At 43.2% G+C, this 72,089-nt stretch overlaps 1 long non-coding RNA gene across 1 annotated transcript; it reads right to left on the reverse strand.

The window, feature by feature from the left end:
* Positions 1-11,664: 11,664 nt before the first annotated feature.
* LOC116960763 lies at positions 11,665-17,618 on the reverse strand. The gene is made up of 3 exons (XR_004406561.2): positions 17,549-17,618; positions 16,753-16,978; positions 11,665-13,388 (listed from the first exon to the last, which is right to left on the reverse strand). It is a non-coding gene; the product is annotated as an uncharacterized LOC116960763 (long non-coding RNA).
* Positions 17,619-72,089: the final 54,471 nt, after the last annotated feature.

The raw sequence follows: 72,089 nt of genomic DNA on the forward strand, positions 1-72,089 counted from the left end.
CACAAGCCCAGCTATGGCTAAATCATGCAAAACCCATAAAAATGAGCCACACACACCAGCCCATAAATCCCAGCTGTCCTGTCTCCCCAGCTTAATACCAAGCAATAAAGATGCCCCAGAGTTTATATGGCTGCCACTCCTCCCCCATCCCCCTTGCTGATCGTATACATAAATAAAAACCACAATGATCTCATTTGAGTCCTTTAACCAGCAAAAGCGAGTGCTAGGAGCCCCAGCTAGTCTAGCTGGAGTGACTCAGAGTGATTTTTGATTGAAGCTGACTATTAGTGGGTACAATTAAGATGCCGTTTCAGTTTAAAGATGAATTGGCCGTGCAGCGACAAATTGTGAATGCTTATTGCTGCCACGCTGAGGCAGGTAATCAGGGAATGAAGTTGTAATTGTGGCACCTCTTGTTTTGCTTCTGCTGGAGTGCAGAACGTGAGATTCAATTTAACAAACAATTTGCCACACGGCTCATCCCTGCTGGGTGGGAAAGAAAAGCTTGCTGGCAAAGCTCCCTTTGAGTTTTGCTCCTTTTTAAACCTGTTATAAGCAAAACTGGCACTTGCTTTAACCTTCGCACCAGAGCAGAAAAGGAGAAACCCAGGAGCATTGCTGATGGTGTTTTGAGAGCAGGCTTGATCCAGACGTGAGGAACCTCCCCCACACACGGTGAAAAGTGTCATCATCCTTTTGATGCCTTCTGGGCCTTTGCAAGCTGCTCTGGAGAAACCAGAGGGCAGCCACACTGGCATGTTGGAGCAACAAACATGGATCTGGGCAAGTGGGGACTGATTTGTGTATTCTGAGAGTTGTTCTCCCTCTGCAGGAGGTTCAAGCTGGAGACCTTGGGAGATCTTTAAACCAAATGTCCTTTTTTCCCCCCAAAGGGGAGGAAGGATGAACTGAGGAAGAAGCTACATATGGACTTAGCAGCTCCTCAGCAGCCTGCCTGCCTCTGTCCTGCTGCAAGGGAAGGAGTGCAGAGACACGAGGCAGGTCTTGAAATGCTCTTTTGCCTGCACTGAGGAAACAAGCGTGAGCTCCTTTGCTGTAGCCTGGTTATTACAGTGGTTTTGCTTCCTTGGTTGTGTTTCTGAAGCAAGCGCTCTGCAAGGGAAGTAATCTTGTTATGGTGAATCACTAGAAATATAGTAATTTTAATGAGGATTTTATTTTCAATAGTTTCACATCTGTTCAGTGCTAAATTAGAAGCCGCAAAAAACTCCATATTTCAATTTTATATCAGCGAGACTAAGCCTTGGGAAGCATTAAATGCACTTACACACTCTGCATCCTGCTGTTTTTGATGCTTTGTGGGTCTTGTCTCTCTTTTCTCTAGTCAGTTGTTTCAGGGCCTAAGGGTCTGGTGTTTAAAGGACTCCAAAAAGATGTTAGCACCAGAGTTTTCCCAGACTAGACTCGCAGAGCAGAGTTTTCTTGGCTTCACTTACCTCTAGTTTGGGATCCATCCTTGCATATAAACACTATGTCTGAATTTCTACTCCAGACTCAGCTCCTCCAACAAGGTGAAGTCCATGGACGTGTTACAGCCAGCCCTTACACATCTTTCCCGCTTCACTGCTGTTGGCAATTCATAATCAAGCAAGTAACTTAAACTTATTTTAAATCATAAATCTTGGGGATTTTATTCTGTTTCTTTAAGGTTAAACATGTGCTTATGTGTTTGGGGATCTCAGAGCCAACCAGGACCAGTTGCCCTTGTTACTTCTTCAGGATGTAGACATTGGCACCACCTTTTTGGTCAGAAGGAGGACAAAGAAAACTGTCCTCTAGCTGCTAGTCCAACCTAGCGCAGAAAATGAGGACATCAGCTGTCACAGAGTGGTCCCTCTTTTTATCAGTTTGTCTTCGTAAGTGGCTCCATTTCTTGTCCCAGCAAACACACAGGAATCAGAGAACATCAAAGAGCACAGGGGAACATTTAGTGGTTGGTAACTAGAGACGCTTCAACAGAAACCTTAAAGAAAAAAAGAGAACAGGAAAGAGCATGTCTTCTATCTTTTTCTGAAGTGTTGCTGGTCATAGTCTTCAGAGAAAACATCTTCTTGCCTGCCAGCATGATATAGGACTCAACATCAGTTGGATCCAACTCTTTGTTCCTCATCAGCCATGGAAAAACCCCGAGGTGGGCTGTCAGGCAGAGAGCAGCAAAAATTGATGGGACTCCAGGCAGGTGCAAGTCAGAGAGGAGAAAAGCTCAACTAATTAGATTAAAGTTTAGCGTTTTGGATGGAGGCAGGCTGTCAATGCTGAGAGCTGTGTGCTCTGGAAAAGCAAGAAGCAAAAACACATGCTTCATAATTTGTACATCAGCAGTGCTGGATACCTGAGGGAGGATGAGGGTGTGTTTTTTTAAAGGGGCTGAGCTACACATTGGTGAATACTCCTCTCCAACACCTCCCCACCACCAGTCAGCCTGGCTTTATTATGGAGTTTTCCCTTGCTCGAATGTCTTGCAGTTGACTAAGCACCAGCTGAGACCTGATATCTATTACAGGAATATAATTCTGAGGCAAGATGATGCCTTTTTATCAACCCTTATTAAATAACCACCATTGCACTACAAGGTTTAGTTTGTTGCACTGTTGTCAGAGGGCTGATGTAGATACCCTCCACTGGAGTAGCACAACACACTACAGGAAAACAAGACTAAATTCACTCTTAAGTAGCTCTCTTACCTCTCCCAGCTGGATAATCTTACTGTTTCAAGGAAATTATTCCCAGGTTTACTTTTAAAGGAATAGAGAATGAACAGCAAAGCCGTATTTGGACCCATCCCAGTGTGTATACTGAATGTAAATCTTTTGGGCTGGTCAAAGGAGGGTTTCGGGTGTGCTGATTTCAGTGTGGAGGCTGCCCCTTAAGGTAGCTCCACAGTTCAAGCCCTGAGCAGAAGGGATATTGCAGGAGGAGCTGCTGGAGCTGTTTAGCAGCTGGACAAAGAAAGGAAAGGTAGGTGCTGGGTTTGTAATCCCTGCCTGCCTCTCGACATCAGGACCTGCTCCCTGGCCAAAGATTGGTAACTGTGAGTTCAGGTTCCTGGAGAGGAAGGGGACAGATGTGACAATTCATAAAGTCTCCTTCGGGCTGCCCCAAGCATCTAATATAGGTGCAGATTACAAGAAAAAGAGGTATACATGTCCCAAAAGGTACCTAACTTTGATGCCCCGAGTTGGCTACAGATAGACACTGCAAATATCTTTCCCTTCTGACCGAAGTGGGTCATGTTAACTGTTCTGCTATACATCTGGGCAGGGAAATCAGGCAGAGAAAGGTCACACAACTCACCTTGCAAATGCTTGCATGAATGCCTAATCTGTCTCTTGTGAACAGTCTCACCGACTTCAATACAGCTACAGGTGTTTCATGAAGAGGAGGAAAGATCTCTAACCCGCTGTCTGCCTCTCTGGGAATCTGGGGGGAAGGGGGACAGAGATCCCAGTTCACATCAGCCTCCTGTGGCATAACCCCAGCACCAAGCCCGACACGAACATCACCACCACAATGTTTTTAGTTATACAAAGCCCTGGCAGAGCTGAGTCCCTCTGGTTTTAACACACAGGTTACACTTGCATTTCCTGGCAAACCACTCCTATTATCTCAGGCCCCAGACACAGCAGTTAATCCTCTCCAATAAACCAACAGCTCTACTAACACAAAGGGAAAGATGCTAAAAAAACCAAACCAAAACAAAACAAAATCACCACCAAAAAAACATACCAAAAAGCTTGCCCTCTTTGGGCTTGCTCCCTACAACACGGGTCAGTCTCTTTGTGGAGATGCCATGCTCTTTCCAGGAAAAACCTGGGGATACCCCAGTCCACCAGCTGAGGCCACTTGAGTCTCCTAAGGAGGCAAACTGGGCAGCCCTGAGTCCCTCCCCAGTCTTGTCCAGCTGCTGGGTGATTTGGGAGCCCACCAGCAACAGTGAGTGGGAGGAGGCACTCTTGCAACTTTGCAAAGTAACACCCCAAATCAGCCATCGTTTCTGAAAACAGTAGGTGACGTCTTTAAGGATGCATCCACCGGTACTGCCCCTTCAAGACACATGGGGCCACGGGGGGGACTCCCAGGGCTTAACCTCCAAAAGGCTGTTGAGAATCACTAAAAATGAAATTTGTGCCCTGGTTGGAGCTGAGGAAAAGCTCTTCCTAAGTCAAGCTGCTCGAGTTACTCCTGTCATGGAAACACAAGCCCTGCTGAACTATAATTCACTGTTTTTATCTTCTTGGGGAAGGGGACAAAGTTATACAGAAAACGCTATCTACAAACGTCTTTATTTGGAAACAAATACATATGTTACTGCACTAAATTAACTCAGCTAAGGAGATGGAAATTAGATCATTTAAAAGCAGAGTGCTCTCCCACATTGTTTCAGCAGGATCATCTTTTTTACATAGCCAGAAAAGGGCCTCATTCTGGGGGAAAACAAACACATCTTTTATGATTATGGCCATTCGAAACTGTTTCTTGCACTCTAAATTGTCTAACATGAAGGATCAATGGTGTCCTCAGTTGATGATTTAATTAAAAACTCCTCCTTTCTCCAAGTTGAGATCTGCAAAAATGCTGTGAATGGCTGATGGATGATTTGCCATTACCTTGCTTGCTTTCTTTTTAATATTTTTTTTCAGAATTTTAATTGCTGCTGTTTGAGGATTATTGATTAACTGTAATTGCTCCTTTTCTCAGGCATCTCCCTAGTTATCTCCAGCTATGTGGCCTATGCAAAAGATGAAAGCAGAGTGCTTCAGAACTGTAATGGTTTTGCTTGTTTGTTAATGAAAATGCAGATAGCTTGACTATGTGTGTGTTGGACTCCGGTGCCTAGACCCCTCATTCACTTGAATTTGAAAGTGGATTGGCCTGCAAATTCTTTTACCTTAAGGAGAGCACACTAAAAGCACCAAAAAAGCTCTTTATAGTCCAGTCATATTAGACAGAAATGAGACCAATAAGCTCTTTACAGCACAGAAAACTCCTGCGTGCAAAGAGAAATTCCCCTCTGCCATCCAGAGCAGGCAAAGGGAGCAAAGTTACTACCTCCCCCTGCCTGTTTCTTTGCATTACACGTATATTTAAGGGTTCACGTTTCACAATACAGGGCCAGATATGCTATTACTCAGGGAGCATCAAGTGCAACAGCCATGAAGCTGCTCTTTACTGCAGGTTTAAGGTAATGCTTTAATTTTAGTCTGAGGATTATGGTCTCAGACTACAGTATTGTTGGGAGGCAGCAAATGATCCTGTTAAGAGTTGGTAAGTCTGGTGTACCTCAGTATATAGATAGTGCTGTTAACCAAAACCCCCGCCCTGCATCATTAATTCCAGAGCAACTATTTTTAGAAGTCGTTCGTCAGCTAAGTGGGAGTTCATTTCCACAATCTGTCTAGAAATAAGTTTTAGATGGTGAGTGGCTGCCCACAAGATTTAAACAACAAAACCGATGAAATACAGTAGTAGAAAATTGAGAAAGTGTTTCCTTTAATTCTTTGCCCAGGGATGCCTGTGCCCTGATGCTCACCTGCAGCCCGGTGGGGAAGCTCAACACCAGGCTCAGCTCTGCCCTGGCCCCCCACTGCAACCGGGTCCCACCGTGCCATTGGAAATCCCTCCCACCCACAGACTGCGTGAGCATCCCACAGCCCTCGGAAAATTGGAAACGAGAAGCTGCAGCAGTCGGAGGAGGCAGAAACTTCGGCGCCTGCACCCAGCAAACCTTTCTGTGGTTTAACCAGGCAGGCAGACCCCTCGTAAAGGATACCGCTGGAAATGTAAATTAAACTGTAGCAGGCAGCAAGGAGACATCTGGAGGGAATGGCGGATATCTGATCCAGTTTGAAAAGACAGCTTGGGTAGGTGGCTAATTGGGAGCCTGGGGAAAGAGCTTCCCAGGCTGCATGCAGCAAGCAGCTTGTGGAGAGAGGAGCTATAGGTTTTCTGCATGAGGAAGCTGACTGTTAAATTGAGTGTGGTATTGATAGTAAATGCATTTAATCACCAAATTATATACATATAAAATAATTACAGCAGAGAAAAAGGAAAAAGAAAATATGTGTCAAGCTTTCTGTGCCTTTTTTCATTTTTGTAGGGAAAATTTTCTTCCAGTACACAGGAACAGACAGCACAGGCGGGCATGCTTTCACTTAAATAAATGTCAGTAGGCCGAAGCAACTCCATTTCTTACATTTTGTTCAATGAAAAAGAAATTAAATACCAAAACTTATTTAGTAAAAATGATAGTCAGAACAATGTTTTTGTTTTCTACCAATGTGCTTACTTTTTTTTTTGGATACCCATGACAACAATTCTTATAGTTCTGCATTTTGAACAGGAAGCATTTATTCTGCATAAAAAAGATAAATAGTCATAATTTACTGGAGTGGCCTGCATTACTAAATCTCTGCTCTGCAGTGAGCAGTGGACACTCTTCAGGCACATGCTGGGAACTTCAGCTGCCTTTACCCCTGAGTTCTTCTTTAGTCCCACAAAGCAAGACTGACATCAAAACAAGGGAAAAAAGATTATGAAAGGAATCAAGAGGTTCTTGTGGGTGCAGAAGACAACCTAAATCATTGGACCATCCAGACAGTGTGAGTCATGCATGCATTTAAAGACTGCAGGGATTTAAAGAATTAAGAAGGGAGAGATCCCACTTCTTTTGACAATAAAGCAACTTTTGTAACGTTGTAACAGAGCAAAATATTGAAATACAGAGGTAAGGAGCCAGGTTGGAAGGAAGAAATAAAGGATTTCACAGATGAACTCCATCTTTAAGGCTTACCATAAATATTATTTCTGTCCGATTGTAGGAAGTTTCTTGCAGTGCTTTGGCAAGTCCTCTTTTTTCTTGTCATCATCAAAATATGTTTCAATGGATTTTTTTTTCACGTAATTCAAGATTAGTAGTACCCTTTTTTTTCAGAAGCACCTTATTTTAATAAAATACTTCAATGAAACTCAAAATTTTGGCCTGAACCCTGTTTCTTTGGAAGGCAATGGCATTTTTACTTTTGGCCTCAGTCAGACCATAGTTGGGCTGATAGTGAAATGGATGGACAGTGTATAGGTATATTGTGGACATCTGCATATTGACAGCAGAGAACACAAAATTCACTCCTGTGATTGCCATTAGGAACTCAGGGGAACCTGAGCTGGTCCCACAAGCAGGGATAGGAAAAGGCTTATTCGCATTATCTCAATGCACCCGAATTAGGGGTCAGATACAAACGTAAGAAGAATGATACAGATTACTTACCCTGGAAAGCAGACTGTATTAGACAGGCATCTGTATTTGATGTATGAATTTAGATGATGATGTGAATACCCATCTGAGCGTGAAACCTGTTCCTGGTGTTACACAGCTAAGGCAAGGGCGTATGCATTTGACTATCTGACTAAGCAACGTGAAGGCATATTCACTGCTAACTGGAGTAACACACCAAACCTAGACTCGTTTCACCAGTATCACAGAAAAAAAAAAAAAACAAAACACCTTGTGTGAAGGGAGAGCAGGCAGACTGCAGCCACTAGATGGGATAACAGCCTAGCAGGCAACGCAGCTGGGAGATAACTGCAACACAGAGCCTGCACCCAGCCTTTGGCCTGAATTGCTTACAAGGGATGGGCAAGTAAAGCACCACCCTACGTGTTAAACCGGCCGCAGCCATGGTCAGGGAGTAGATTTAGGAGACTATAAAATCTCTGTAAATATTCATAAAACTTCTCTGTAATTGCTCAGTTCACATTCCAGTATTTTTATAGCTCGACGACTGCGTGGTTCCGTAATTGAACGCGCCACATTTGCGACCATCCCAACAGGGTTGTTTCAGAGCTCTTGCAGAAGCTGTAACGATGTAGTGAAGGGAATGGGTGAAACTCTTGAAATCAAAGGATGTGGTTTAATTTAAATCGGAAGGAATTTGACCTGGAGATTTCTGTGTTATAGAGACAAAAAAACAAAAAACAAAAAAAAGTGATAGTTCTGCTTTAATATTTACAACACATCTTTCATGAATCTTTAACGGCACTGTTTATAAAAAATGCATTAACAGTTCTGTTTTGCTTCAGGCAGGGGATCCTTTACAGGATAGGCAGCTTGATTTGGATCTTAATGATGACGATGTTCCACCTCTGTTCTGTGAATTAATGCATCTGGGAGACAGACTCCAGAGCAAAGACGTAAGAGCAGGAGCTTGGCCTTTGCACATGAATATTAAGGACAAAGCAAGAGCTTTTTTCTCCTGACAGCTTAAAGCAGCTCAGAAACTGCCCAAAAGAGCAGGAGGAAAGCTGACCGCTAAGTAGGAACATTGACACAAAATAAGGCTTCATAATTAACACCATTGTCATCCCCCCACCCCAGTTTGTGTATGTGTGTGGTTCTCTTCTCTCTGCTTTTTCTATATGGAACTGTTGCATTTCCCTTATTTCTCTTTGTACAAGTATGCCTCTTAGAAGAGGGTAGGGATTTGGTTGTCCCAAACCCACTTGCAGACCAAATGATTGATTACCATCACATCCAGTCTCTCCCAGAAGCCAGTACGATGCTGCAAACCTTGCTTCCATTGATAGGCTGCCATAAAAAAAATCCATACAGCCAGTTAGAGACTTGATATGAAAAGGCTTTACATAGAGGCTTGCACGTGACTTTGCCAGGTAACAGAAAGCTATTTCTGCAGGTTAACTATTTAGTATGAAAAACAGTGAAGATGCTCATTTGGCAGGAGGCAGCTGAAAATTCCTCTTACATGAGTTAAGGATCAGGAATCTGTAATACTTAAGAAAATGTAGGACTGAAATATTGATGAATCTCAGGCAAATCCCAAACAAGATGTACAATTCCAAGATTAGCATGTTTCTTCCACCCAAAATCCTCTTCCACAAAAGCAGTCTGAGGATACAGGGTTGCTGAAGATGTCCGGCTGGTGTGAATAGATCACAACTGAATTCAGGATGGAAAATATTTTGGGGCATCACAGCACTGATTTCTTTTCCAATGAGAGGCTCACCTGCCTCTGAAACCATAATAGAAAAGATTATGGAGCAAGATGGAAAGAACATTCTGGATGATCCAATTTACCTTTCAACATGCAGGAGAAAGAATCTGATTTTGTAGCATTTTCAAAAGGATCTAGAATTACAAAACTAAATCAGAATTATTACTATGTATGAACAAGAGATACCCTACTGATCCTGGATTGCCAATGTCCTAGCCAGAAAACAATCATATATTAATAACTTTCAGCCTAAACAGCCACAGCAAGCAAAAGCATAACACGAAGGAATCATTCTAAGATTTCAGAAACTGCTATTGGCACTGGCTGCTGTCATTTCTCACTTTTAAGAATTAGGTGTTATAAGGGAGCTTTTACTTTGGAAAGCACCAACTCTGCCTCTTACACTATGACAAGCCAGGCTCTGCTAAAAATAGCAACCAGCAAGGAAATTAAATATTTTTTGTTATGGTGCCATTTTTTACAAATAAGGCATCACTGGAAATACATCCCCTGCCACCCTTTAAAAGCCCTTTGCCCCCTGCTAATTCCAGCTGAAAATCCACCCGGTCCAGTGTGCTACCAGACACCATGAGTGGCCCCCACGTCTCCAGACTCACGTGGGCTTGTATTTAAAATAAATGGTGCAGTTGTTGCTGAGCAATGGACACAATTCAGCCTCTCCATGCCTCCTCCCACTGGTGCCTCCTTCTCAGGACCACTTCTGTTCGTCCTTCCACCTCTCACCTGATTTCCTTAAGAGATCGATTCAAGTGCTCAGGATAAAAGCTCAGGATTTCTTTGGTTTGAGGAGATCTAACAGCAAAGCAAGACCCTTTGACAGGCTACGTGACTTGTCACAGGTCTCAGAGGAAATCAGCCTTCGACATGAGACCTGAGCCCTCGTTTTTTTTTTTGGGTGTTTTTTTTTTTTTTTTTTTTTTTTTTTTTTGTTGTTTTTTTTTGTTTTGGTTTTTTTTTGGCATTGTGTTTCCACTCCAAGTGCATCTATTATTCTTCCATGGGCACCGAAAGAGATGTCAGTCACACTGCTAAAGGACAGAGGGGAGCTATGGGAATGAGAACCCTCTAGAGTGACACGGTTTCATGCTGTTTCTTTAATTTTTTGTCTGGCAAGTGAAATATATTTCACCAGAAGGTGGGAAAGGACTTGGAACAAAATTGATCTTGGCTGAGCAAACATTTGACAACGTTCTGTAGGAAACAACCATCTGTCTTGGGAGATATCAACTCCAGGAGATATTGATGGCACTAAAAATATCTGCCTTAGTCCACAGTCCCAAGGCATTCAGTTTTCAAGCATGGAGAGCCTCAATTCTTCAGCAGTAAACCTTTTTATTTATTTTTATTTTTGGAGTGTTGACTTACCAGGTGTGCAGTGAAAGGCTCCGGTTTGTTCAAGATGCAGCTGCACATGTTTTGGTGCCTGGGCTGAGTGGAAACTATAGAAGAGTTGCAGAGAGATAATTAATATGGATTAAATGGAAAAAGGGCTTTGTGCTCTGCTTCACAAGTACAGACCGTACACAGAGATAGATGTCTCTATCTCAGAAGAGCTTCCTGGAGCAGTTTGGCAGGCTGGTTTCTTCTGAGATACATGAGAGGAGAGAGAGGGAAAAAAAAAAAGTAATCTTTGAAAGAAACTTTAAAAACGCACCATGAATTCAAAACAGCTTTTTACTCCTCACTGACAAAGAGGTTAATGTATTTATTGAAACCGAGAAGCAGTCCTCATCCCATGAATCATTAAGATTTCGACCATTTCACCTTCCATGTGTGGATAAAAATCAAGATAATCCAAAGTTTTGCTAGGGAGATGTGAAGACAGGGCAGCCTAAATTCACCGATAGGTGTTTTGCACAGAACGTGGCAGATCCACTTTCATACCTGTGATCTGCTGGTCTCCTGCTGCCCAGGCAGGTGCTATTCCATGGGCCTGTAAAGTAAGCAACGGTTATTTTTACCGCAAACTGGAGGTCTTGCTACCAGGAGATATTCCTCTTTGGAAAAGGCAGTCTCTTGGCCATCAGGGTTCTCTGTGGGATGTCAGAGACCAGAGGATTACAAGTGAAAGCCTTGGCCTGTTGTCCCATACCTGCTCCACTGCCTGTTGCTCTCTCCACCTGTGATCGGCACAAGCTCCCTGCCAGAGCTACACCAACATCCACAACTTCTCACAAAGAGCTTCAGCTGCAGCAAGAACAAAATACTCGCTCATTCTACAGAAATAATTTGCATTTTGTTCTTTTGCACCCTACCCCATTGTATTTCCATTTCCTGTGATATTCATTAGGGTTTTTTTTTCTCATTTTCCAGTGGGTTTCCCTTTGGGGGAGTTTTCCCTTTTTTAGGTGCATCTGAGATGGGTTTATTTTTGTTGCCCAGGAGAGCAAATAACAAGTGCCACATACTCATGCCAAGAGCAAGAACAAGCGATGCTTCCTGCTGACATCCCCCTGTCACCAGCAAATGTCCACCAGTGAACCCCAGAGCTGGATGCACTTTTTTTATCGCTAGTCTCTGCTAAAGAGGACTTCAACCCCACGGGAACCTGCGCTGCTTACTTTGCAGAGGTATGACTGTTCAGCATAATCAAATGATCAAAAGGCGGGGACATGAAAAGGGACAGGCTTGACAGATCATAACCTTTTTGTCATGATGAAGAAGGCTAAGATAAGCTAGACTGGAAATTATACTTGAATAATAATAATAATAATAATTAAAAAAACCCCTAATCAACGCATGTTGAATGCCTATGGCTGCGTCTTCTTCAAAAGGTGACTCAGACGATATGAAAGAGATTAAGAAAAAATATTAAAAACAATCAGATATTGCAGGGATGGAGGAAAGAGATGCAATGACTACTTCGTCCAGATATACTCAGGTAGAAAAATAAAAGAGGGTGTCCTAGCGGTATAGTGTGCTTGACAGGACAGATTTTACAGAAAAAGAGAACGCCTGCTTCTGGAGTAATCAAGGAAGGAGACAGAAAAGTGCTTTAGAAAACAGTAGCTCCATGACCCTGGAATAGTAAATAGCACATGTGTAGGAGGGAAAGAGAGTAGGGGTTTATTGGGCAATTGGAGCAGACCAGAGCACTCTGGGGAACCATAGAGATATTGGATCACAGCTAAGAAAGAAGTGAAAACACCTGAAAGAGGAGGGCAAGCAGGAGAAGGGATTTTTCCCTGCACATATAGTGAGAGAAGGAGCTGAGACAGAAGGCTGATAGGATGCACACTTCTTTAATGATTTTTTTTTTTTTTTTTTAAGTTGGGTTTGTTTGCATGACAGCTCTGAAATAGGATAAAGTACAGAGAAGGGCAATGCTGCATAATGTGAATGAGAAAAGGGAATTGTTCAGCTTTTTTAATTTAAATGCATGAAAATCTCTGCGAGGTCTGTGCATGTGTGGTGGGGGAGGGCATGAATTTAAAAAAAAATTATGCTGAAGTAAACGATGACTCCAGTGAGAGAACAGAGTCAATCTGAAGGCTCATAAGCACTGATGAAATTATAAATATGCTAATAGTCCCAGACTGTGTTTCTGGATGCTGAGTAGGGCATTGACTCAACAAATACGTCAGCAAGATAGAATTTCATGCCAGAAAGTCCTCTGTAGCTCTTCAGAAACGTACCGCTGTGGTCACAGAGACCTGGCTGCAGGGATGGGATGGATGCTACTGATGCGATACTGGCTTGCCCATCCACAGGGAGCTCCTGAACCTGCCAAGGTGGTTGTCTATGGGTGGCGACATGCCAAACTGCCTTTGTCAGAGCCACTGCACACATCCTGCTCATCCTCTCTGCTGCCTTCATCCCCCCACTTTTTCCCTGGCACCAGCACCGCTCTGCAAGGGAAGGATGCAGCCCTGCAATTTGGCCTCGTGGGGACAGAGGAGAGGGATGGAAAATCCGATAGATTCAGGCCCAGACATACCCATGGAGGGGCCAGGCACCCCAGGGAGAAGGGACTTGCAGGTTTGATGGTGGGAGCAAAGAGCACATGCTTTGCTTCCTGCTTAGTGGTGACACAAAAAAATCTCAATCTGTCACATGCCGCCGGGGATGGCTGCCACCCGCGTTCTGGCTGCCTTCCTCCATGCTTCATTGAACAGGGGCCATCTGTGTGCTGAGGCGACCTTTGAGGGTGACAAATAGGAAGAAAACGCTTGAGAGACACTGGACTGATGCTGAAGGCCAGAAGATATTGGTGGCATCTTACCAATGGGAGGTCTTGCTGGCTTTGTATCGTCTTTCCCAGATGTCCAAACCCAAACAGCTCCCCTTTTAGCATTTGAGGGAAGATCATCATCTCTCACAAAGCACAGGCTGAACTGAAAACTAAGGAAATAAAAATCAGGCCGTTATAAATAACAACCAAGGACTCCATATCTAGTCCCTTATCCCCAGATCTCAAAAACCCAAATCCAGATGAAGCCAATTAATGTAAAGAGCCACATATGGTCACTATAATACATACATTTCAGTTGTCCTGTGCAAGCCAAAGCATTTCTGCCACATCATCAAATATGTTCTATCTGTGCACTCTTTATTCAGTAACGATTTGTTTATATATGGTTATGGTGCACCCTGAAACACATAGCTTACTAATTAATTCATAGCCACCTGGAACGGTAGTTAGCACAACAAAATCTGGAGCAAATCCATAAGACTGATCATGAGATGTTCATGCCTGAATCACTGAAAGTAGTCAGCCTCAGTGTTTTTAAACCATGTAAGGGGAAAACATGCATTTCAAGTTGAGGTCCAAGAGGCTGTCCAGTGCTAATGGCAGATCTGAAAAATCAGGCTCTGGTTGTGCAGGGAAGTGTGGGCTTGAGGTCCCTGGCCTTCAAGTCTGCTCAGTGGCAGCATGAGGATGTGCCTTTCAATACCATCTTAGTGAGCTGGAACCAGAGCAAGTGCTGGAAGTATTTTATCCCATTGAAGCATCACTGCCCAGCATTGTGCCTCAGACAAAGTTATCCTGCCAACAGATCATGGACTGGAAGTTTTGTGATGGAGAACTACAGATCCACATGGGACCACTGTACAGAAACCAAACAAAACCAATTAAATTTGGGTGAAAGATTTCATATCCTGTGTGCACATGCAGGAGGGGAGATAAGTTGATACAAAATCTTCTGATATTGCAACTTCTGGGTTTAATGCTCCCGATATTTTAACATTTGCCACCTTGCCTCTTCTGCTACCATGAAGAATGACAATGACTGGGCATTTCTTGTGCAACTCCATGCGGTGCGTTTGCTGCTGATCCTGCAGGAATTTAATCCTGCTGGAAATGCAGAGGTGGGCTACAAAGGATGAACTGTTTCCCATCTGCATTTAAGCTCCTTCATGCCTACTAAAGGGCTTTGCCTAAAATCAATGACAACCTGCCCGCTCCCATGCCTAATCGTCATCAGTGTGTGAAAACAGAACCCAGCGTAGTTAGTAATTATCCCTTCATTATGCCAATGTGCTTCTGATAGCATAATCACGATCAAAAGACACGTGATTCTCCTCTAACCATTTTCTGTTTGTAAATTTAGCTTCTTTTTCTGCTATTAAGGATTTTTTTTAAAAAAAAGAAACAACACCACAAACTCCCTTTTGAAGCCTGTGCCTGTCCACACAGCAGTCAGTGACAAAACGTCCCCTGACCTGAAGAATCAAGACTCCGAAGCTGCAAACAACAGGCACATGAAAAGGGAGGAGAGAAGGGCATGTGAAAAACATCTAAAGCGCAGTTTGAAAGAGAATTTGGTGCCCATCACACATGGCTCAGAATTTGCACATCATCTAGGGGAAATATTCATTAGGATTAGTTAAACAGCACTTTCCTTCCTCATCGGCTTTTAACCATTTATTGTTTATAGTGGAGTCTAGGAAGCTCTGCAATAGACACTAAAGCATTTAGGAGAGACAGCAGGAGTCACTCCAAGGGAATAAGTTAACGCTCAGCATGTGCCCTTCAGCTGGAAATCATAAAGCATCCCTAGAAACATCTAGCTGACCCCTGAGCTGGAAGACAAAAAAGAAAAGGGCACCTTTCCTGCTCCCTATGGAGGCAGCTGCCAACCACCAACCTTGATTTGTGCATTACATACGGTCTTATGGCAAATTTGATCCCACATTCTGCCTTTGCCTGCATAGCCTTTATATTCACCCCTGTCTCTCCTCTTCTCCCTGTCTTTAAGGATAGCCTGCCCTTGACAGTCTCTTCCTCCTTTCACTACCTACCCCTTAGTTCACATTCTTCCTCGTAATGCCGATACCGTCTTCTCACCCATCACCTCCAGATATCCAGTCATTATAGTTTTTTGACAAATAAAATAAATTAAATAAAAATAAAGAATAATAAAACTGACGATCCTGAGAAGGTATTTGCTTTGGATACTGCACAGAGAATTTAGGAATCTGGGATCACTCAGTTTTATGAACTGGGGAACTGTTTTACCTAGTACCTTTTTTTGCAGAACTGATCAGAAAATGCTGGTCTGAACTCTGAAGTTGTTGTTTCAGGACTAGTGAGTACTGGCAGCTGTGTCTGAGATTTTGAAAAGGACAAAAGACACCTGTAATTTGTGTCCAGCTTATTTAGTAAGGTAGCACTGGGTTTAGATTAATTTGTGCATTATGCCATTTTACAGGACAGCAATGTCAGTGGCTGACTGTCACTTCCGAGGGACTGAGCTGTGACATCTGTACAAGAGAGCAATGATGTTCTGGTGGAGGTGAGAGCAGCCGTGCATCCATTTGCCAGTGGTTGAAGGACTGGTCACCTCTCATGCAGAGCACAGACGAATAGCCACAGTGGTTTAACATCGACTCTATTAAAGCTCTTCATTCCTCTGGCAAATTGAGTTGACTTTCAGGACAACTGAACTATTCGTGCCTCCATCCAGTCTGTTCGGTGCTGTTAAATTCCAACACAAAATGAGACTCAATTGGAACAGCAGAATTGGTAATAGATAGCGCAGCTCCTTGTAAACAGATCCTCTCATCTCAGCTGATGAGTTAACAGTGAGCAATCACAATAGTTAGCAATGCAGATAAAGCCTAACTACTGACATCTGAGCTGGCAAAAGGGCATGGGGCTTGCACATCAGAGTTGGAGTTCCAGGCTCCCTCAAAACCGGTCAATCACTTCCTACACAAAGACCAGCAGTCCCAAAATAGTGTCACATTTGCCACCCCTCAGCCAGAAATTCTCCCTTTGGACAAGCATAAACCTCTGCGAGTGAGGGTGAATCCAAGCCCGAAGCTCTCACAGCGCAGTTTCTGGGAGCAACCCTTCCGTTCATCCTCTTCTATCACAAGGACGTGCCTCTTTGTTCTGAGGGGCTGTCCGTAACCTGTGGCTGGACTCCAGTGAGCTGCAACTTCTCTTTCTGTGATCTAGCAATGAGCACACCTGCTCTTGGCTTTCAGAAAAGTCCAGCTCTGCTCTTCTCTCACAACAAAATCCTGGTATGGTCAGCAATTCCTCCAGATTAGTCTGAGAAAGCTGAACAACCCCCCCCACACACATACAAGCACCTCTACAAACATTTCTTCATGCCACTCCCAGTGCTAGGTATGCTTATTCCATCCTGCCTTTTCTCACTGAAATTCAGAAGAATGTGTATTTCTTAAAAAAAAAAAAAAAATCAAACCAATCTCATACAGAGAAAGCTGACCAAAACTGGGCATGCCACTGCACCTGCATTTTCCCCAGAGGGGAGGATGCGAAAGCAAGCAAAACATGGCAGACGTTAGTCGTGGTGTTTAATGTGCTGATGGAAGGTGCTCAGATCCTATAGCGATGAGAGCTCAGAAGTCTGGAGTGCAGAAGCCAAACACTTCAAGATGAGCTTTTCATGTTGCTCTGTTTTGAAATACTTCAAGATGATGTGGCACAGAAATAACGTAGGCAACGATAGATTTTCCTAAGCAAGACAGAATGATAAAACATTACACTTTGTGATATACAGCTGAAATTACACTACCTGAAAAGGCAGTATCTCATCTGAAACACTGAGTATCAAAATGATTTGATTTTTCCATCAAAATGTGGAGAAGATGAAGAACATTACAGCAAAATTTATTCAGATTGAAATACAAGCTGTCCTGCATATACAGATATTTGGAAATCACAAATTGCCTTCATCTTTTCCAATAATTTTGATTTAACTAAGTAACTATTTCAGCTTGTTTTTAAACTGCAGTGACAGGCATGGTTAAATTCTCAGATGTATTAAAAAATATCCTTAAGTGAATAAAAAGGGAAAAAAAAATCAGCTTACAGTTTGTGCATGTTGCATTATATCATCATTTGACTTCAGGATGTTGGAGTTTGCTTTATCAGGATTTGACACTATCTACTTGACTAAGCAGTAGCTCAAACACACACACAAAAAAGTAATGAGAACACTGAAAATGTCATGCCTGTGAGCTTCAAAGCAGCACAAGACTTCGACTAATTTAACACCGTTTTTACTCTTAAAGGAACTGCTTACCCATCGATTCATCTTTCCTTCACCCAGGATCATCCTGTCACTGTTGCTCAGAGCTGTAGTGCCTTTCTCTCTGTGCAGTAAAAGAAAAAAAAAAAAAAATTACAGATATAATAAAAATTTTCATGGCCTCTGCTTAAGGCTTCAGAGCTACTTTGTGGTCTTTGCAGCAGGGCTCATTAAAAATGCATTATGCGAGTGAGAGAGCAATAGCCTGCCTGCGCAGAAAAGGTTTGCAAAGGTGTGGGGCAGTTAAACGAGAGAAAAATTCTCTCCCAGGGAAATCAGTGAGAGAGTCTGCTTTATACTTCTTGACTCATGGCTTTGATTCAACCACAACGGCACAACCAACGTCCATCTCATTTCTCTTCCCTAGGGAGAGAAATCCCGCCCGGAAAGGTGGGCAGCGGTTGCCTGGTGCCTCTTGTGTAGTGCCCTGCTAATAAATAAACAGAGCAAGCATCTCCCTGGACAAATTGAACCTGTGATGGGCATATCCTGAGACAGTGCCAGCGACGTGACCGGAGTGGGTGTCCCCAGGGCTCGTTGAGAGCTTTCCCATGAAAAGCCCCATCTCTGTGAACTACTGGCATGAGCTGTGGGAAAATATTCCCTAAGGAGAGCGCCCACACCACCCTAAAATCCTGCTCCTGTTGTAGCAACATACTCCAAAGTGTAATTCCAAAATAGATACAATTCAGTGCCGCCAGCTGCTGATGTTAAAAAAAACATACCCCATCAAAACAACAAAATCCAAAACATAATGAAACACGTTGCCAAAGCCCGGGATGTCATTTAGATACAGCAAGAAATAGAAAAATTTGCCCATTATGCATCTTCTCTTACTGGAGCCTTTAAATTTTGAATGTTTCAGCTTTTCTCTGGAAGCAGAGAGGGAAGAAAACTTGCCTTTTTTTCCTTTTTCTTTCTTTTACTGAAGGAAGTGTGCTTTCACTCCAAGTCATATATTGCATAAGATGTTTCGGAAATCAGGAAGCAGATCTGCAGTACCATTCAGGTTCCTTCTTCATGCTGAATTTATGATTACAGGGAGCTGGGTATAATTTCATTAAAAATTTAAAGGGAGCAAAAATAACCAGTCAAAATTCACATGCAAAGTGGAAGCTGTATTTTTTCACAGGCGAAAATTGATTCTACAGAAAAGAAATAGAATAAGTGCTCTTAATAAAACAGTTTTTCCTTTTAACCAAAAGACATTATTAAAACAAGAAGCTCTTCGAAAAATCCTCACCAAATATACTTGACAAAATATCCAAGTCTTCCTTCTTTCCTTGCTTTATTTTTTTTTTTTCTTTTCTCCCCTTTAAGGGAATTCTTTCTTTTTCTATTCTTTTGTTGTCACATCTGTGAGGATATTTGTGTTGCTTCTTTCAATATATTTCAGGTAGCCTGGCAGCACGCATATTGTAAATCAAATTAAGATCCAGACAGGCAACATGAAGGGCTAAAAAAAGCCACTGCAAATCAGGGAAGAAGTGGGAGAGAAGCTGGAGTCAGGGCTGGAGCCTGGGGTCAGCTGTGTGGGTGCAGGGGGTGGTCTTTGCCGGTCCCCTACCCTGCATGGGGACAGGTTCGTCACCCTCTGTGTCATGAGTGGCTCTGCCCACCCGTCCTGCCACACATCCAGAGCTGCTGGGCCCAGCCTGGCTGCTAAAATGAAAAAATAAGGAATAAAAGCAGCAAAGCAGGGTGTGACCAGTGCAGAGGAAGGGGCTGCAGGAATCACACCCCATCTGCAACTCTTGTGAACGGCTGCACCTTGCTCTGGGAAGGAAATTGTGGGTATTTCATGAGAAAATCACCTTTTTGGAGGAAACTGCAACACATGTTCCTGTGCTAATTCAGTATGAATAGCTCCTTAGCATGGGAGATGTTACAATAAGCACTTTTGTACCTGTTCTCTCCTTTTGACACCAAATATAGTTTAAGTTATAAGAATACACAAGAAGGACAGGCACGTCTGCAGGCGTGTGGAAGTGTACACATCAGCTTCTCGGTCTGCAATGCCCAAACATAGCCAACAGTCCGAGCAGCTCAGGGGGCTGGGGAGTATTGACACATCAGGAGCAAAGTATAGCAAAAATGCATATTCTTTTTTCCTCCTGTCCATGCTGCCTTCCTGAGTACCAGGAGAGGGGGAACACATTGAAGAGACTGTATTGTACCAAGTGTCAGATGGCATCATTAAATTTCAGATGCACCAGCAGATAATTTAAATAAAGACCAACAGGCCCAAGGACACACAGAAGCGTTATCAGACGTGACTCCAAGGATGACAGGTTGTAACCACAATTTCCTAAGAGACTGCAGCTGTGAACTCCCTTTTTCTTTTATTTTTTCCACCCTCCCACTCAGCAACCTTCAGAGACTGAAGTTTAAGTCTCTTTTAAGTTGATGTGCTAAAAAGGAACCAAAAGAAAGCCTCAAGGAGAAGATATTGGCTTTAGATATTTGATCCAGATTTTTACATTGCTATTCTATGTCCAATTCTAAGGAAAAAAATATCCCTTTATCCTCCGATTCCCTACCTAATCAAGACTAGGCTATTTTACCCAAATAGCCAAGCCACGTTGCTTAACGCCGGCATTGATTTCAGCCCCTGGAGAGTCAGATCTGAAAGATTTTCCTTGAAAGACTAGTCAGGAAGGAGAGTAATTCCTGCTGCTGCTGTCACAACGCCCTACCTTTGTCACAAAATATTACTCTTCCCGTCAAGAAAACAAACAGGGCAGCAGCGTGCGGAGGGACTGCGGGAATGCAGAGGGCGGTGGGTGCAGGCAGCAGCCCTGCCCTGCCCCGAGCAGTGGCACAGCACCCGCCGGCACCGCGCAGGACCGAAAAAGGATGCTGCAGCCCCAGCTCGGCTTCCAGCAGGGCTGTGCATTTTGCCTGCCTGGGGGAAAACCTCAGGGGACGACGGCCCAAGGCACGGCCTCCGAGTTGCTGCAGGAACAGGGCTTTTATCACGGCGGGTCTAATATTAGCTACGACTTCCTCGGTCAGCAGATGGCTTCAATGTATTTTTGTAAACCCAAGGAGGGAGACAAGAAAAACTACAGCACCTTGGTGGGTGTCTGGTGTGATACACAGCACATCATACCCAAGTACAGGGCATCTTCAAACCCAATCCCCCCCCAGCTCTAGCAGGACTCCTCTGTCCTGGGGAGGCAGTGGCTGCAGCTGCCCCTGCGGAGCTAGGAGACCTGAGCCTGACCCCAACCCTAACCTGAACCCAGCCTGCTTCCCGATGGAGATACCAGGCAGTGGACAAGCAGAGCTTTCCACGCAAACAGAAAACCTTAAAAGGTTTCAGGGTTCTACCACCTCACAGGGTAGATTTTGCCACAGGTGGGGAGAAGGAGAGGGAGGGTTATCAGCAGGCAAAATAACGTTAAAGGTCTCTCTCGTGAGGAAAGCAAACTTTATTAAATGCTGCAGAGAACTCCAGCACAAGCTATTTAGTATCTCAGTTTCCCAGAAAATTTGCAGCAGGAGCATGAAAATGTGGGGAACTCTCACTTACAATTCCCTTTTAAAGTACTACCTATCGGACAGGCAGGAAAGACCAAACGTTTTGCATGTCTTCCAGGAATCACCATTACACAGAGAAAACCATAATTAAATCAATGGATAAGCCAAAAGCTACAACTTGTTTTTCTTTTACAGGTGCCAACTCCAGAGCAGAAGATTGCAGCTCGGCAAGCTGATCTTAGAATACAAATGAAGAGTACTTTCTGTAGATGTCCTGCCCGTAATAAGATGTGGAGAACACAATCCCTTCGTCTCCCAAAATCATGCAGATGAAACCCAGCCATCATTACACAGCTGGGTCCCTAGCAGCAGCAGAGAGAAAAAGGGGGGATTTCAAAATAGTTTCAACTACAAGATGAAGCTGTTCAATTCAGTCAGAAATTGACTCAGAGGATTCCCTGTACAAATGAAATACTGTGCCTGGGTTTTATTTCTTTGCTTTCTAATACCTTTTTTTTTAAAAAAAAAAATTTCTAAAGTTTCCTCACATGTTTCTCTGTCTTGCCCTTCACTAAAAGAGAAACATATGCTGCAGAAGTATTATCCAGCCTTCAACCCAACGCAGACTCTAGAACGATTCTTAACCTCATTCCTGCAGTCTCATATACTCATCATATCAACTATAGCTAGATCTACTCTACCAGCACAGCTCCTGCTAAAGCAAACATACACTTCTAAGAGCAAGCCCTAACCCAGACCACTGGTCTCCACAAATTCCAGACTAAGGTCAGCTTGATACCTCATCCTGAGCCCCGCCTTCACTCCTATGACTCCCAATATCTGTAAAACTAAATGTATCACTGCCAATCTTCCATACTAGGAAGAAGGATTTCCACTAAGCAGGGCTCACCTGCTTCTACTTTCCCCTCAATCTCCCTTAAATCTCACCCTGACCTTTGCTTCAGTACAGCAAGGTTAACTGCAATGTGCTCATACTGGCAAGCCAGCTCCTTCTCAACACTGCCTTACACCAACTTATCCTTATGTGCTGACAGTAAATGAAGCAGAAATAATGGAATTTTTTTCTTTTTTCTTTTTTTTTTTTTTTTCAGAAGAGCATCCCAGAAGACCTTGTGCAAGGTCCATGGCCTGTGCTGTCCACAGAGATGCTGTTGCATTGCCATCCTGTGTTGCTGTTTCTCATGCTTTAGTAAAGGCAGGCAAGACCTGGAGATTTTCCCTAAACAGAGATGCAAAGATGAATTTACTGCTTCAAGAAACAGAACTGGTGGTGCAGAAAGCCACCAATTATTGGATTATGATTTGCTTTGGAGCTTTGCTGGCCAAGCCTTCAACAAAGGCATTGATACTTCGGCTTTTCTCTTTTGTTCTTTTGGGTGGATTTTTTGGTCCATTGTTTTTGTCATATTTTTTTTTTAATTTGTTTGTTTATAAAAAGGTCATATAGTCCTGTCTCCTACCTTCTTATCTGAAAGTTTATTTAAAGGAATCATCTCCTTTTTGCCCTTAGTTAACCCCAAAGGAATGAGAAGATTCTGATAATATTAGGAAAAACTTTGTCCAGTTGAAACATTGACAATGGGTCAAATTTTAAGCAAAATGCATCAGGCCTGTTTTGACAGTTGTTTTTATGAGCTGGGCTTGCTTTCAGTTTCATCTGGTTATCAGTATTTCTAGGGCTCAATCCAGACGTCTCAGCGCATCATGGCAGTTGTTACCAAGCCTGCAAGCTTTTGGATCTGGCATGCTTTGCCCCAAAAGACCATTGCAAATCCATCCACACGGCTGCTAACCTGCCCCAGGTGCTGCAGCTGGATACAGCCTAGGAACAGCTCAAAAGCTTGCCAGGAAAACTGATAAACACATTGACAGATACCTGCATAAATGATGGGGAAACCTCAGCTGATCTCAAAAGGAGCACGCTCAGACCTGAGGATGGTTGTCTGAAGTGATGTGATTTCCTGCTTTCCTGCATCTTCTTCATTTATAGAAAAGCCCTCCCCGCTTTATCATTTAACAAGCTGGCTATTAAATTGTAAGGCTGGAAAAATATTCAATGTTCTCCACTTCCTTCACTGAAATGACCCAGAAACAGCAGAACTGCCCACTGCTGAAGCCTGCATAGTGGCTTCAGACAGAACAGACACCTGTGAGAGGAAGGTCTGTTTTCTCAGAGCGAGTAAATCACTCCATGCTGACTCCGAGCCAGGACAATGCAGTCGGGATCTTCTGGTGAAGGCAGAGGTTGCTCTCAGCCCGTCCCTGTGCACTGACACGTCTAGAACTAGCAACCGACTGTGGGTTTTGCAGCAGCAGCAACATTTCTACGAAAGACAAAACACAAGGTCTGCCAAAAGAAGAGGGGTTCCTCGCCTTCCTCCAAACACACTCAGCTTCAGAAGGAAACTAAGTCACTGGTTGCAAATGCTGCAGACAGCCCAGGCAAGCATCCAGCAGCCCTTCGGTCTGGAACATCACAACCCCTGAGCGGCTTCCCCTAAGGGAAACACAGATCCACTCCCACCTTCGGTTGTTTTTGGCAGTGTTAACAATGTCCTTTGTCAAACATTAGGCTAAAAATATCCTTCAACACCTGCACCTGTGTTCTTCTATTTCTCAAGAAAATATTGAATTTAGTATTTTTTAAAAGGGTGTGCATAGACAAAAGAGTGCAAAGACAACAGGGGAAGCAAAAGCATTACTGAAGATAATTACAAAGGAATCTTAGTTAATGAGCTAGTATCATACCTTATTTTCTCTGGCATCTTATTAATACATCAGAGCCTTTTTGCTCTAAAACACCAACAATTTCAAAAGTTCCTGTTGTGTACTGATGTGCATCTGCTGGAAGGTGCTTTGTACCTAAGGAGCAGAGTCACCCCACTGGTGTTGCTATGGCAAACAATCCTTTCTGTCGATCAGGAGAAGAAAGTGCTGTATAAATACTGAGTAATTACTCAGAGAAGTAACAATGCCAGAGCAAGATCAAAACCCAAAGTAGCTTCAACCAGTGCAATGCAGTCGAACCCCCTTTCTACAGTTAATGATGGAGATCTGTGACTGCAGCATTTTTTGGGGTTTGTTTTTTTTTTTTTTTTTTTTTTTTTTTTTTTGTTTTTTGTTTTTTTTGTTTTTTTTTTTTTTTCAGGAACTACTCTTCTAGGCTAAAATGCAAACTGTGCTTTCATTCACATTGGTGTGAATAGAAACTAATTTGAGTGACTTTAGTGATATTATCCAGACTGCCTTAACCTGGACTGTAATCATTCTCTTCACTGTAAGCCACCCCACCACAGCTGCATGCTTGCACAACTTCCCTGGAGGTTACCAGATCCAAATAGGTGCCTTACACCTTTTTAAAGGTGTTTGACCAAATAGTCTTTCTACCCAACCCCAATAAAGCCAATTCTGAGTTTTCAAGACACCCAACTTTCCAGCCAACCACTTAGATAACCTTTCTGAAATTTTCAAACAAGTGGCTCATAACAGCATGACATACGGGAGACTATTGAGTACAATCAGTTTTCTGCTCTGTATTTAAGATGTTTTTCCTTCATTACACCTCGTCTGAGCTGAGTAACTGCATGTCGTGCAACTACTCTGCCTGTGGGTTCACGGGGAAGAATCAAACCAGTCTTCTGCATTTCTCAACAAAAATGACCAAATAACATCTGTTCAAGCCTAATGGTGAGTGGCAAAATCCTCATCCACTGGAGTATTTCTGACAGGTGCCTGTGGGCTGTATATTGGCGCCACGCTGCTCAGTATCTCTGCCCATGATTTAGGGGGGGAAAAAGAACACATCAGAATAACTACTGGTGATGTGTCACACACGATGCATGACACATGCAGACAGTGACACAGAAATTAGTAGGGCAATAAACAATCATAAGTCCCAGTCAAGTAAATCTAGTGAAAGGCAACTGCTAGTGGAGACATGTTTTAACTTGCTGCACTGAACACATTAAGGGAGCTACTCTGGATATCCAGCCAGGTAGCTGCATAGAGATCCTCCTGCTTCTCCCATCTGCTGGTTCTTTTCATCAGAGGGGCTCCTGAAAAGGTCAAGAGAGTCAGCTCTCCACTACTGGTGCTGTGTGCTTCTCTCCCTTGGCCTGGAGGCACCTAAACCAAGTGCAAACTTCAGAGCATCCAGCTGGGAGAAGGGGATCAAGTGAATAGACCAGTGGGTAGTAGATAAAAGAGAAGAACGCCTGGTAAGAGGGGAGAGACTTTTCATAGCTCTATCAGAAAGCCAGAGGAGTGTCTAAAGGCACTAACGGAAATGGTGTTATCAAATTAGGCATTTGTTTATTAGTATTCATGAACAAAGCAAAGCAGAATTTTGTCCATCACAGTTTTAATTAAAGCTTTTTGTATTTTTGAGAAAATATATGCAATTATTTTTTTTCAGCCCATTCCTGGCTGTCAGAAGTTCCTTCTGATTGAAGTGCCCTTTCAAAAGCTGCATCCAACCATTACAGTACACAGCTTATTCCATGAAATCCTCCATACAAACCTCCCAGTCTGCTGCAGACGATCTGACATGCAAAAACAAAGTCTCTTGACCCCCATGAACCAACAGGCACATCCTCACTAAAGTTACGTGAAAAGTTAATTTTTGTCTTTCTACTGGCAGTTGTTCCTCACTGTAGAACAAACGATGCCTCAGCCTCTTTAAAAAAACAGATGTATTTCTGATACTGTTGCCATAAACTTTAACCGTTAAGGTAGGAAAGAATTTAATAAACTAAAGTTTCACAGTCTTGTTACCTCATTACAGTTGTGCCTCAGCACCATACAGTCACTAAAGTATTTCTCATCCCTACATAATTTTCAGGCTACTTCTCCCAATTTCATAGATGACAAAACAGAAAACTGAATAGCTTACATAGCTGCATAAATTGCTGTACACCTAATGTCCCACAAAAAGTCTGCCACTGAATCAGAAATCAAATACCATCCCTGCCAAATCCCAGTTTCTCCCAGCCCAAAGTGGTGGGGAAACACCTCCAGAGGTAAGGCAGGGCTTGCAGCCGATGCACCTCAATTTCACTGCTTTTGGGTAAGCAGAGGCTGCTGATAGACAGCAGCTGCTGGTGAGGCCATGTATATTCAACAGTGCCCAACAACAATAAGAAAGTGGAGTAGTGAAAAGAGTGTCTGACATGTACATTTTTTTTTTTTAATACATACATATATATATATACACACACACACACACACACACCATATATATGCAGGCTTTCTATTTATCTAGATTTTCATATTGAATATGAAACCACAGTAATGGGCTTCATGGTTCCCACATCTTCATGTGTTACTTTCTGTGGACAGCTTCTCTATAAATGGAAAATATGTAATTCTTTATAATCAAGCCTATACAATTGCCACGAGAGTTTAAACCAGATAAAGAATTTCCCTACAATCTTGGTCATCATCTAGCCGGTGTCATTCAAAAGCCTGCTCACAGGGATGGAGGAGAAGCTCTGTCTATCTGTCTGCTCACAGACATTAATAACCTTTCCCTTGCAACTTTTTTGCTGAGCACACCAAACAGCTACAAACCGACGGTTCATTTCTGCGGTCAGAAATGCAAAGTTTAGAGCTTTCATAATTCAGAAAGGGAGCGTGCACATGAGCAAGACAGCGTGTACACATGTCCGAAGAGAATATACAATAATGCACAGACTTGCAGAATCAGAGGGAGAACGTGACCGTAACCTGCAACCATATTTGCTAGATACAACCCCCAGTTTTGTTCATTCAACTGCTCAATACCCTTCTGTTTGTGTTTGCATAGTCGTTTGCCCAGGGAAATGGGCTGTTTTATGGAAGAAGGAACACAACCGTGGACATCCAGGATGCCCTGAATGCTATGTCCATAGCTGACAAGAGGTGGGCAGAACACCCGAGTTCTGGAAACTCTCACAGGGTGTCTTACAGAGATGTCCTCTTGTGGGGCAAAAGGGAGGGCTGAACCCCCACTCCCAAAGTGACCTTGGGTTCACCTCCTCACCCCGAGTATTAGAGAGCACCAGGCCCTTGAGTCCTCTGCACTGCGCAGCACGAAATCGCTTTTATGCTTACCAAAGGCCAATATCAACAAAATTTAGTCTGGCCAAATGAAGTTTTCTTTGTTTTCTCCTTCTCCAGCCATGGTTTGAGCTTTCCATCCCATTTTCCAGGTACGCTCCTCTCCAGCTACTTGAACTTTGCAGCTACGAGGACAAAACTTCTGAAACACTTCCCTGCATGTCTTTCCATTGGTCTTAAATGCTAAAGTATTATATAACCCTGCCATGTGCTGAGGGACCCTTTACATTATTTAAAGGCTGTCAGTCAGGTGTGAACCTTTCCATTGATTTACCATTCACTTCTCATCCTCTCCTGGATGCATTAGGCGGCTGCAACTTGCGACTGGAATTGAAGAATAACAATTCCATTTGTTTGAATCTGACTTAGCGCTGCTCACTTTTGCAGCCCCTATAATTCTCCTTACTGTGGTTTGTGTGACATTAATGACAAAATAAATAATTCAGCATGGTTTTCACCCAAATGTAGCCCTGTCAGAGACTAATATACAATCTTGGCTAGCTTATTTAATGAAACAAGCCACTGAATGGCACTTTTAAAGGCTGAAACTCTCATTTTAATGGAATTTGGTGGCAAAACTCCCCTGAGACCCTGTGGTAACTAACAGAGACAATCTCCCACTCCTGTTCCTGCCACCCCGCCTTCTCATTTAGCCCTTGCATTTACCCTCTGCACCCACCCAGCAGGTCTGTGCCTTCTTACCTGGCACATCTTACAAAAGTGGCTGGCTTTTTACATAGCTGCACTTAGCTTGAAGGCACCACGAACTGAATCTGAACAGCACCGAGCATGTCTGCACAGGGTAATTAGGAGAAAAGAGAACACTTACTTCACTAATGAGACCTGGCAGCAAGACTTGGTGAGCGAAACTACTCCTGTTCTGGCTCTCAGGGCAGTGGGTTCAGCGATGAACGTGGCCACTCTGAGCATTGGAGGAAGGCTGCTTGGCTACAGAAGCACTTTAACAAGGCCACTATTAAAAAAAAAAAAAGGGAAAAAAAAAAAAAACCACACTAATTTTTTGGACATTCATGACAAAATATCCTGTAACTTCACTGAGGCCAGGATATGCCTCTTACTACCAACTCCCTCTGTCCCTTTACTGGGTACTCTTTCTTCATTTCTCATACACTCATCCATACTTGCCCTATGTTCATTAATGGTGTCCCTGAGCTGCCATGCTAAAATTGGTGTCAATAGCTGTATAATTTCTGCATAAAGGAACACTCCTACTAAGAAAAACCTTGCAGCTTACAGTGCTGCTTTCCCTCAGAAATGTATTGGCTTCAAAATGATCTCAGGGTTGCATTTGGATCAAGACCTTTATTTCCTCCTGACTTTATGTTGACCTCCTGTTCTTTTTTTTTTTCCAGGCATACCACTTAATTCATCTGTAAGCAACACATTCAGAGATGGCAAATACATCATGCCAAATTATTCTCCCCTGGAGCAGGGTCAATTTGATATTCAGATTGGCTTTTCATTTATCCTGGGTCTGCAAAATGATTTTGCTTTCTTTCAACTTCAATTTACCTAAACTATTGGTATCCGATTTTTGATTTTGCAGAATTGAACCGTCTAGACTGCTATCCAGGGCGGTTTTCCTCATGTCTGTGGAGTCTGTTTTTCTTGTTGGGCAATTGCAATTACTGTTAGGAAAGATCATAGTGTGCATTAGGTAGCTGATGAAATAAACCCTAATGAATTCTCATGGAGAGAGAAATCATTACAGCTTGTGATTTCAAAATCATGAATGGCCCATTTCCTTCAAAATAAGATAATAATGAATAGATGATACATTTCGAAGTATACTCTAAGTAAAATTGCTAATGGTTTCCTTGGAGCTGGAAATTGTGCACCAGGAAAGGGATGCATCTGCCCCCAAAAGCAACCGTGATTAAGAGGGAGTCAGAGACATGTAAGGTATTCATTTGGGTTTTAATTCCCCAACCCTGGCCAAGACAACTGTAACACACCAACCAGAAAGTTTTTCACAGCTCAGGTCCCTTTGCAGCCCACAGTTCCTTTGGGAATCCCTTCACAGCCCCACTCCAACCATGCTTTAGCCTCCTTCTTGTTCTCCCAGTGCAAACCCTAACCCTAAAAATAACCGTAACTCAACCATAACCATACAGTAACATCTTGCAAAGAGACATGTCTAGAGAACACTGACACCTTTACAGAAATAGCCTGGTTTAAAGTCCTGATTGGCTAAACAATGGGATTGAGAGCCTATTGATTTATTAAGCCAAAACCTCGAGTTTAACATGAAAAGTCTTACTTTTGAACGACATTAAGGCTAGCTGCTCAGTATAGACTTTAGCCACAACAGTGACACCAGCACAACTGGGAATGAACAGGCAGAGGGACCCAGAAAATTTTCCCTACGTGACTCAGTCTTGTTGGTTGAAGTCACTGCTTTGTCCAACAGCATTAACACAGTGAAATGTAAATATCAAAATGGAAGGTAACTTATTAAATGAGATGCAGATCAGGTAGCAGGAGAAAGCACTGCTCTCTTCCTTCAGTGAGTTCATTTACTGAATCTAAAACCCCCAAATGCTTAAGGTACACACAGTTAACTTATTCACATCCTCCGCTTCGCAAACAAGCTCACATGATTCTGGGGTTCAAAACTGTCCTGGGTTTGAGTGAGTGGTGGGGTTTTTTGGCAGCAGGGGAGGAGGCTATCGGGGCGGCTCCCTGTGAGAACCTTCTCGAAGCTTCCCCCAGCTCCACGTCAGCTCCACCTCTGCACCAAAACTGAGCCCATCAGCTGCGCCTCTGCGATAACGTATTTAAGAAGGGACGTGGTGAGGAGCAGTGGGACTGGTGAGGAGGAGTTGCTGCAGCTGCATGAACACCAAGGTCAGTGGAGAAACGGAGGAAGAAAGGAGGGGGGAGGTGTGCCGGAGCAGAGACCCCCCTGTATCCTGTGGTGAGACGGCAGGGCGGCCCCCCCTGCCACCCATGGAGATCTACGGTGGAGCAGACACTGATTTATGGCTTGTGAGGGGCCTCTCTTGGTCAACCAAGATGACTGTGCCCAGAGAAGGCCGGGGTCTTGTGGGAAAAGGCAGCCCCGCTGCTGTAGTTCAGCACTGGGAGGATTGCAGCATGTGGGGGAGTCCCACACCGGAGCAGCTCGGGAAGGGCTGCAGCCGTGGGAGGGGAGAAAGTTGGAGAAAGTTGGTGACCCACAATGGAGCGGTGTAAGGAAACGCTGCGGCCCGTGGGAGGGACTCATGTTGGAGAAAGTTTGTGGAGGACTGTCTGCTGTGAGAGGGGGACCATGATGGATCAGGGGGAACAAGTTCCAGGAGCTCCCCCCACCGCAGATGGCAGAAGTGGCAGCACTGACTGCACCCCCATTCCCTGCCCCTGCGCCACTGGGGGAGGAGGTAGAGATATCGGGAGCAGAGCTGAGCCCGGGAAGAAGGGAGGGGTGGGGGGAAGGTGTTCTCAAGATGTGGCAATGCTTCTCACTGTCCTACTCTATTAAGTGTTGTTAGTGTCTGTAATAATTGTATGTTCTTTTTTTCTTCCCCTAATGAGTCTGCCTTTTGCTCGTGATCATAACGGGTGTTTTTTTCCCCATCCCAGTCCTATCTCAAACCCTAAGCCTGGCTCTCTGTCCCTTCTTATTGCCGGAAGAGAAGGGGGAGAGAGTGGCTGCGTGGTGTTAGGCTGCCAACCAGGCTCAAACCACCAGACAAAAACTCATTTTCCTTCATATTGCTCTAAAACCATCAAACTTGCAGATTGGATGAATGTGCATAGGTGAGATTGCCATCAAGTAGATGACAATCACTGACACAGCAATGGTCATAAGCTAAGTCAGAAAATGTTCCCCATTCAGAGGAGACTGATACCTGAGAAATATCAGGCTTGGCTGACCGGCCATGCTCCATCTCTGGTAACCATTATCCTACACATTGAAGGTCAGAGTAAGTGCCCTTAAATTTCAGGACTGGAGTCTGTGATGCATGTCCTAGCTCCATTTATCCTTCCTACAGGGAAAATGTATCAGCCCAATATATCAGCTAGAGAAAGAAGCAAAACTTAAACTGACACCATGGGGACATCAGCACTGGTCTCATAATCTGTCATGTATGGAAACAAAAATAAAAATGATCCAAGAAAAACATTGCAGCCAGGCAGAGAACAACTGATGGCACAATAGAGCTCTTGCAGAGGGCTATATTCCTGCCTATACATATGGTTTGCAGTCTGATTTGCTCAGTACCATCTTTAGTTTAACTGTCCATTTAGTTTGAATTGCATGCAATACTTACGGAAGCATACGTGGGACTGACATGAATACAAATGAATTACTTAGGTCTGGAGTTATGACAATGACACCAGGAAATGAATTCCCAGGGGCTTTAAAAGAGGAGAAAAAAAAAAAAAAAAATCACTGTTGCCTTTTATTTGAATTCCTGTTATTTTCAGCTTCTAAAAACATTACCTTAGTTAACTTTCTGCACTAAACTTTTATGATATGAATAAAGTTCTTTTCATTACAAATAAAAAAGCATACTCCCTGGCATAGCAGCCCTGCTATCATATTTAAGGCACCTCCCAGGGTAGAGCTATTCCAGATTAGAGAGAATTTTCATTTGAACCAGAGGCTGGATTGCACTTTTCATTTCTGTATGCCACAGCAGACAGGAGCAGCCGGCTGGGATCCTTTAGAAGCAATGCTGTGCTGTTAAGTGGATTGACTGCATTCTGCAATGCAGCAATTCCCAGTGATCCCATAAATTGCAGCCCAGAAAACACTGACCAGTGCCTGTTCTTGTTTATCACAAACCGCGAGAGCCGGTGACTTCCACTTGCACCTTGGTCCCGCCCAAGGAAAGGGCCATGACAAAGAGGGAGGGAAAGGTGGAGCTCACCACAGGCACAAACTCCTTGGAGCAATAAATATTTTGCTCCCGTAAAGCTGTTGCTGTGGGATTTTGAAGCTGAAATCTGCTGTGCTTTAAGCCTGACAATGAGAAGCATTTTGTTGCTTTGCTCCCAGCTCAGGCCTCGGCACCCCACATTTTCCTCTTCATGTCTCGCTTCCCCTCACCTGCCAGCTTTGGGGCTGGGGAGGAGAGGCGATGACTCCTTTCAAGCCCTTGTGCCAGCTCGATCACAAAGGTCAAGACGAGTCAGTGATCTCATGTCAAGGTCTGGCTCCTTTGAGAAGATGCTCTTTCAAACCAGCTTCCCTGGCACCAGCTGAACAATTAAACCCTCACAACCCAACCGTGGCAAGCAGAGCACAGCCTCCTTGTACACTGGCAGAGTCAGAAGTCTTGCTGCCAAACCCACGCACAGCCTCCTCCCACACCTCTGAGATACTCCAGGTGGTTTTGTCAGCAAAGCGCAATACTAGCATGAATAACACACCAATACTGTCAAGGACAGTGAAGAGCAATCAGCACAGCCAGCCCTGCTCTAAATGCTGCCAGAATATTTATAACCGGAGTGTTTTGCCCAGGGACCTGCAGCCTAATTTAGGCTCCTGTTTCCTGCTTTCTTTTCTCTCCCCAAACACACGACAGTCTTCTATCATTAATCTCCAGAGTTTCATACATCCAGTGTCCTGAACTTGTATTTCTCTTTCCTGTAGATACAACCTCCCCTCCTATTTCACAGAGCCATCGACCCAGTCACCTTTGCCGGCAACACTCAGAGCTTCACAGGATCAGGCTCCTTACAATGAATAATTCATTCCCAGCTGTCTGTGCACACACTTGAGCAAAACTAGTAAAAGTGGTTTCACACAATAGGCTATCCGGCCCCAGCTCTATCCTCCCATCTTGGTTTAAGAGTGGCTCCTTTCAGATTTATTCCTAACTCCTTCACAGACGTTTTCGCTAGACCAGAAGTCAGTTCTGCTCAACACAAGTGGCTGTGCTGGTTCTTTTATCCTCCCTGAGCTCAGCCAGTGCAGTTTGGTGCACTGGCACCGATACCAAATTGCAAGGGGAGTTTAGGAAATTACCTGGCAGCAGTGAGGCTACGGGTAAGGATTTTCAGCAAAATCGCAACCAGATTTGAAGCGACGTGAACGTCCCGTCAGGAGCGGGCACAGCCGTGCCGAGGTTGCGCAGGTTCCACCACGCTCACGTAACTCAGCGGAGCCTCTGCCCAAGTTCCCACGAGGTGAGGGAGGGAGGGAGCACACAGCCTGACCGCGCACCCCTGCCTACAGCACCCTGCTCAGTCTGTGTGGAGGATGCCCGAAAAAGGGCCCGCGTCCCTCTGATACAGACTCTGACCCTCTGACTGCTCGCCTCTGGGCATTTGGAGACTCATGTCCCCCTTAGGGGGGGGTGTCTTTTCAATCCTGGTCTTTGCTACAGACTCAAGAAACACCATGTCTGCCTGACTCCTTTTAGAGATTGCAGGGCTTCTCTCAGCTTGCACTGCTCATTTCCTATGCACTGGGGCAAACGTCTTCCTTGCTTTCAACCAGTGATGCACATCTTATGGAGGAACAGCGGATTAAGGACTTCACCTGTGCAAGACTGTAATTACTATTAGTGCTAATGGGAAACGTATCTATTTCAAAGATGCTCTTTTAGACAGATTTTGTGCATTAAATAGGGGTAGGTGAAATGTTGCAGGACAGGATTTTAGTCAGGAAAAAAAAATGCAGAGCTGATTGACTGAAACCACTGACCCTCACTGGCACTGGAATGGGAAAAATGAACAAAATATTTTCAATTTGTATTTCAGATTATAACTCAAGACTAAGTAACAGGTATGGAAAAGCCCTTAACACAACCAACAAAAATCAAACCTAAAAGGAAAGGATCTTTACTTTTGCTAGCTAAAAAAGAATTCAATTACTCACCCAGCACTAACATGAGGGCAGAGAAGCGGAGCATTCCCTGCCATCAGCACGGGGGAGATTTAGGTGGGTAATTCCATTAGCACCATGGAGGACCCTCCACGTAAATCTTTGTGGCATTAATGAGGAAATGAGGCATCAATAATACAAGAAGTTTGGGAATGGTTCCTTGGCTTCACTTCTGGATCTCAAGCAAGGACATCTCAGGTTTCCCATCTCTGCCAGAGCACGGCTTGTGCATTGCTAAATCTTCACACAGGCTCGGGGCTATAGAGTTTTAGAGGTGTTTTAGAGGTCTCACAGTGGCCCTGGAAGCAAGGAAATGTAAACCGTTGCAAGGAACAAGAAGGACGAGCGCTATATCCTTAGCAATCACAAATTTGGATGCCCTTAAAAGCTGTGCATTAAATTACATGATAAAGGAAGAGAAAGAGTTAACCATTCAGGAGTGAGATTTGCTCCACGCAGCAAACGCGCAAAGCACTTGGCTCTGTCACATCCTCACCACGTAATTGTGCGAAGGCTTTCAGTGTCGCAGCTATTGTTTCATCTCCTTATCGGCACTGCACACTGCCGCGGGCTCCGAAGCTCTTCCCCGAGTGGGCTCCCCCCGGGATGTTCGCACACATGAAGAGCCCCATTAAGATGAAAGCGCTCCCAGCCCCTGCCCATCCTCCTGCACACTGTCTCGGCAGACTCGCATGATGTGGAGCAAAGGAACAGGTTTTGCTTTTAAGTTAGAAAAGTAGCACTGCTGCTGGGGAAAAAAAAAAAAAAAAAAAAAAAAAGGCTGGGGGGGGTGTGTGGAAACTGGCTGCTCTTCCAGTGGTGGCTTTTTCCACTCAGTCTCTAGGCCTGCTAGATCTAGAGATAAGACCTATCAGATAAAATGCTTTATGTTTTCTAGCAGCTGCTGCTGCATAATCACACCGAGCTTGCTTACAATTGAAAACACAACTTATTCCAAATACTGATCTTATTTTTAAAAAAGATATCGCTCTCCAGCACCTAAAAGGGGGAAAATAGCAACTACCTGGGGGACAGACATCCACCTTTCTGAAATTTCTATGTGGCAAGGCCACAAGGACCACTGCCCGTGGGAAGACGGGAGCTCAGCACACTGCTGCTGGAGGAAAGGACAGGGACCTCCCTGAGCACCTTCTCAGCCAGAGGTAACGGGAGAGGACTGCAGAACCCTGCACAGCTTGATCAAAACCCGGAAGGATTTTTTTTTCCTAATTCTGAAGGGAAAGAATTTATTTGAAATTTTGCAGCGGGATTAACAACTTTCAATTCTTCAGTGTGCTCTCTTTTTTAAGGTACTGAAGGAGAAGACACCCCAAAATAGCAAAAACTTTGTGTATATTTTGAAATCCAGTTTGGTTCTTGATGGCTCTTCCTTCTGGCCTACCAATACTCCTCACTTGAGACTCTCACAATTTCAAATGAACTTCTGATTGTGCTTGAACCCTTCCGTAGCACATCAAGGGAAGATGCATCTGGCCACCTGGATCACAGATTCACACATCTACATTATCACCATGCCAGCACGTTTCTGCTAGGCTGCTCTTCTTAAACTTTGACACTCTTCTCAGTGTGAGATGCAAGAGCAGTTAGCAAAGGAAGAACCTCCCTCCCCTGCAATCAAATCCTGAGGTCTTTCCTGCTGATTAGACATCAGTCCATATCCCAAGATGGGCAGCATAACTCCCATGTTGCTCTAAGATCACTGAACTAAGCCTACCAACTAGGAGAAAAGTTGGTGTGATTCACTACTTTTCTACTCAGCTGAGTTTGGAGGGTGGAGACACAGCATGCATTATTATTTTTGCTTTCCCAGTGCTGCTACTTCTTGAAAAGGAAAGCTTTGCAGCAGGCTTACTGTTTGCAAGAGTTCCAGAAGATGCAGCCGAAGCTTTCACAGTCCATTCTTCCACCTCCCAGCCAGGGCCTTACACAGAGGGACTAACAAAAGTCAACATGCAGCAATTAGATGGCCTTTCTTTCACACAGGCAACATGCAGATGCATTCACAGTGGCTGCATCTGTCCTGGCCCCAGCTTGGGTGAAGACTTGGCTAGATCTAGTTTGAGCAGTACTGTGCCTCTGGGTAAAAGCCCAGCTAAAGCAGAAGCGGTTGCAGCAGCTTGCAGTTACACCACCTGAGAGCCCGCTCCCCCGACATCTTTATCCCACCCTGGCTTTGCAAACCATTTTGCAACTGTGTTGGCAGCTCAGGAATTTAATTGCGAGTCCCATGATACTGGGTGGTGGTTTTAATGAAAACTGCAGCTCCTGGGGAGTGCAGGAATCTCAGCTTTCATTTAAAACCAATTAAGACTGCTAATTGCAGAGGCAACCTGAGAACACCCAGCAAGAAAGTCCTCAAGGATGGAAATCTGAAAGTAAATAAGAAGACCCTCTTCCTTCACTGCCCATTGTTTATTTAATAAAATGCTCTCAGGATTTTCAAACTACTGACACGGAAGGCCTGACTTGTATGTACAAAGCTTCATTTTAGAGATACTGATATTGACATAGTGGAATGGGCTGGCAGGGAGAGAAGATAACAATTGCTTTAAGCATTAGTAATTACTTATTTTTATAATAATACGAAGAAGATTAAAGCATTGTCACTGTAGCTTGGAATAGGTGAAACACATTAATTGATAGCAGCCATTAGAAAAAGGGCCACACAAGGCAGTTTAACAGCCAGGCAGAATTACCAGTTCCATTCCTTTAACATTCATATATTGCAAGGGTGTGAATTCAGCAGGGTTCCGGGATTACGGGGCAGCTGTGGAGTATCTGGAATAGAAGAAAAACACAGCTCAAGTTTAAAAGAAAACCAGAGCAGCTTGATTTATGTCACATCTAGATCTGAAAATTAGTATCACACCCTTCCCTAAATGTTGGAGCTTGGGAGCTGGTAAGGAATAAAGCCTCCAGTATTTATGATTAAATGGGAAAGGATGTGTCTGTTTTCACAAATCCAGCTGGTTTGCAGAGGAAGGGAATAAGGACAGCCAGAGTCTTGTATTCTAACTATAAATGATGATTCTTTCCTCCAACTATTTTCTGGTTATTAAATTCAAGTTGAAAAAGCAGTTTTCCTTATGTTTACATACCCACACAGTTAATTGGAAGTAAAAGCATGTCTGTTTATGGCCAGAAGTGCTACCCCTGTTTGAGAGAAACAGGTTATTGTGCAAAATTCATGTAATTGGTTTCCATAGCCCAAAGCAAATCAGGAATTATTTCTTATAGCAGAGGAGCAGATTTATACTGAAGTGTCCCTTGAAATTTCTCATTCAAAGGCTGATGGCTCTAATGACTGCCTTCAAATTGCTATCAGTAAAAGTCTACGCAAAAAAAGAAATTCAGTGTGCAATTTGGCAAACAGCTGTACATTCACAGCCTTTAGCGACTAATCTAATCTGGGCTCTAATTTCTCTTTGTGTAGATCTGTAACATATACAGGCTTGATCTTAATAAGGCCATTAGCACAAGTAGATTTACTCAGGCCCATAAGTGCTTGCAGAATGAGATCCTGCTTATAGTCAGCTGGCACGGGGCCAGACCCATCCTTAACCAGTGCCGCACAGGCAAAAAGCCTACTTGAATTTTTCCCCTTCCCAGCAGGTTTCTTACCAACCCCCCTGGTAAAGGCACCTGGTGAGCTTGAAATCAAACTACCCCAGTGCAGCCCCGTGCAGAGACACGGAACCTCAGGTCCCAGCTAAGCCCGGTCCATGCCCAGGTGGCGGCACCGAGCCAAAACGGGGACTTGCTCCCAAAGCCTGGGAGGGTCTCCCTTCCCCGGAGCCACTGGGAGTTGTACTGACCCTTCCCCAGCCATCCAGAGCCAACGGGACGGCAACGCAGGAGAAAGGGAATCGCCTGCTATCTCATTCCTCCTTCACTTGTTGATGAGCCTCCTGAGTTCAGAGTGAGGGACTGCCTCTGATTAAACTGAATCAAATGTGCGTGTTTACAAGACGTTTTGACCGACAAATCATTTCCCCTGTCAGACCGAGATACGACAATGATGATAACTCAAATTTTTGGAGTCAAATGGCTTTGGAAAGCTTTCCTGCCATTACAGTCCGTGAATGTCAATGGGTCTAGCTAAGTACAGGTGAAGACTGATGGTAGCACTTTCTGCATCTCCTTTTCCCACCAGAGAGCTCTCATTGGCTGGCAGGTCTTCCCCAAAAAAGGATGAAAGAAGACACTGTATATTATTCTTACAATTTGAACTGTATTGAATTTATCTTTGCTTTTCCCATTAAAAACAGGTTGCAGAAGATACCAGTAGGAGTTAAACATTGCATTAGTTTCTTTCTGGAATAAGAGATCTCCCTGAAATATTGAGGTGTCTAAACAGCTAAAATATCTTTCCAAAGTAATAACACGACCGTTAAAAGAAAATTCAGAACATTATTAAAAAATCCCCAAACTATTTTAAAGCCATAACCCATTAAAGTGAATGAGTTAATACAAATCTTGACTTCGAGTCTCTTTCTTAACCTCTTGTGTCTGGGACAGGAGCCCCAAAACTCTTCTGGTACCCTTGTGGGGAAGCCCAGGAACTTGCCCACTGATGTCTCCTTTAGCCTGCACTGTCCAGAGGTCTGTAACAGCTTTGATTCACATTCTGAAGCCTCGCTTTGCAAACATAAAAGCTCGAACTGGCTGGTTTTGCTCTGTGAACCCCTTTGTCCATCTTCAAAATTGAGACAGGGAAGCGGTTATGCTTAGCACAAAGCAACAAAACAGGTGAGGAGAGCTCAGATACTGTATGTCAAACTACCACCTGTCACAGTACCTTTGCCTTCCTATTTCTAGAAGTGTTGCCATACTGCCTCCTTTCCCAGCTCCCTCTCTGTTTATTATTTCCTTTCCAGGGGGATATCAGGAGGAAACAATGAAGAAAGCAGAAAGGGAGAAGGAGCAAAGGCCCAGCACAGGTCACACCTGTGCTTTGGGCCCCTGCGCTGCTCTGCACGGACGGAGGAGGAAGGGGGGAGAAAGGGGAGGAAAACCTGGGAAATAGCATGAGGCAGAATAACTGACTGGAAAAAAATATAGCGGCTGGATTTGCTGATTGAGAAAGGAATAAGAGAGCAGACTCAATACCAGCCTCAAAAGAGCAGGTACTGGAGGAATTAATTGGAAACATGAACAAACTAAATATTAGTAAGAAAACAGCGTAAGCAAAGCAAGAGGGTAAACAGGCAGTGCTACAGCACAAGAACACAGATGAATCCCCATATTAAAAAATTACATTTTTACTGAAGGAATGTTGACAAAAGCAATTTCAGTTGGGAGCAATGCTCACTGAAACAAGTGGAAACTTTTGCATTGTCTTAAATAGATACTGTACCAGATCCTCAGCCCTTGAGCAAATAATTGTGAGATGAACCAGGTATGCAAACAGGTATGGGATTCTCTTATGCTGTCTTTAGCAATGCAAAAATAATCCACAAAGTGGAATTCAAGATACATCATTCATGCCTGGTAATCACCGTGCTTATTCACATGAAGAAAACTGGCCCAACCTACATTGCAGTCAAGAAATTAAGAGTTGGAATCAATGCCTATGCAAACAATAAGACTTGGCTGCAGGGATGGAAACCCTTAGAGAAATCCAGGTATCTGGATCTCTCCAGCACTGCGGTGATGGGGGAGGCATTTTGCTTTTGTTATATCTCCAGTACACATCTGTACAAAACAGGCATCTGATAGATGAGCTACTTGGCAACTGCTTGACAGGAGGGATAAAATTTTAAAGAGTTTGGGCAGATAAAGGACTGGTACAGTGCTTTATTGGTGAGGGCTGGAAGAGCGTAGGAAGTGCTGTTACTATTTAGTAGCCACCAGTTATCAAAACATCCCTGCTTTGGTTTAATTGTTTACAAGCAAAACCTTTGAGATGAGTAACCTTCCTCAGGTGCCTTCTATCTAAGGTGAACAGGAGCTTTTTCTTAATCTGTCGTAGCACCTATCCTTATCTGCAGCAAGAAAGGCTACAAGAGAAAGGGACTTACTAAACAAAAATTCCGTGTAAAAGGAGAAACTGTATCATTCCTCCTACAGGCTAAAGAGAATAAAAGGATTTCCTACATCTGCCTCTGCAGAATTCAACACTGTACCCTGGCACCTATTTTGCCACTTAGACTGGGTTTGTCAGTGCATAACAGGCCCAAAGCAGCCAGAATGACTAGTGTCACCTTTGAGCTTTTTCCTGGACCTCAACCTCAAGAGGCCAGGAGGACTCCATCCAGCGACACGGCCGCAGTCACCCTGCTCACCTCCCCTCAGCACCATATGTTTCATTGCCTACTCTGGAGAAAGCTTCGGGGGTACACGATATACCACCAGAACAAAACGTAGAAATGGAAATTAGACCCCAGGTTGAATGTTTTCCATCATTGCTGTTATCCTCTTATTTATTAAAGAGAGTTTCAAAAAAATCTTGTCTGTCTTGAGATTTCACAAACAACAAATGTATTTACAGTGATACGGTAAGAGAAACCCCCAAGTGCTTCCAGAGCTAGAGAGATTGATAGACTCTTACATGGTCTGTGGGACCTTAGCCCTCATTAAGGTCAAGCCAAATTACCTTACAAATAATTTAGCTACAACCTGCAGCTCCTTGATTCTGTACTGATGGATTATGCAGCCATTAATCAGCTCCAGGTTTGGGCTTTGCCTTTGACATTCAGCTTACTCCGTGCTGGTCCTCTTATTGAGTTTTTCAGATACATTCATTCTCAGAAAAAATAATAATCTCATTCCCTACTAAGCACTGATGATTCCTCATGTTTCATGAAATATTGAACACACTTTTTAATAAATTTGTTTGTAATGCACCAATTTCATTTTGCCTACTCCCAAGGAAGCAGATTTGAATTTGATGGGCTAGAAGACAGGAGAGAGTATTTATCACCTTGCACCTAAGTCTGTAAGTTAGTTGCAGAGCCATAAATTTGGAAGACAGAACAGTAACTGATCTTCAGTTAATTTCCTGGAAAGTCTGAAAACTTTGTTCTGGGTGATCACTGACAAAGATATAATAACAATAAAATAACCCAAGATGGCCAAACACAATTTAATAGTTTCCATAAAGGTCATTTTTATCAGAGCTCTGCAGGACTTCATTCACTGATACAATACCACTCCCTCCATATAACTGTGATAGTGAAAATTCGCTTTTATACCCTGATCAGATTTTTTTTGGCTAGGACTTCTATAGCTATGTTTAGCTTTCAGACATGAGTCTTTAATAAGAACTACCTGTATATCCAAGGGCTGAATTTCACCCAGTGAGGACGTTCAGCGAGGTTTAATTTTGACAGATGATCAAAGGCCATGGCCTTATAACTCAGTGCCTGCTTCAGCTCCCGATGAATAGTGGGTATACTCTTGAAATAAAGCTTACTTCCCATCACTGTCATAAAGCAAGCTGTAGAACCACCCTTTCTTCATTTGTCATTATTATTAATATATCTTCTAGCTCATGAAAAAAAGAAAACTCCTTTTCATAAGTGATTAATGAACCTGCAGATAGTCCTGCAGATACAGAAAATAGGCTTCCAGGGGCCTTTCTGCTTCAAGTACTGCTTATTTACATGATACCTACATTAGCTGGAAATTAGGTACAGCTTTGGTTATTTTGATCATTTTCCCATCTAAACAACACCAAAACCTTCACTAAGCCTGCAGACCACCAGGTCCCAGGCTTGCAGCACTAGTCTGTAAGGGCATGATTTTGAGGCAGTTGTTGAGAAAGCCTTTTTTGTAAATCCCCAAAATACATGAGTATGATGGATCAGCAGGGCTCCATGTCCATTGAACTGCTTCCCTGCTGTCCAGAAAAGGAAGAGGACACGCTAAAGGATCAAGTTTGCGTGCAATTCCCTTCCTATTAAACGCCGATACAGGAAATAAGAGTTAATTACAGATTTCCCTATTATAGCCTCAAAAAGCCCTATTAACTGCCTCTCTCTCTTTATTTAGTACTATTTTGCATAAGTACATTGATCTATCAGGTGAATCAAACCCCATATCCTGGCTTGGCACATTTGACTCCATTCTTCAGATAGGAAAATACACTCTACAGAAAGCACTCATTTGTAAACTTGGGTTAGGTTAGTACATATAGCAACCTCGACATGTAGAAGTTTGTTTGTTGTTTGGTTTTTTGTTTGTTTGTTTTTTTTTGTTTTGTTTTGTTTTGTTTTGTTTTTTTTTAATATTATTTAAAAAAACTCCCAATCCACAGTGCTGTCCTGCATACTTGTGCATGAGTTACAGCAAACTAGGCAGCATGTGGCAGGGCATCCTTCACGTCTTCGTGGGTCAGTGAAGGTCTTTGGTTTCATTTGCTGCCCCTTGTATTATCAAATTTTGTGATTTTTACATGAAAAGTAGAACATCTGTCACAGACAAAGAAAGAGGGTTTGGGTGTTTTTCTTTCTGCAGGAGATACGGAAAAATTTTTTGTAGATATTTCTAGTAATGGATTAAATGGTTTTATATGAAACACTCAAAAATAGTATTTCAATTTTTAATTTCTTAGCAAACATTTGTTTGACTTCAAGAAATCAAAATGCAAGTGAGACCTTTACATTAATCCCAGCTGTTTCCTCTTCCTATTCATGGGAAATTTTCATAATAATAAGTGAAACATTATCATTTGGTATTTGCCCTACCCCAATTAGTCTTTTCCTTATTAGATCCAGCTCTAGCCTCCTGAGACCCTTATTGTCTTCTAAAAATACACCTCACTCAACTCATTGTAGGGAAAACTTCAGGATTTTAAAGCTAAAAACAGAAGACAAAGAACAACAACAAAAATGGGAGTGAGAAGAAAAAGAAATTTGTTATTCTGTTTTTTGTTTGGGTGGTTTTTTTTTTTTTTTTTTTTGGTTGTTTTTGTTTAAATTAAACCCTTGCTATTCCTGGGGAGAATCAGAGGATGCAGTGCTATGCTCTTGTTTGCTTGTTTTATGGATGGCAACTGGTGTACAGCGCTGCCTACTTGCATTCAAGCATACATCACTTCATCACTCAGCAGCTCCAATAGCCACAGCTCTAGTAGCCACTCAGCTGAAGAGCCTCACAGCTGTGTGTGTATATTATACATCTGTACCTGTCTATACGTGTCTGTATGTATCTCCAAGTTTGCACTACCTGTGTGCAAGGCAGAAGTAGATTTTCAAGACCTTAGCAGGCAGTGTGAGGGAAATGTTTCCAGAGGAGGTCCACTCCTGTTGGACAAACTCCCTAAACAGTAGATTCTCTTTTTTTAGCCCTCAGCAACACTTTCAGGGACGTTTATGGCCAGACTGTCAAAGCTGTTTAGCACCTGAAATAGTCAGTTTGCCTAGAAGCCCCGCTGCTAATTTTAGCGGCTAAATGAGAGCTGACCTCAATCATGCAAGGGAGCTCTTTGGAAAAGTCTGGCCACAAAGCTTTCATCTAAACTGACTGCTCCTCAGGCAGGCAGTAAATATCTTCTGACGCTGTCCTCCTACTTTTGTGCCCTAACATATGCAGTCTGCTTATTTATAGAACATGTGAGCTTCACACATGTCGGACTGAATCCCTCAGGACAGAGTCTCACTTGGTTTTGCACAGTGTGGCCAACGGTTTCTCCTAGCCCTGCTTGCTCTGCTGCTCACCTACCACGTAGGAGAGGGCAACAGGACCCAGCTAAATGCAAGTTCAAGAATATTTCTGGAAACAGTAACAGTTAACAAGAATAAAAGTAGGAGGGAAGCTGATGAGCAGAGTTTGTGGGCTCCGGGCCTACCACGCAGGAAGGGGAGCCGAGGGAAGATCCCAACGCCCCAGCAGCAGAAGTCATCCTTCAGCCACCTACAAGGATTGCATAATTTGGTAAGATATGCAGTGTGTTCCTGCCTTGATTAAGGGCTGGAAGATGCCAGGGTTAAACATCAGAGTCTATATCCAAAATACAGGATATTTAATGATGGAAACACATCCCCAAGTCCTATCCTTTTGCAGTCAGCTAAAATTCTACCAATGCTCAAAGAGTAAAAAAACAACCCCCAAACAAAAAAAACACCCACACCATGAACGAATTGTGCCCAGTTTGTGGAAATACCAAATAAATCATCAGAAACCTAAGTTAATGTTATTACATTTGGATATTAGTAAAAAAAAAAAAAAAAAGTTTCTTCTTTTGGAGATACTTGCAATACCTTTTTGTATTCTACGTGTGTGCTGGGTTTGTGTGTGTGGTGGTGTTTTTAGTAGCAGGGGAGGGGGCTACAGAGGTGGCCCCCTGTGAGAAGCTTCTCGAAGCTCCCCCGGCTCCAAGTTGGACCTACTTCTGGCCAAGGCTGAGCCAATTAGCGACGGTGGCTGCGTCTCTGTGAGAATACATTTAAGAAGGAGAACCTGAGAGGAGGAGTTGGAATTGTGAAAAGGAGTTACGAGAAGGACACTTATGTGAACAACCAGGTCAGTAGAAGAAAAGAGGGGGGGGTGGAGGGCGGAGGCAGTGTGCCAGGGCAGAGAACTCCCCTTTATCCTGTGGTGAGATGGAAGGCTGTCCCCTGCCACCCATGGGCGTCCATGGTGGAGCAGATGCCCACCTGCGGCCCATGGAGGACCCCATGCTGCAGCAGGCAGCTTCTCCTGAAGGAGGCTGGGACTCTGAGGGGAGAAGCAGCCCCCGCTGTTGTGGTTTGGTGCTGGGAGGACTGCAACACGTGGGGGTGACCCACGCCGGAGCAGCATGGGAATGGCTGCCTCCCGTGGGGAGGACTCACACTGGAGAAAGTTTGTGAAGGATTGTCTCTAGTGAGAGGGGAGCCATGTGAAGCAGGGGAGGAATGCAAGGAGTTCCACCCCACCCCGAGGTGGAAGAGGTGGCAGGACTGACCTCACCCCCCCATTCCCTGCCCCCTCTGGGGGAGTACGTAGAGAGATTGGGAGCAAAGCTGAGCCAGGGAAGAAGGAAAGAAGCAGGGGGAATGTGTTTTTAAGGTGTGGTAATGCTTCTCACTGTCCTACTCTGTCTGTTCTGTGGCGGTGGTGTTAGTGTCTGAATTAAATTTATGTTCTTTTTTCTTCCCCTAAAGAGTCAGTCCATGACCATAACAGGTGAATCACTGCTCCCTATCCTCATCTCAATTCCTGAGCCTTTTGCATTATTTTTTCTGTCCCAGTCCTAAGAGGGAAGGGGTGAGTGAACAGCTGCGTGGTGCTCAGTTACTCTCTGAACTCAAACAGTGACAGTGTGCAATAACATAAATTAATATAGACAAAATCAACATGGAAATGCATAAGCCTCCATGTAAGAATAGAAACACTACTTTTTGCAGGTGCAAAAAATTGAGCTGAGGTGCTTAACTACAGAGAAGAGTAGTCATCATCATGTAAGCCTCCCTCCTCTTCAGATGTAGGCAGGGAAGAAAATTCCCTTCGTGTAAGGCCACAGTGCATTCTGGTGGGCACCGAGCCCTCAGACAGTTCAATCAACACATAAATAAGCCCTAATTGGCATTCCCAAATGCTTTGAAATTATATTGCCTGCTGCTGGCACTCCAAAAGGTATGCCTCTGGAGAAATAAGAGGAAAAAAAAAAAAAAATCAAAGACCATTTGCAATTAGATGCAACAACACCATACCCAACTGTTGTGTGTCAGGATAAAATAACACCAGCCAAAATGGCAAATGCCTTTTGGTTTGTCAGGAATTGAATGTGTAAGCACCAAGCAAGCGATTATTACAGACTCTGATCAGTGAAGCAGACAATCATTTGCCTTGTTATCTTGCTGCCTGCCCATGTGAACAGCATCAAACAACTATTAAAAGACACTCCGCTCTCCCCCAAAGGGAACACTGGTGGTGAGTATCTGAAAACCTCCTCATTAACAAGCTAACCTTTGAGACTGGTGAGAAGATAAGGCATTTACCAGCTACTATATCAATAATTATGGAAAAGAAAATCGTAGCTCATTGTCTATCCCAGTAGGGGGGAGAAATAAATAACTCGGGCACGGTTCACACCATGCCTATGGTGAGCATCCCTTCCATGGCATCTCCCAGCCATGGCCAACAGCTGCCAAAAAAAGGCAATTAACCATAGACCTGCTCAATACAGGGGTGACATATTTGGAAATTACGCCAAAGCGCTTCTGCTGGCAATAGGTGGCTCTGTGGCACACACCCTCAGAGACCTCTAAACACCCTGGTAAAAAGTGGCCTGAAAGGCCACACACGTGGATGGGTAGTGGTGTCAGGGCTGAAGCACTCAAACATGATGATTTTCATCCTCTGGAGCTGCAAGATTTCCCCAAGGCCCTTTGAACACCTAGGTTTGGGGACCCAGTTTTAAGCAGAATGTCTGATAGTAACTCAAATCCCTGTTCCTGATATTGCTCCCTCCTGTGTCACCCTAGAGGCCTTAAATACCTAATTATGCTTTGGCATACAGCCACCCAACCTTGTTATGGGTGTAAATCCTGCTCCCGTTTACAGCTTAACTCTGTTTTGTCTCCAGCCTCATTGCAAGGAAGGAGGAAGGGTACAGCTGAGCCTGCACCAGGCTCCCCAGAGTTTGCTATCCTACTCAGGCACAGCCTTTACATCAAACTACCAGTTATCTTTTCAATTAATTGTAGGTATCATAGTGGTTGACAGGACAGTCTTACTACCAAGGGATAATTTAATATGACTAAACCATAATCAAAGTGTTAATAGCCTCAGAATTTAATCTATGCAGAAGAAGTAGGATTTATAAAAGGGAAAGGACTACCAAGGCTAAGATGAATAATGTTAGTTGTACTATTACAGCTAGTTGTAATAGTATAATTAGTTGTGATATCCAGAAATAAAAATTACACTGCTTTGAGTACCAGGATGTGTGCCAAAAAGGAGCAGTTAGTCACAGAGGTGAGGAACAGTTATACAGTCCATTATCTCATAAGCCACAAAGCTCAGGAATGAATCCTAACATGTCACAGGAAAATTGAGACTCTGCATTTTACAGCAATACATAGCTTTTAATTTTAGCCCTTGAACCAGATCCTTTCTGATTAGCGGTATGCCATCCTTTTCCGTTTCCACTCTGAACTGAGTTTGGAGATGGTTATCCTCAGAAGCCCTCCTGGCTGCTAATAACCCCCCAGCTGAGCTTCACTTTGCCTTCAGGCATGGCCAGGCTGTGGCAGAGCCAGCCCAGCCCTGGCATCTCAACCTGCTCCCTTCCTCCCACCCTCACCCCAGTCTTGTGGAGGAAAAAAAAAAAAAAACAAACCTCCGAACCCGCACCAAAACACATCAAAACTCAGCCTTTTTCTGCTTTTTCCTTGCAGGGCGAAGAGGACTGGTGATGGTTTGGCTTGCCTCCATCAACAGGTGCTGCTTCCTCCCGGGTTTAGGCAGCTTCTGCTGCTCCCTGGCTCCGCGGTCAGGGCCAAACAGTTTAATCTGGTAACATGCTTCTAAACCCAAAGTGCAGAAGGCATCAATAAAGCTAGTATTCAGCATCATAATGTGTAATCAAGAAGCTATAGAAAAGCAAAAAGTGATGTGACTGAGAATCACTTTTTTTTTTTTTTTTTTTTAATAAATTATGACAGCAGCCAGTTTTTACCATCTCATTGTTACTCACTCATATGACAGATGCAGCAGCAATTGCTTCAGCTGGTAGGCAATTTTTGAAAAAGTACTTTGAATAACCTCTATTTAAAAAAAAAAAAAATTTAAAACCATTTCCTGCTTTTAGGCAGCAATAAAGAAAGTAAATGCTTTTTCAGGTTGTGCTTATCCTTTCCTCCTTCATTTCCTCCTACGTACTTTCTTTTCTTCCTCTTCTCTCAGTGTCAAAAGAAAAAGAAAAAAAAAGTGTGCTTATAAAGGAGGAAAACTGGTAAAGAAAAGATAACTCTCTCTAGGGAAAACAGGCAGGAAGAAGAGAACAGAAGTTGTGATTTTTTTTAAAAAAAAAAAAAAAAAAGGGAATCACCTGGTATTGAGATAACTGAAATTTTTGTCCTCTTCTCACACACACACATCCACTCCACCCCCTTTTCTTCCCGGTCCTGGCTGACTTGCACCTTCTGGCAGGCACGTAGGTGCCTGTTTTGCTGCTGAGGGCTGCGGTTCCTCAGGACGGAGTCACCAGAAATGATGCTCCCAGGAGATGTTTTGTGTAGGGATAAAATGAGCAGCAAAGGCAGGCTTCGCTGCCCCTTCCCCTTGCGCTGCTCCCCTCGCTCACACAGTCATTTTGCCGCAGCAATGCTGCAGGCTTGCCAGCGCTATATTCCAGGTGTTTAATATATTGGGAAAGACGCTACTTAATGCAGCTGGGGAAGTACTGCCCCGAATATGCACGGGAGCCCTGGCGCAGAGGCAATTAAACACTCCAGGCTGCACATGCTCACACAATTACCTTTTGTGACTGTCACTAAATAAACGCCGCACTGAGCCAATAAATCTTACAATGGCCTCATTTTTCTAGCGATGACGCCTCAGGCAAGGCCTGCGTGGCCCAGAAAGGAAAAAAGGTTAACTTTTTCTGAAATTCCCTAATCCTGCTTATCTGCTTCTTCTCCCTAAACATCTGCCAGCCTCAAACACCTGTTATAAATATCAGTTTGTCTTGTGGTGTTTCCTGGAGTCTATCAGCAAACTGAGCAATTAGTATTGTCAGTGAATCATTCATTAACTGAACTATTCAGTTTCAGCTAACCCAGGACTAACTCTGTGTTTAATTCCTAATTCCTATCTGGCAAGATCAAATCAATCTCAAAAAAAAAAAAAAAAAAAAAAGAGAGACCATAGGTAAATATCAAAGATCAATAGGTAATATATGAAAACCTTAATTAAAATCTTATCTGAATGCCAACAAAAAACATGAAGTAAAAGGGAGGAGATTATTTCACATCAGGTCCTGTGCTTTCTCCCCAGTTCAACACTGGCACAACTTGAGTACATGGTGAAAGGATCAGAGTAAATTTTTGGTTTCAGGAGAAAGGCTGTCTCCCTCCCCACCCGGCAGAGACCCCATGCAGGCAATGCCCCTTCAAGGATGAAGAGTGACTGCACAAAAGTGGCATTTTCCTGCATGTTTTCCCCCGTGAATTTGGAGCTGCAGCTCCTGACCTTACTGGCAAGGAGGTAATTTTACTGCTGGCTGTTCTTGTTATCTGTGCAGAAGCTTTGTAGCTATTAAAGGGGGAGAAAGAGCTAGTTCCCTCTTGTGTATCATCAGCAGAAGTAAATAACATCTATGCATCTCTGCCGTGCAAACCAGAGAGTAATTAGGGGGAACTGCTCAGGGTATTAAGTTGACGAGCTGATATCTGTTCCTACCCTCCAAGGTTCAGGCCCCATGCTGTACTCTATTCCTCCTATGGCTTTTAACACCATTAGGCCAGCAAGAACATGAGACAAAGAAAGCAAAAGCGCTATTGCTAATTTTAAGGTATGTGCAGATACACCGCTTCCAACAATATCAAGGCCAAACAGATACATCAAGAAGTTAATTTCTATCAAGGCCAAGGATGAAAAAGAGAAAGGAAAAAAAATACAGTTTTATCAAATTGATAGAGCCGATCTTGATGTGAGCCTTCAGGCAGGTGTTGTTGGCAGGAAAGCTCATGGGCTTGGTCTGTAGGAGATCTGTAAACACCATCAAGTTTGGGTGCTGCCCAGAAACCTGAGGCAGCAAAGCTATCTCCCCAAGACATACCAGCCAGGCAGTGCTGTCCTGCTCATGAGCGCCAAGCTGACATCCCTACAACAAAGAAGAGACCTTGGTGGTAGGTGTAAACAGGAAAAGGATTAACTTTAGAAAGTCCTCCTGACTTTCCTACCCTCCCATTCCCTTGCCCTACACCCTATTTATGCCACCTTATACCAGTTGCTTCCCTCTTGCCGTTCCCCTCACCCAAGGGCTCCTTCCCCCACCTGAATTCTTTTTAATACATTAGCTCCTTCCCACCTCAGTCACTTGGAAAGTGCCTCGGTGCAGTGACACGTCTCCGCGGGGCAGACGGCAACCCTCGGGGACCTTAACAGAGACTTCATACCCCGCAGGTGCCGGGAGCTGCTCTTTCTTACCTCCCTCTCCGGGCTTTTCAGACCTCCTTACCAAACCATGCCATGCTGTTTTGCTCACCGGGATGACTCAAGACATCATACACAAGCAGTGGGCTTCCCTGGTACTTCTGCTATCTGGCAGGAGTTTCTTTAAGTTCAAATGCAGAGCTGTTACCCTAACCACACATGTGCGTTGATGGGACTGCGCACAATGCGCTGCTCTGTGCTTTTCCATCAGTGCAAATAAACATCAGCTTGGTTACAGCAAATGGGCTGCTTCTTCTTCTTCAAAAAAGACAATTTACTGTAATAGCTTCTGGTTTAGAACAAAGCTTAAAGCCACTAACTTATTTTTGGAAAAAAAAAAAAAAAAAAAAAAAGTGACTTACAAGCATTGTACAATGAGAGCTTTCACAATGCTAAAAATTTGTTTTGTCTCCAGCTTTCCTACTTATGCCGTGTTTCTCCCAGAGCCAGGGAGGGTGCACAGGAGTCCTTCTGATTGTGGCTGGCTGTGAGGCCAGAAGTGGGTGGCATTTGCACAGGAGGTTACCCAGCCTCTGAACCCTTGGCACCAGCGATGCACAAGCACCGTGGGCTGATTCACACCCAGACTGTCGGACTGCAGCTTTGGCTCCAAACACCCACCTGCTTCTCAATGTCACTGCTGCATTTGCAGTGCCAGTTGTTACAAAACTCTTTTCAACTGAGCTGTGGGGACACGAGTGCTCCTGGAGGAACTGTAGACCGCTGCATCCTCTAGATTGGAAAGCAGCATGTGGGTTACCTGATGTGCTGTCTTTGTCCTAACCCCATCCTTTGCTTTAGGGGCTAATGGCCCCCAAAGCAATTTTTTATCATGCATGTGCATGAGATAGCCCAGCTCTTTGAGTATCCCCTGCTTTTTTTCCCCCTAGATCCTGGATTGATGCTCTCACTGTGCAAGCCTGCAGCCAGGCAGGAGCCAGCCCCATATCCAAATCTCCTTTTTTTTATGCTGACTCCCATTGCACTGGGCTGGAAACTGCCAGCAAAGCAAAAGAAGGAGGGCAGAGGCATTAGCATCCTCTACACATCTGTCCCACTGCCCAGCTCTCAGTTGCAGGTGAGGCTGAAGCCAAAAGACCTAATGAAACAGAGAAGAACAACTACACTCCTGACATAAAAGGCACGGCGAGCTTTCATCTTCTGAGAGGTTAAAAATAAACAGTTTAGCTTTCAGCAAAGTGGTCTGATTAGAGGCAAAGAAAACTACACTGATTTCCATGGAAATGGAATATTTTGTTGCTGCTACTTGATCTTGTTGAAATGTATTAAGAACACAAAAGAGTGCAATTTCAATATCTGGAGAGTGCTAGTATATTTTAAAATTTTAAATTAAATTGATTTCTTTTAAAAGAAAGCTGGCTGATTTTAGTTTCTTAATTAGTTCATTACCACTGGAAATGGAGCATGCTCTTGTAAGTTTATAGCAGAATATTGTAGAAGTATAGAAACAGCTGCAACCCGCAAGAGAAGACATAGGCAATATCTGTACAGACAAATCAGGGACTTAAGATCCACTATGTCCTTTATTTCCTCTCTAAAAAGAGCAAAGAACTGGTCTTTTAAATCATAAATCTTGTTAAATTTAAACCAATTAGAAAAGAGATACCAATTTCTCTACAGAAGAAGGATCGATCCCTAAATTTTGTTCATTTCCTTTAACGTGTAGGAATACTTCGTAAGAATAGGTCCTGCCTACGCACGCTCTGGATGCAAAATAACTCCGTTAGTTTGAGTTCTTATCTCATTACTGTGGTACATATCTCCACAGGGAGGTTTCTTTCAAATGAGCTGTGTCCTATTTCAGTCTAACCCAGATAGTAACAAAATAATCACCCAAAATAGAGCACCATTGTCATGACCTTCTCTGTGATAAATACTAAGTACAGGTGTGAACAAAATTCTGCTTTGCTAGGGCAGTTGTTATGTTTATAAACTTGCCCCAGGATAGGATCTTCTCTATTTCAACACATACCAATGGGAGGCTGCCACAGCAAGGCCCAACTGAAATAAATTTTCTAACAAACAAACATTAAAAAAAAAATCCCAAATCTTTGCTCTTAGTTAAAATAATACAGTGCAATGTTAACAAGACAAAAAAAAAATATTCAATTTTTTCTTCCATTTCCTTAAAGTGAAACTTCAACAGAAGCGATAAACTCTTTAGGTTTTCTTTTTGTCCGTGTGATATTCTTTTGACAGAAGTATTATCTTATTGTAATTTTAGCTGTCAGAGCAACTTGGGCTTCTAACCAAAAGGCTGCTGTACTTTTCGTCTGTACATTATGCTTTCCTACATGCTTGCAACTGGTCCGTGCTCTGGTTCCAGTAGTCATAACTTGGGAAAGAAACTAGAGCCAGGAAAGATTTGCCCACAAACCACAGATAACCTCAGCCTGATTTAGGGCAGCTTTCCATTGCAGACTAGTCGCATTAGATATTGATCAGGATAAATAATCATCGATACTGAGGCTCAAGGGGCCTTTTTTTCCTTTCAGTATAATGGCCTCATGAAACCAATCCTGTTGCTTTGTGCTACACTGAAGCCCTTGCTTGGCTAAGGTTTATTACACATTTAATATGAAAGATTGTTCATGAAAACATTTAGGAGTGCCTCCACAAAGAGATGCGGTCACTGTAATACGTAATTTCTGGTGCCTGAGAATTTTCATAGCCCCAACCCAGGTGTCAGAGCTCTTCACTGAACGTACAGGGGGAACGCCAAAACCCAGCAGCTATGGCAGCTGCTCAGTAAGAAACAGTGATGAGGCGAGTAAGACATAGGTCCCATTCCTGGATGTAATTAGGTGGCTATGGCTAATGAGAAATCAGAGAGAGCCTATTAACTGCGGAGCCTGGTGAGTAGAGCAGTCGCCAAGGAGATGGGGGAACTGTTTGCAAACAACGACCTGGGTAAGGGTATACATACCCTATTATGGCCATTACAGAATTCTTCCTTTTTTGCCTTATCTTTCCTGCTTACAGACACTTTTTACTATTTCCTGATGATTCTCACTTCTCAAATAGGCTAATACTACACTTTCACAGGCTGGGTCAGCTAAAACCTCCTCAGCGTTAGTTACTCGCAGCCACATGGATTCTCTGTGCAGACTTAATTGCATTAAGGACTGGATTTAAGAGCAGCAGATCAATGCTCAGGAGAGTTGTTAGGGTGAAATACAGAGACATCCATCCACAGATGAAAGGAAGAACACCATGTAATAATGACAGAAAAGGAAATCATCAGCTATATTTTCATTCACAGTGCTGTGCGTGGCAAAAAAAAAAAAAATGGTGTATTCAGTTCACCACTTTAGTAATTTTGCTTTTAACAATATCTGAATTTGTATTCAACCAGCAGACCCCATTAAGTGAAGTATTTTTCAGACACTTGGTGGTTTTGACTGCTTATGTATCTTTCTGTTCCTGACCAAATACCTTTCTGCTTCACTGCTTGCAGGAAGATCACCTGAGGACAGCAGAGCAGAGCTTGCCAGCCCCAAACAAAGAATTAGGTATGCATCATCAACTCCTACGTACAGTCCTTCTTTGTATATTATTTTCCCCTTTATATCGCCTTTCACCTTTATATTTATGTACAGACCATGATGCATTTTATCTAGCTAGTTTGGGCTTCGCCGTCCCTTGCGCTACCCACTTCGTGCAGCTTAACTGAGTGTGTTGGTTATTCCTGTGCAGTTTTTACTGTTGCAATTGGACATCCTCATTTCACTGTTGCAATCAAGTTGAGAGGCATTGTCATTTGGATGGTGATAAACAGGAGCCTCCTTGCCACTTTAAATGGTTAGTCAGGGAAATTTTAAATGAGGCACTAATGCATAACCTCCAGCACATACAGACAGAGTAACCACTCCTTTGTCACGCTGAGATTTTTTAAAAGCTAAAACCCTCTCGAAATAAGTCCATGCTTATTTCTACCGAAGTAATGAGAATTCATTTAGACCATCCTGAAATGAATTCAGATTCAATAAGGGTCATGGCCTGATGAAGAGGTGCACCTTCGCTGTGCAGAGGAATCCAGCTTGCTTAGGAGCCTGCAAAAGCCACGGATCTGCAGGTGGGAGGTTAGTCTCAAACAGCCTGATTCATCAATAAATACAAAATCTTCCTCAAACCTTTCAGATACCAGCACTTCAGAGGCTCTGAGAACAGATTAGCTGCCTTCATTATGAACTCTTTTTTAAAAGAAACCTCAAATCACCCTATCTTGCCCCAATCAGTCTCTGTTTTTGACCACAGTTATGTGTAGCACAGAGCTATTTACCTATTTATTTAGTGTAGCTGGGGGACCAGCGGGCTGTAGTTAAAAGTGTGGTGCAGGTTTTGGGGGTGCTCAGACATGGGCAGCACCAGCTGAGCCCTGTGAGTTTGCAGCTCCCCCGCTCCCTCCTTCCTACTTTGAGACAAGAAGGGACTGAGCGATGGATGACCCCCCCGGGACACTGGCCAGGACTGGATTTCCCTGCCTTTCCTTCAAGCATTAGAGAGGCGGGAGGAAAAGGACTTCTCTTAGATGGTGGACAGTGTCTGTCCCTACCACCATGGTTGCTTTTAGCCCAATTTCTCAAGAGCAAGAGTGAATTTGGCTTCCTATTTCTTACCATTCTCATAGGAAAGCTACAAATAAATAGTATTTAGGTCAGCAGGATCACATTTCTAAGCCATAAATCAAATCCAACAGACCTTGAACGGTTATTTGTAGCTTGCAGACCACAACTTTGAATGTACTGTGAATCCTGATGCTGAACTGCTGGATTTTGCTTCTGCGGCATGTAGAAGGCTAATCAGCAAACTGCCCCGGCCCCAGAGGGGTCTGTCATCTGCCACGATGACGCACAGTGTGCTGACACACGTTCAACAGCAAACAGCATATGCAGCACTTTGTTCACAAAGTCCCAGTTTCTGTCAAAGAAAATTGCATTAAGTAAATGATACCACCGAGTTGCTGCTGTGTTCCCTGTGTGCGGGACTTCTAGTCTCCTGCGTGTGAGACTGGCTTCATGTCTTACACCCCTATGTTTTGTCCTCGTTACACATAGTCATTTTATTTCACCGGCTGTATTGCCCTTCCCTTTGACTCCCCAACTCCTCTTATGTGATGCTTTGTGCCACTCTTGAAGACAAAGTCTGGTGAGCATCTTTTCAGTTAGGCAAGGACTTCCCCTTCCTGCACATGACCAGATTTTCAAAACAGAAATAAAATGAGCTTCTGCCTGAGAGACAAAATAGTCTCCATGTATAGGAAATAACAATTCTCATAAAGAATGAGAAGCTGGACATGCTCCCTTAAAAGTTGGTGAAATATTTGTCCTTTGGTTAACATCGGAAGACATGGGTTTGACACACATTACTGGTGAATCCACTAAAATAAACTTTCCACAGAAGGCCACCACCGTGCAAATGCTTACATTCGGGGGTAAATATTACACAAAAATTGCAACATGCTCACATGCATAACATTTCGCGTAGTCAACATGTGCTAGAGTTGCTCCCATTTGAAGTAAGTCAAACCATGACCTGTAGATCTTTCCTTTTCATGCTGTGCTTCACCTTCTGCGCTGTATTATTTACGTCTGGGTTCTTCTCAGTGCAGACTGCTTGGCAGTTTAAAGAGAGCATTAATTGCTACTGAAATGAAAAAGGACAAAAAAAAAAAAAAAAAAAAAAAAAAAAGGGCACCCTGCCTCTTGTTTGCACAATTCTCTCCCTTTAAATGAAAAAGAATGATGAAATTTGATTAATTTCTCCCTTCGAAGGAGAGGAGCTGTGAGTCTCAGCTGATGTGGCTCTTCTGATGCAGCAAAGCTACACTGACGTGCCTGTGTGAGCCGCCTCCAGCTCTTCACTGCTGGTTTTGCAAAGATTATATCATCGATGGCCACACTGTGTGGGAAAACAGCACAGCTCTGGGTGCAGGAAGGTAGGACTGCAATTTCCTCCGTCACTGCAGCCACTGTCCCCTGATTTTCCAGCTGTTCATTTACTGTTAAAGGGTGGGACAGGCACAAATCTTGCGACATCTCACAGGAGAGCTTTCCTGTGTCTGTCTGACGATCAGAAGAAGGATTTGATCCTTCCTGCGGTTCATTAGGATGCTGCACTGCTGTGACAAGCAGCCTGGCCGAGTTATAGGTAAGAGAAACATGTTTATTTAGCCATCCACAACTTGAAAGAACTCAGCCTGTTGAGAAAGAGCAAGTGCACGTTCAGGACTTGCTCCAGACAGGAGCGAGATCTACTTCAGAAGCACATGGGAAACAGGAAGATTTTGTTCTTGAGACATATCTGGAAATTTTACAAAACCTCCCTGCTCTACATTGCCTAAAATATCGGCACGGAGATCAAGTAACAGAGACCACCATGTGATGGAGAGGCTTGGAGATGACAGGTGATACCCTGCTGCCAGGCAGGGCAGGCAGAGGAAAAACCACTGAAGAAACACACACCCATCCAAAGGAACACTTGTGGAACATGGGCAGTTCAGTCCTCGCAGCCCTTCCCCATGCTGGAACACGGCAGTGGGGTCAGAAATTACGAGCCTGTCTGGAGACCCTATTCCCCACACCCATCTCACCAGGATCTTTAAAATAATGGAGAAAGAGGAAAAAAAAAAAAAAAAAAAAAAAAAAAAACCAACAGGTCCCTCTATGCTCTGTGGGATAATATACAGGAGAATAGCCAATATGGCCCGATTTCAGATGGCAAGAACAAGAAAGGGCAATAACCCTCAGCTTTCCTGTAAGCCTGCTCATGGCTCACCAGCTGCAGAGCTGCAGAGGTTTGGGAGGGCAGCAAGTGGATCCTCAGCAATCCCCCATGAAGTCACTGCACGTGCCTTCTTGGAAGAATGGATTTTTATCACATAGAGGAATAGGTGATTTTCCTTTCCCTTCATGTCAAATTAGATAATTTAGGCCCTTGTCTTAATAAATTATTGTCCTTTCTGATAAGCCTGATAGAAGTTACACTGGATTTTTCACTGACAGTATCAGGTCAAAGTTGGCTCACTGTGTCCCTGCTCTGGAAAAACTTCTGTTATAGGCAAAGAAGTAAACATTGACCTCTCAAAGGGAGCTCCCAATGAGTCCTACATCCCTCAAAGGACAGTTGGAAAACTGGACTTGGAAAGGTGGAATTTTTTAGGTTTTGCAGGTAAATTAGCTGAGCTACGGTTGAGGCTGCAATTAAGGGGGGGCTGGTGGTCTATGAGGGGCAGGTTGTGGAGCACATGTGGTGGCAGAAAGACACTGAAATACTGACTCTGCTGTCTGTAATTGCATAAGCGACTTCTCAAAAGAATGGGGAGAAATAGCGCAGGAAATTGGCTGTCTGAGGTTATGGAGTTAATAAGTATTTTCAGAAATCAGCACCACTACCAGAAAATAAAGTGTAAAACCTCCCCCATGAAAACTAAAGAAGGCAGACTCGGGAATGCTGGAGTAGGGAGAAAATGGAAAGTGATGAGAAAGCCAGATAAATGGTAGGGGAAGACTCCTTTTATGAAACTATCTACTGTGGGGAACATGAAAATTATATTGGCTCTTGGAAGAGAGAAATTCCACCCAAAGCTGCTTTTCTGAGGAAGGGGATTATCTTGGCTTGGATCCCTCCTGCTTTTAAACACACAAGGGAATTTAATTAAGCATTGTTACTTTCCTAATTGTTAAGGCTATTCTCAGAGGCTCCCAAGATTTTCCAGGCTCTGCAGTATTGGTCTAGAAATGGAATTTCTCAATTAACAGTAAGATATGGCAAGCAGTGAGGTCTGGGACTCAGTACCCTGGTCAAACAGCAACTCCCTTAGTTTATGAAACATTGATGCAGTTCTGCTGAGACGGAGCCAGCTGAGAGAGTTATTTTGCCTGTTCTGTTCCTGCAAGTCCACAGGGAGTTTTCTATAGGGTATGAGCACTGTCTTTGCTTGCTCTGTGCCACAAGGCATCCTGCAGTGTTGTTGTGTGCTCTGCTCTGGAAGGGACCACATTTCACAGGCTATGCATCCCTTATCATCTCAGCCTAAATGTGGGAGGGTACACTCAACCAGCTCATAGGTTAACAGCTTTCAGATCCTCCGATGGAAAAAGCAACTGTATTATTAATTAAAACTGTTTTGGCCCTGAATGTAGGTTTACTATCTGTTCAGAATCCCCAAAAAGCTGATGTTTGGGACACCACTGGTCTGTTCCTGGGACTTGCAAGTGTACATCTCAATACATAAAAGACTTCTGATTTTTTGCAGGTGTGACTTCAAATTGAAAAAAGCTGACACTTCCAAAAAAAAAAAAAGCTCAGAACTTCCAAAGCTTGCTAAAACAGTCCAGCCTTGAAATTATATAAAGAAGGGGAAACAAAAAACAATTGAACCCCCTTGAGCCTCATTGCAAGCTTCTGCATTTTTCTACTCAGAAGCTCAGCCAAGTGAGAAACACAAAATGACCACAGGTCTGAGATGAGCAAAATAATAAAATATTCCTATGGCAAGATGCAAGCCTTCCCCTCCTTCCCCTGCCTCCCCAGCTTTGACTGCCCTTGTGACTCTCAGATACTTACTTGTCAACAGAATCCCCAACTTCTGGGCTCCAGATCGGAAACAAAATACTCACGTCAGGGATTTCATCACATCTGATGTGTCTTTTGCCACAGCAATGGCTGTCCCCCAGGCTGATGCACTGCCCAAGGACAAGGCATGGAGATGTCCTACCACTACCACACAGCCGAGCAGGGTAAGCAGGCTATTTGCATCCAGGCCCCTGCTGCCGCCTTGCATCGACTAGTGAGACCTTAATATAGTCTCTACTACCTGGTGTTGTCGTTCTTTGGTCTTCGCTGGACTAGCCTTGCTGAGCCCTCCTCTAGTTGCTTCCTCCTCCAAAATGACCCAAGAACCCGAAGCAGACTTTTGGAAGTGAAATTTCTGCTGAACAGTAGAGTTGTTACAACATGAATAATAAGGGATGGAGAGTGTTAGACAGCTACAGGTATCACTGCAAGTCCTTCTGGTAACGACAACAGATTCGGACCAGTGTATCACGTCTTACACATGTTAATATATTAATAGCTTGGATCTCTTTTGGGATTTGGCAGGAAATCTAAAGTTGTATTAATGTCTTTTTCTTGCCTCGTCAATAAAAAAAAACAACCACCATTAAGCAAGGTCCTAAGCTGTCATGAATTCTTCCTAGACATACTGTAATTGCTATTCCAAAAGGAGCAAAGTTCAGAGACTACAACTGTAGAAAAATAAAAGAGAAACTGTTATGGAGATTTAAATCAAACAATACCTGTGTTATGTCCTCTCCCCTCCATATGGCTCATGCCTGAGTGGCTTTCCGCTCTTGTTTTTTTTTTTGTTTTGATTTGACTTGAGTAACTTATTGATTTTTTTTTTATGGCATGACGTGATGAAACCTGAACTGACGTTACATTTCACTAATGTACAGCTCCTTTGAGCCAATACCAATTTTGTCTATGATGGCTTTGCAAGGGCAGAGGTCAGCCGGGGGACTTTCCCCTCAACTCCATCACAACCTCTTGAGTTTTCAGGACACTTATAAATAAACCAGACTTTCGCATTTCAAGCAATGAGCCAGACTCTAAAGGGTTTCTCCTATTCCATGAAAAGCAATTTTTACTTGAATGATATTTCAAGCAAAACTGATCAAGGATGACTTGATCCAGTCCTTGAATGTGAGTGGAGTAGATATAAAATCTGGTGAGTGTGCACTGGCTGTTTTTCAGAGTTTAGAAACATGCTACAGTCTATACATGTGCAACTCATACCCCGTGGCTACACTCATTCAGCCATTGCCCCAACCTTCAGCTTCATTCAGGATTGAGTTTCCCCATGACCCGCCCTATCCAAAGGCCAGTGGAATAACTTCTTTCAGCCCAATAACCTACCATATAGACACTGTTTAGGGGGAAGACCATATCACACATGGTGTATAGCAGCTGGCTGACCTTCCTTGCTAACTTTATTTCTCTGCTTTCTGGGGCAACACTGGATAACCTGCAGAATTAGGGTCATGGTCTTTCTTCCCTTCTGGACTCAGCCTGCCTTTTTGAGAAAGAAGGGACTACAGCTTGGGACTTCTTGGGAGAGAGTTTGCTGCTGTGACAAACCCTTCCAGGTCCTGAGAGGGGGGCTGTGCTCCCCAGAGCCCACCCAGGAGGAACACCCACCCCAGGGACATTTTTTGCACTTTAGTGTTACCACTGGACCGGGCTACCTTGTCAGCTCATTGTCAACCACAAGCAACTTCACTGGAAGGATGTCAGCCCTGGACCAGAAATCACAAATAGGTTTCCATGTATTGTCAGGATTAATTTCATTTATCAGTGTCTGCAGCAACGTGAATTTGAACTCTTTTGTCTGATGGACTATGTAGAAAAAGCTAGTCTAATTACTATTGTTATTGTGTTTTACTGAGTCTGTTTGGACTCCCACGCTTCCCTGTAGCCTTAGCTGAGCCCACCCGAATTCTATTATCTGAGGTGGTTTTCCCACACAGCATCTGCCAGATCATCCTTAATAATGCACAAAGGTATTAGCTTGACAGGTGGTCCCCTGTTCTTTTTTTTTATCTTTTTGGCTCAGAGTATGACACAAGGTGAGCTGAGGCCTCTCATGCCTCTGCTGAAGCAGAGATTGTCCTTTGGAGGCAGGGCTCAGAAGTGGTATTAAGTAAGGGCAAGGGGGAAATGAATGCAGATGAGCTCTTCAGCTAGGCTGTCAACAGTGCCACTAACCCCCACTAAATCTTCCCCCTTTCTTTGCAACTGACAGCTTCTTCCCACCATTCCTCTATATTTATATTGGCTTAAATGAGTATACACATGAAACACATCTGGCACACGGCCAGATCAGAGCCTTGGACTCACATGCAGTTACTGATGCAGAATACTGTATTTCTCGCCGAGAGTGACCCAAGGTGACCCCAGCAGAGCCAGCCTTCAGTTACCTTTGCACTGGGGCAGGATAGGGAGTCCTTACATCAATGCTTTCTGCCCCAAAACCACAAGACTGAAACCTCCAGCTAATCACCATATCATTTTTCACCAGAACCACGAGTTCCAGAAGAGGTTGGCTTACTGGTTGGTTCAGTAAGATACCAAAGGACAGTGGGAGGGTACATCAGGTCCAGCAGTCACCATTATCTGGCCAATACTCTTAGTGTCCTTACATCACTCGGTCCCAAATGAATCTAAAATGATAGAGCATAGCACACACTGCCTGCAATCCCCATCTCTCCCCCAGAGAGGATGCTCAGAAGAGATATTCCTATGAGGACAGCTTGTCCTTCCCTCCACCTCCAAGTTAGAGAAATTAAAATATCAAAATTAAGTCCTCAAGAGTAGGGAGAAAAATCCACACAATAAAATCTGCATTTTCCTGTTTTTTCCCCTCCTCCTCTCTAATTACTCAGCTCTAAAATGTCATGGAAACAACTTTTCTTTATTCCATAGCCATACTTACCATGCAAGTCACTTGAAGCTGAAGTATTATCTTAAAAAGAAGAATGGAACAGTGGGACTGACCTTGATCCTAGGCTTAAACTATCCTACATTTAAATGCCAGTTCTCCAAGAGACCTGAAACACATTACTCAGGCTCTGGGAAGTTAAAAGGAAAAAAAAGTAACTTCCTACTTCTCTTACAAACTGGGAGGATTAAGACGCAAGGGATTATGAGTTTTTCAGTTCTTCAGTAATGTCTTTCTTCATCAGCAAGATCTGGCAAGATTAGGTGACTAATTTACTTTCTGATGTAAGAAATGTTCAAGTTCAGAAGGTTTTTCTTGTCCTTACCTGAACTCTCACTGAAGAGAAATTTTTGAACTGAGTAATGATTGATGCAAAACCAAATGATAGGTCTCTAGGGAAGGACATTTAGGGTTTTAATTCTCAATAGTCACATCTAATTCCTCAGTGAAAGATGCCATGACAAGAAGCCGAAAAATTTTCATAAAGAACAGTTTAAAAAAGTGGCTAGAAAAGCCAACATATTATAGAGTAGAAACAAACCCAGCAGCTAAGAAAAGGAAGAAAAAAAATAAAGTCACAGATCTGTGGGATTCATTTCTCTGATAGATTTTCTGCTTCCAACCACTGCAATTAATTTTGGGTCAGATGGTTTGCATCAGGCTTATTTCTCTTGATCCCCAAGAGTCTTAAAGTTATAAGGCTGGGTAATGATCTTCAGCCCCTGAGAGGCTTTATCAGTTATGAGATCCCTCTCTGGGAAAACAGTGTGGTTTTCATCACTAGCTTGACTGGTTCGAATCTGCAGAGATTACTTAAAATCAAAGACCTGGAACCTCTCAGGGGTTTACTTGACAGCCTCTTCCAAACTTCAGTATTGTTCAGCTTGAGAATGCTTGTTTTGTGGGATTTCCCATGGAAAGCCTAACTGCAGGTAACATCTTGAAAGCCACGGAGGATGCCTGAGACCAAGAAATATCCCTTTCTCCCACGGAATGTTTGAGCATCTACACTGAGTGGGGACTAATGATCCTTCTTGAATAATAGCTTCTCTAGAGAGGAAGTAATTAGTCATACTCTCTAACATTGCAAATGTAATAACTTTGATAAGAAAATGAATATAGAAATATTGCTCCAAAGCACTTCCTTGTAATATCCCAAGGTACTGAACTGGGCTCTGGGTGTTTCTTAGCTTTCTACCCTGTGTGTAATGCATGAACTACCCACAAAGACCACCAAGCAAGTGACAGCTACTTCATCGTACGGCTGACAGCCCTCCATGGGATGCAGAAGGACACGGCAGAGGTTGCCACTTTCTGTGTGCACCCACATCACTGCTGTAGCTCTCTTCTCCAGCACTGTTCGCCGGATCTTTTTCAAGCATGTTCTTGAAAAGCACCTCAAAATTAATTTGACGCAATGCAGGTAAAACTTTTGGAAGTACTGCAGTGATGTCAGGAGGCCAGCGCTCATTTTCAAAACAGATTTGGGCTGGCATCCAAGGGGATATTTAGGTGCCAAACACCCATTTGGTGGAAGCTGTAGGCAAGGATCTCAGTGCCTGAGGCTGCAAGTGCAGTGATAGCCCCGAGCGCTTACAAGGCTCCCAGAGGATCACAGACGTGGGCTAACTCTGTCACTTCGATGTTCTCAGCAAGCACGGTGTCGCTGCTTGGTAGATTAACTGCTCTCATAAGAAACCCAGGGCCATTTTGCATTATCCCTCTCTGAATAAGACTTGCATCCAATCCAAAATGCTCGCTCTGCTAAGATGAATCACACTCCCATTCCTTCTCTATTGTTGCCAGAGCTCATTATTGTTCTTCTGTAAATTAGAGAATTCATTCAGAAATGAAATTCAGCCTTATACAAAGGCCTTGGAAAACCCAAATGCTGTTGAAGAGAGCATGGGGGGATGCCAGCCCTCTTAAACAAGAGGGAATTTCACTATAATTTCTTTTAGCCAAGTTTCACAATTACTTTTGAAGTGAACTTTTTAGAAACACAGTCTATGTGCTTTAGTCCACCTTAATTATAAAAAAAATATGCAAAATTTATTATTTATTTCCTCCTTTTCCTTGCTTATTTTCTTCTAATTGTTAATAATTTTAATTAACACCAGAATTTCTCAACAGCACGCCATCGCCTTCTTTTTCATTACAGGTGTTAATTGCAGACTCAAATAAAAGGTGAAGAAGAAATTGAAGTAAACATCAAAAGAAGCACAACACTGTTGGATGTACAGAAGAACAATTACTTGCACAGTTGTCTTCTTAGGATTTTGGTTGATTTATAAGAAATACTACTTTTTTGTATCCTCCTACCTATATGTATCAGGGGAGTTTCAACAGTATATACATGTCAAGCTATTTTCTTTTTTTTTTTTTTTTTCCAAACAAATTCTTTTTACTCAGATCCACCTTGCTCAGAGCAGCTCACAGTCAGATCCTAAGTACACTCAGAACCTAAAACCTGGTCTGAATTTTTGCTTTCAATACTGATTTTGGAAGATTTTACCAGTAAGTGGCAATATTCGTACCAAATATTGAGGGTTTCTAAAATCTTGACCCCATGGATGTCATTTCTCTCTATGTACACCCATACACATAGTTACATATATGTTGTATGTACATATGGGCACAGCAACGCTTTCCACTGATTATATCCTAGCACTAACATGCCTTTTTGAAATACATAAGTATAAAAGTGAAGAATACAGAATTACAGAACTTTATTTCACAAAGTGAAATCTTTGGGAAGTTTGGGAACAGTTATGATTTTTGGCTGGGGAAGCCTCAGAAGCACAGGGTACCTCGCATAAGAAAAGGAGGCAGATGGCATCTCTAAAGACCAGCTATAGCATCCAATCCCATTTCCCAACAGCAACAATTTCGTACCACTTAGAAGTCAAAAGCAGCAGGCAAACAACTGAGCAAACCAAAAATCCCTAAGGCTTCCCAACACACAGGGAGATCGGTAGGTAGGTGTTTTCCCAACAGAAAGTAGGAATTTCAGCACTTGGTGCAGGGGCGAGACAGTACCCAGGGCTGCCTGAGAGCATACAAAGGGCAAGGGCAGTGCTAGTCATCTCCAGCACTTTCTCTTCTGCCCAGGGACTAAACATAGCTGCTGTCCCTGAAAGCTTAACCAGCAAGGATGAGGAGGTTGCCAATCTGAGGTGGTAGGAGCTAGGACCTCTTCAGCTGCTGCAGCTAAATCCTCAGGCGGGTTTAGAGGCACATCTAAGCCCTCAACCCTCACCACTCAGTCCCACATATGAACACAACAGAAACCAATGCAACAGAAAAGTGGATCAGACAGCCTGAGGTAGAAACCTCTCTGAATTTTCCCAGCTTCACTGGCCAGAACCTGTGAGTCGGAGCACCCTATCCTCATCCTCATCCATGCCAAAACCAGGACTACAGAATAACTTGGCTGCTGGTATGACCAGCGTTGAAGGTACATTATCCCTGACGCCATCCTTCCCTGCTTTCCCCAAAAGCTCAAGAGCCCCCTAGCTACATGCCAGGCAATGGGGAGCACTGGTTGACGTGGCCAAGCACCACTCTGCCCCACCGGTGCCGCTCAGGACATGTCTAACGTCCCCCCTGAAGCCCTATGCACCCTGTTGGGTTCAGGTGGGACCCATCCAGCCATGGGGATGCAGAGGGGCACTTTATTCTCCCTGACTGCCAGAGACCACAGGAAGGATGGCCAGGGGCTGAGGTCACTCACCCACGTTGACAATTGTCATTAATATAGAAGGATAAAGCCTGTGGCAGGTAAAGATAAATCTTTAGATAATAAAGATAATAAACAGACATCTAGTAGATCATAACATGTCCCTTTTCTGCCCAGCACTGACCCATGAAGTGCATGCATATTTATAAGAGCTTTGTCCATACTAATTCTGAATTAAATGGTCACCTCCATTTTATAGCTTCCATATGTGCTCCTACTGCTTTATATCACACTGTCTTTACTAGTTATGACACTTAAAAGAATTAAGACTTCTTTATTCTTACCTGCAGCTCAGATTTTCTCTCCCTAATACCTAGTTATGCCCTCATCTACAGCCTCAGTCCTTTTTACTCCTCTTTGAAATCTTTCCAGCTTTCATTCTCCATCAGTTTTCTCCCACACCCTTCTACAAAACAAATGTGTAAGTCCTGGCCTGAGAAACACTAAGGTGCTTCCAGACAGTGCCGGGTGATTTCTCAGCACAGGGACTGAAGTGCAGTGTGAGCTGTCGCTCCCAAGGCCACTGTCCCCATTTCCACATACTTCCTTGGAAAAGTTGTCTGCAGTGCTAATGCTCTGTGCTTCCCAAATATTCAGCTGTCCTTTGGCATCCAGCATTTTCATTTGTGCTAGAGAAAGTTTCCTGTGTTGCAAATTCAGACTTAGGCTGCAGGGAAATGACATGTAATCTCTAAGGCCCCGCTCTGTCACTGAATTTCCCCTAAAAAAATTAATTGCTTCTCTTTTTCCAGGTTAAGTTTCTTAATAATTTGTATATATTCTCTGTTCTTTCTGCTTTTTTGGGTTCATCCTGCTTTGTGTTATTTAACATCAATACCAACTTGCTTTTTAGCAAGTTTTGGGCCTCATTAATTAAGGTTTTTTTCTAAAGAATACAAAAAAAAAAAAAAAAACCAAAAAAAAAAAAACAACCACGAAAAAACCAATAGGCTAAAGGCTACTTCTCCCTTGCCTCCACTTCCCAGTCCAGCACAAGTCTCCAACCCAAAGAGAAACAATTTGCTAGGCAATCCCTCAAGAAAAATTAACTTGATTTAACTACAAAATTTCACAAGCCTTTCCAATTTAAGCCTCAAAAAGACGCCTCAGGAGGAACACTGCTGCATGAATCCTCAATGCTTCATTTTTCTAAAGAAGTCCTTGTCCACCCATTAGGTGCTCACTTCGTATTGGTTTGGTCCTGAAAGGGTTTGATTACCCCTTCATAGCCAGCACCCTCTTCTTTCCCTCCACATTTCATGTAAAACACCAGATCGCTTATGACCCCCAGCTCCTTTGCCATCTCCTTCAACCAGTAAAGAGATAGGACAAAATAAGATTTTTGGAGGCAGTTTGAATGGGCATGGAGGGTCTGTACTGGATCGGGTGTTTGAGGCACAGCCTGGCAGCTCCGATGGCTACTTGGAGCATAATGATGAAATTCCCCTTTTTTCTCGCCCTCGTTTCACTCTGCTTTTTGACTACTCAAGCTTTATATTTCATTGCTTCCCCTACTTTTCCCAGCACTTGCTTTCTCTTTCAGCTCTTGCGTACTCCCCTGTGAAATGTCACTCTCATCTCTTGTGGATTTTCTTCTTCTTCAGGGTTTATATTCTCTCTCTCTCTTTTTTTTTTTTTTTCTTCCTAATTTCCATTCTTCCAAAAGGAACTAAGACCTGTTCTGCTTTAATTACTGCTCCAGTTAGCATCCTCAAGCCTTCTTCCAGCCCCTTTCATTTTCACTCCTTCCTCCCAGTGGACCTGGCCTACTCAATTTTATAATTCCCTAAAATTTGCTTTCTTAAATGTAGCACTATGTGCATAATTCATTCATAAATTGAATTTGTTTCCTATTGGGATAATCATACAATCTTCTGTAGCTTTTTTTTTTTTTTTTTTTTTTTACATCTGTTGTTATTCTTTCCTTCCTGGTAATTGTATATATAAAGACACAAGTTTGAGGCAAAGTAGAAGACGGCAGATCATGCTTCAAACACACATTTCCCTCTCCTTACAAAGACTTTGCCCTCTTCCCAGAACCAAATACTGTTCATCTAATTCAACAGGACTGACATTTCTAAGCAAAATAAAGCAGACATTGCTTTATGGCAAAATATAAGTTAGCCAGAGCCAGATGATGAGCTGATGTAAATCAGAATAGATCTATTGTCTCCAGAGAAAATGCATCACTTCCTAGCAAAAAATCAAATGTTAAAAAGATCACCGGAGTAGTGCAGATATAGCACAGCTGAGAATCAAGACTACCTTTAAATCTGTTGGGTTCTTTTTTTGTTTTTCTTTCTCTTAAAATTATGAGCTAACTGACTTAACACATTATTTTTTGAGCCATTAATAGTGTAGAGTCTAATTTAGAAGCAAAGCTAGTGCACAGGAACACCAAGCAGCACAGATGACAAAATTATCACACCTTCCCTGGTACTGGCAAGCAGAATGAGGGTTGAATGCCTGCACATGTGGCTTCCTTGCATTAGTGTGAAAACCAGTGCTTTGGGAAAAAAAATAACGTATTTTATTATTCAAATTGGATTCCTTTTTCATGTCAATTCATGACATGACATACATTTTTGTGAGTCTTTTCTGTCAGGAGTGAAACGTGCTCACATGTATCTTTGATATGGTTTTATTTTTCAAATTATCACAGGACAAACAGGGATGAATAACATTCATACAAATGTGTTGCCTGTATATGTGCTTACTTCACAGTAAGTGAGGAGAGAGAGAAAACCAACCCAAACAGACAGAAAATATACAAAGCATGACTATTTGTAACATATACGGAAAGAGTTTCATACAGCAGAGACATGTCCCCGGGCTCCTTGCTGCTCCTATAATACAAATAAGAAATATATAAAGTACCTCATAAACCAGCTTGTTGGATTTTATTGCAAGAAATCCATCAGCCATCATATTACCATGCAAATCCTCTTATTGCATTGTCTGACAACGGCATTTCAAATAAAAAAAATAAAAAAAATCTTAACAACCTGGAAATAAATTCTTTCTTTCATGCGTGTCACCAGCTCCCATTAACAGTCACAGGAGTTTCTCTGCAGGGGCCTGTCAAGGTGAGAATGGACTGCCCACCCACCTCCTCTGCTCGCAGACTAAGTTGTGAAATGCTGCAGCTATATTCTTTTTCCCTGAGATCAAAGCAGGAAGCCAGGAACAAAAGATATTAAAAAAAAAAAAAAAAAAAAAACAAAAAAAAAAAAAAAACAAAAAACCCAAAAAAACCAGCTACTCAAGAATCAGGACAGTTCCATAAAATAAAGGTGCAGAATCATGTATCTGCTTGCTCTTTGACGGCCTCCTGAATTAGTGAGACAGAAAAATCCCACTTTTCTGTTCCCCGTGGCTCTCAGAAGGTGCCCGCGAGCCCACATCTGGGCAACAGGACAGAGTTTCAGCTTGTGAGTGGAATATGCTGGAAAATATTAGAAAACTGGATTCATCATTTTTCATAGAAAAAGTAATTTCCCCAAAAATGTAATTTCCTGATGAAAAATTTCAAATCCTTTCCTCCAGTACAAACTTACATAAAACAGATTTCTTCTGAACTCTGTATTTAAATCAGAATCAGTCAACTCCAAGTAGCTTCAGAGATAAAGGTTATTTGTTGTATTTTCTTCCTCTCTCTATCCAGAAGTCTTTATAACGCCTTTATTTTTTAAGAGCAAAGTAAAGAATGCTGTCAACATTAAATCCCAACACTTAAATATTACATAAAACATCAACCCTAGAGGTCTTCTGCTTTTTCAGAAAAAGTTACTATTACATTCTAATACTTTAAAATTTTCTTATCCTCTGCCACTACCTGAAAGACCCAAAAGAATATGGACAAATTTCAGTCTGAAGAAAGCAGCTTTTAATTTCACTTAATCTCATTGTTCAAAATGACGGAAAGAGTCAATTCTACACTACTTTCTCCTTTCCATACCATAAAATGATAAAAAGTGGGGTTGCTTTCCAGGAATACAGCTTCTGGTGCTAAGTGCCAGCATCAATTATAACTGGTAACAAAAATTTCGTGAACTTACAGACACCATGGGAAATATCCCAGTAGCTGCACTGACAGGCTGTTCTTAAAATGGCTTGCCCCAAGCAAGTTTTGTGTAGATCTCCCTGCTGCTATAGTATCTTAGACCTTGCAATATCTCTAGTGTGTATATCTTCACTGCAGTGCTACAGGTCAGGGAAGCAATATTCTCCCTGTCTCACAAAGATGAAAGGGAGGTGCGCCAGCGATTATCTGCTTCATGCTTTTGGAAAATCCTCCAGGGACTTTAGCCACGAAAAGCAGCTATTCCTCTGTTTCTCAAAATTCCGGCCTCCACCATCAGAACAGAAATCTCAGTCTGGAGACTGAGCTCGGCTCGGGGGGCGTGGGGCGGGCAGTGTCACACAACCACTCGTACCCCCTCAACCTCCTCCTCCTCCAGCCAGCCCCGGCCACAGATCTGGGGAATAGATCTGTGTCATGTTCCTTGGGCCTCAGCCATCGGCATCAGTCTTTCTGCAGAGACCATCTCCACCTGAGAAAGACTAGGAGGACAACTGGCCCTAGTAGAAGTTCACGGCCTTCCCCAGATCTCGTCCTCTGAGCACCCGTCCCAACCAAGTCCGCCGTCGGCCAAGCTGTGGCATGGCTACCACCTCCACCAAACCCCACCTGCCACTGTGGGACCCAAACCGGCAGCACTCCCCCCGCCCCTGTCCCATTTGACACACCGTATGCAGAGATTTTGTTAATATTTCATATTTGGCAATTTCTGCAGATTTATATAAACAGGAAACAGCTTTTTTTTTTTTTTTTTCATCAACTGAAGCAATAGAGGAAAAGATGTCTTGCTGCCTGTCTTGAGTGCCTATGGAGCTAGAGACTGTGTAGAGAAGTCAAGTGCATCGCAGGGTCAAGCTGTAGTTTGAATTTATCCTTTCAATAATGACAGGAAGATAAAAGACAAAGTTATAATGTCATATAAGATAAGAAAGTTAAATGGTGCATAAACAAATCTGATGCTATGTTTGACCTATGGGGGAAGGGAAGAGCTGGATATATTGTGTGCTGTACATCTTCTAGGAGACAAATGAATTGGTGATTGGAAACTTACTCATATACTTCATAGGCTTCTGCCATTCACTAAATGGTAGGTAATAAACCTTATTGGATTTCATATTTTGTGGGAAACGACTCTTTCATAGCTTTGTCCCTTTAATGGCTGCTCATTTAGGAAAGTACTATATAGGTTTTATTGCATCAAAAGGAATAAAAGATTTTAAATGAATCTTAATGCTCTCTCAAAGTGCTAGAGTAAGGGACTCCAAGCTAAATTCACAGCGAGAATCAGAATCCTTCATAAGCTTTTAAATGTACAGAAGTAAAATTTTGGGGATAGCAGTATTTTATTTTCACAAGCCTTATCCTTTCTTGTTTGATTTACATAAGTAACCTCTTTCACCTCTCCTCAGTTTTCCTTCTCTTCAGCTTTCTCTTAAACCTCCTTACTCTCCTCCTCCTTTCCCCCCAGTCCTCCTCCCTTCTGGCCAATATGCCAGTTCCTGCAACGAACATACAGTTTCCTTCCCCTCCTATTTCAGAGGTGTGTCTCTGGAGCTTACCATTTATGTTTTTATGTATTGTTTTCCCCCACAGGCTTTTTATCAACACATCTGGGAATCATAAAATAACATGGTCTCGTTTTCTGGCATTATTGTTCCTGAATAGTGGAAATACCATAAAAGCAAAAAAAAACCCCTCTTGTTCCCTTGTTTTCTGAGTCTCACAACTAACTTTCCTGAAGCAAGTCAAACTGACAATCTCACGAAGATTTCCCACAGATCTAAAGACACAGGTGCTCTAATACAGCTCCTGCTGTCCAGTGTTTATTTGCATCTTCATTACACACAACCTCATTTTACATAGTCAGCTGCTTTCTGCACATCCATCCCGGCCATGTCTGGGATCCTGGGAAAGATGAGGTATCCAACATGGACGCATCTTCTCCAGATGTTGTCTGCTCCTCTCTGACCGTCTTGTTTTCTCCTTTCTAACCTAATGCCATTTGTAATTCGTTCTCCATTCCTTATGCAATTTTTCCTGCAGAAATTCAATCACCCATGATGACAACTCCACCTTCCTCATGTGCATTCACCTAACCTCTGGCTGCAGATCATGGAAAATGAATTGGCTGGTACTTCCAAGTTGCACAATCTAGGATAATGTACAACTGAGGAAAATGAAGTCTTTCCATTAATTTCAATTTCTTAGGCCTGCAATGCAATCTTAAAATATGCTAAGTACTTATGAAGTGAGTTACTCAGAGGTGAGCATGTCCAGCTCCTTGTAGGACTACGACTAGCTGTAGAAAAATATTTGAATGTGCACAGTGTCCCTGGGATTTAATCATCCAAACTAGCTTATTTCTGTTTCAGGATATGGGTGTACAATCAAGAACAATTTAGTTAAGTAAGGTATAGCAAGTCACCATCTGTTAGATGAGCCGTATCTGTTAGCTGAGCTGCCCTTTGAGTTCATTCCAGTTGAAGAATAAAACATCTTTGCTTAAACCACTGTAAAATTCAACATGTTTGTAGCATGCACGTCTGTCTGTACATACCAGCTTCACAGCTGAGTGGTTTTAAATGACTCACATAGGCAGATAGCAGTCAGCCTCCAACTAGGTGATGA

Source organism: Tyto alba, unplaced genomic scaffold (assembly GCF_018691265.1).
Source record: "Tyto alba isolate M040663 unplaced genomic scaffold, T.alba_DEE_v4.0 Super-Scaffold_16, whole genome shotgun sequence".
Lineage (NCBI taxonomy): Eukaryota > Metazoa > Chordata > Aves > Strigiformes > Tytonidae > Tyto > Tyto alba.